The following is a 70265-nucleotide window of genomic DNA, read 5'->3' as shown; positions in this document are numbered from 1 at the left end:
GCACGGCCAAGGCACGGGCAAGCGGGTAACGGGTAACGAGTGTGTGAGTAGAGGGCAGGGATACGGGGGAGCACCTCCCCAGAGAGCCTCTCCAAAAGAAGGGTTCAGGACAGAGTGCAGGAAGGGCTGCGGGGAAACAGTCCAGGGGTCCAGGCCTGTGCTGCCGGGAGCACAGGCCCTGAAAGCGCTCCCTCGTCCAGGCCCAGGTGGTTCCCCGGCCACCGTCATACCTGCTCATGACTTCTGCCACCTACAGTACAAGTTCCCAAGTGTGCCCCAAAAGCCTGGCCATTGGGCCCGGTGCGGTGGCACAGTGGTTAAGGTCCTCGTCTTGCACGCCCGGAATCCCAATTGGGTGCTGGTACTACTCCCAGCAGCCCCGCTTCCCATCCAGCTCAATGCCTGTGGCCCGAGAAAGCAGTCGAGGACGGTCCAAGGCTCTGGGACCCTGCACCCACATGGGAGACCCGGAAGAGGCTCCTGGCTTCGGATTGGCTCAGCTCCAGCCGTGGCGGCCGCCTGGGGAGTGAATCATCGGACAGAAGATCTTCCTCTCTGTCTCTCCTCCTCTCTGTATATCTGCCTTTCCAATAAAAATAAAAGCCTGACCATCTCCTTCCACTGCAACACGAACATAGCACTGCATGCCTGCTCGGTTGAGCTCGGCTGGGCTCAGCTGTGCTCAATTGTGCTCGGCGGAGGGGACGGGGCAGGAGGGGGGGAGAACGGTGCTGGGAATATAGACGTCTCAGAATGCACCTCGAGAGACAAGGGGATGGTGTCTGTTGTCCCAGAGCGCCCGTTCGAAGGCTACCTAGTGGAACATCTTTTCTCAAAATGCCTCATCACGCCAGCAGCAAGAGTATTTAAGTGGCCCGACGTGGGACTACAACTTAAAGAGAGCCCATGGGCACGCAGACTGACGTGGGACTCAAACTCCCACAGTGCCCTGAGCGTGCTGACGTAGGACCCCAGCTCCCACAATGCCCTGAGCATGCTGACGTGGGACTGCAACTCCCAGAGGGCCCACGGGCATGCAGACGCACTGACGTGGGACTCAAACTCCCACAGAGCCCTGAGCACGCACGTGACGTGGGACTGCAACTCCCAGAGTTCTTTGCGTGTCCTGACGGAGTATCTTGCTGGGGAAGGCACCCTGACACTTTGACCACAGAGGCCCGGGCTCATGCTAGGCACCAAGCGTCCCACACCCCCTCCTGGGCCTTGATATGCGGGCCGTTCGGCCTTGGACCCCTGGTCTTTTAATGACACGTGTCCGGGAGCACTGCCCGGGACCCCCACCTGACGCTGGGGCGGCTCAGGGCTGGGCTGTCTAGCACTCACAAGGCCTGAGTCCACCCGGGATACAAAGGGCAGCTTGGCGCGTCCTCTCGTGGCTTGCACAACTTATGCCGTTGCGTGCTGTGAGAGCAGCCGGTACAAATGAGGGATCCAGGCATGTTGCTACTCTACCTGTCCTGGTGAGAAGGAACTCTGTGGAGAACACACATCAGCTGTTGTGTGTCTTGTGGCAGGTGGCACATCAGCGGTGGCCGATGGTCTATGGCTGGCCTGCAGGAGAGAGAGTCGTGAGTCCGGGATGGCCCTGGTGGAGGGTGAAGCGTTCTCTGGTGAACGAGATGGAAGCAGCATCTGGCTGGAGGCCGTGGGGCCATATTCCTGCCTCAAAAGCACACGACAGGGATGCCTAAGCCCTCGAGTGTTTCCTAGGAGCCCCTGACAAAGGGAAAGGGGTCCTCATGAGCCCATGCCCAGAGATGGCATGGGAGGCCACGCTGGACACCCATGCCACCGAGGTTGTGGCAAGAGGAGGCTTGTGGGCCCTCATGGACACACACATACACATACACACACAGGCCCTGTAGGAGAGAAAGACAGTGGGCAGGCAGGCAGGAGGGCAGGGACAGACTCCAGCACCTGGGAAAGGGGGTCATGAGCACTGACACACGAAGAGCAAGCAAGCAAGCAGGCCATTGTGGGGAGGCCGCAGCCATCCACGTGGGCTTGAGCTGTCGAGCGACCAGGTAGGAAAGTGTCTTGTGAAAAGGGATGAGGAGCCACCAGAGAGAGCACCAGAGAAGGCCTGGAGCCTGAAGACACCCACGAGGAAGGGCAGGGCTTCTGCCAAAAAGCAGGAGGATAACAGACCTGTTGCCAGAGCCCAGCACTAAGCACGTGAGCAGGAAAGCCGTGTCTATCAGGACAACTTGAGATCAAGCACTGAGCGGGCAGGGGTAGGCAGGACAGCTGCGGAGGGCCTCCAGGAGGGGCTGGGGTGCACGGCCAAGGCACGGGCAAGCGGGTAACGGGTAACGAGTGTGTGAGTAGAGGGCAGGGATACGGGGGAGCACCTCCCCAGAGAGCCTCTCCAAAAGAAGGGTTCAGGACAGAGTGCAGGAAGGGCTGCGGGGAAACAGTCCAGGGGTCCAGGCCTGTGCTGCCGGGAGCACAGGCCCTGAAAGCGCTCCCTCGTCCAGGCCCAGGTGGTTCCCCGGCCACCGTCATACCTGCTCATGACTTCTGCCACCTACAGTACAAGTTCCCAAGTGTGCCCCAAAAGCCTGGCCATTGGGCCCGGTGCGGTGGCACAGTGGTTAAGGTCCTCGTCTTGCACGCCCGGAATCCCAATTGGGTGCTGGTACTACTCCCAGCAGCCCCGCTTCCCATCCAGCTCAATGCCTGTGGCCCGAGAAAGCAGTCGAGGACGGTCCAAGGCTCTGGGACCCTGCACCCACATGGGAGACCCGGAAGAGGCTCCTGGCTTCGGATTGGCTCAGCTCCAGCCGTGGCGGCCGCCTGGGGAGTGAATCATCGGACAGAAGATCTTCCTCTCTGTCTCTCCTCCTCTCTGTATATCTGCCTTTCCAATAAAAATAAAAGCCTGACCATCTCCTTCCACTGCAACACGAACATAGCACTGCATGCCTGCTCGGTTGAGCTCGGCTGGGCTCAGCTGTGCTCAATTGTGCTCGGCGGAGGGGACGGGGCAGGAGGGGGGGAGAACGGTGCTGGGAATATAGACGTCTCAGAATGCACCTCGAGAGACAAGGGGATGGTGTCTGTTGTCCCAGAGCGCCCGTTCGAAGGCTACCTAGTGGAACATCTTTTCTCAAAATGCCTCATCACGCCAGCAGCAAGAGTATTTAAGTGGCCCGACGTGGGACTACAACTTAAAGAGAGCCCATGGGCACGCAGACTGACGTGGGACTCAAACTCCCACAGTGCCCTGAGCGTGCTGACGTAGGACCCCAGCTCCCACAATGCCCTGAGCATGCTGACGTGGGACTGCAACTCCCAGAGGGCCCACGGGCATGCAGACGCACTGACGTGGGACTCAAACTCCCACAGAGCCCTGAGCACGCAGTGACGTGGGACTGCAACTCCCAGAGTTCTTTGCGTGTCCTGACGGAGTATCTTGCTGGGGAAGGCACCCTGACACTTTGACCACAGAGGCCCGGGCTCATGCTAGGCACCAAGCGTCCCACACCCCCTCCTGGGCCTTGATATGCGGGCCGTTCGGCCTTGGACCCCTGGTCTTTTAATGACACGTGTCCGGGAGCACTGCCCGGGACCCCCACCTGACGCTGGGGCGGCTCAGGGCTGGGCTGTCTAGCACTCACAAGGCCTGAGTCCACCCGGGATACAAAGGGCAGCTTGGCGCGTCCTCTCGTGGCTTGCACAACTTATGCCGTTGCGTGCTGTGAGAGCAGCCGGTACAAATGAGGCATCCAGGCATGTTGCTACTCTACCTGTCCTGGTGAGAAGGAACTCTGTGGAGAACACACATCAGCTGTTGTGTGTCTTGTGGCAGGTGGCACATCAGCGGTGGCCGATGGTCTATGGCTGGCCTGCAGGAGAGAGAGTCGTGAGTCCGGGATGGCCCTGGTGGAGGGTGAAGCGTTCTCTGGTGAACGAGATGGAAGCAGCATCTGGCTGGAGGCCGTGGGGCCATATTCCTGCCTCAAAAGCACACGACAGGGATGCCTAAGCCCTCGAGTGTTTCCTAGGAGCCCCTGACAAAGGGAAAGGGGTCCTCATGAGCCCATGCCCAGAGATGGCATGGGAGGCCACGCTGGACACCCATGCCACCGAGGTTGTGGCAAGAGGAGGCTTGTGGGCCCTCATGGACACACACATACACATACACACACAGGCCCTGTAGGAGAGAAAGACAGTGGGCAGGCAGGCAGGAGGGCAGGGACAGACTCCAGCACCTGGGAAAGGGGGTCATGAGCACTGACACACGAAGAGCAAGCAAGCAAGCAGGCCATTGTGGGGAGGCCGCAGCCATCCACGTGGGCTTGAGCTGTCGAGCGACCAGGTAGGAAAGTGTCTTGTGAAAAGGGATGAGGAGCCACCAGAGAGAGCACCAGAGAAGGCCTGGAGCCTGAAGACACCCACGAGGAAGGGCAGGGCTTCTGCCAAAAAGCAGGAGGATAACAGACCTGTTGCCAGAGCCCAGCACTAAGCACGTGAGCAGGAAAGCCGTGTCTATCAGGACAACTTGAGATCAAGCACTGAGCGGGCAGGGGTAGGCAGGACAGCTGCGGAGGGCCTCCAGGAGGGGCTGGGGTGCACGGCCAAGGCACGGGCAAGCGGGTAAGGGGTAACGAGTGTGTGAGTAGAGGGCAGGGATACGGGGGAGCACCTCCCCAGAGAGCCTCTCCAAAAGAAGGGTTCAGGACAGAGTGCAGGAAGGGCTGCGGGGAAACAGTCCAGGGGTCCAGGCCTGTGCTGCCGGGAGCACAGGCCCTGAAAGCGCTCCCTCGTCCAGGCCCAGGTGGTTCCCCGGCCACCGTCATACCTGCTCATGACTTCTGCCACCTACAGTACAAGTTCCCAAGTGTGCCCCAAAAGCCTGGCCATTGGGCCCGGTGCGGTGGCACAGTGGTTAAGGTCCTCGTCTTGCACGCCCGGAATCCCAATTGGGTGCTGGTACTACTCCCAGCAGCCCCGCTTCCCATCCAGCTCCATGCCTGTGGCCCGAGAAAGCAGTCGAGGACGGTCCAAGGCTCTGGGACCCTGCACCCACATGGGAGACCCGGAAGAGGCTCCTGGCTTCGGATTGGCTCAGCTCCAGCCGTGGCGGCCGCCTGGGGAGTGAATCATCGGACAGAAGATCTTCCTCTCTGTCTCTCCTCCTCTCTGTATATCTGCCTTTCCAATAAAAATAAAAGCCTGACCATCTCCTTCCACTGCAACACGAACATAGCACTGCATGCCTGCTCGGTTGAGCTCGGCTGGGCTCAGCTGTGCTCAATTGTGCTCGGCGGAGGGGACGGGGCAGGAGGGGGGGAGAACGGTGCTGGGAATATAGACGTCTCAGAATGCACCTCGAGAGACAAGGGGATGGTGTCTGTTGTCCCAGAGCGCCCGTTCGAAGGCTACCTAGTGGAACATCTTTTCTCAAAATGCCTCATCACGCCAGCAGCAAGAGTATTTAAGTGGCCCGACGTGGGACTACAACTTAAAGAGAGCCCATGGGCACGCAGACTGACGTGGGACTCAAACTCCCACAGTGCCCTGAGCGTGCTGACGTAGGACCCCAGCTCCCACAATGCCCTGAGCATGCTGACGTGGGACTGCAACTCCCAGAGGGCCCCACGGGGCAATGCAGACGCACTGACGTGGGACTCAAACTCCCACAGAGCCCTGAGCACGCACAGTGACGTGGGACTGCAACTCCCAGAGTTCTTTGCGTGTCCTGACGGAGTATCTTGCTGGGGAAGGCACCCTGACACTTTGACCACAGAGGCCCGGGCTCATGCTAGGCACCAAGCGTCCCACACCCCCTCCTGGGCCTTGATATGCGGGCCGTTCGGCCTTGGACCCCTGGTCTTTTAATGACACGTGTCCGGGAGCACTGCCCGGGACCCCCACCTGACGCTGGGGCGGCTCAGGGCTGGGCTGTCTAGCACTCACAAGGCCTGAGTCCACCCGGGATACAAAGGGCAGCTTGGCGCGTCCTCTCGTGGCTTGCACAACTTATGCCGTTGCGTGCTGTGAGAGCAGCCGGTACAAATGAGGCATCCAGGCATGTTGCTACTCTACCTGTCCTGGTGAGAAGGAACTCTGTGGAGAACACACATCAGCTGTTGTGTGTCTTGTGGCAGGTGGCACATCAGCGGTGGCCGATGGTCTATGGCTGGCCTGCAGGAGAGAGAGTCGTGAGTCCGGGATGGCCCTGGTGGAGGGTGAAGCGTTCTCTGGTGAACGAGATGGAAGCAGCATCTGGCTGGAGGCCGTGGGGCCATATTCCTGCCTCAAAAGCACACGACAGGGATGCCTAAGCCCTCGAGTGTTTCCTAGGAGCCCCTGACAAAGGGAAAGGGGTCCTCATGAGCCCATGCCCAGAGATGGCATGGGAGGCCACGCTGGACACCCATGCCACCGAGGTTGTGGCAAGAGGAGGCTTGTGGGCCCTCATGGACACACACATACACATACACACACAGGCCCTGTAGGAGAGAAAGACAGTGGGCAGGCAGGCAGGAGGGCAGGGACAGACTCCAGCACCTGGGAAAGGGGGTCATGAGCACTGACACACGAAGAGCAAGCAAGCAAGCAGGCCATTGTGGGGAGGCCGCAGCCATCCACGTGGGCTTGAGCTGTCGAGCGACCAGGTAGGAAAGTGTCTTGTGAAAAGGGATGAGGAGCCACCAGAGAGAGCACCAGAGAAGGCCTGGAGCCTGAAGACACCCACGAGGAAGGGCAGGGCTTCTGCCAAAAAGCAGGAGGATAACAGACCTGTTGCCAGAGCCCAGCACTAAGCACGTGAGCAGGAAAGCCGTGTCTATCAGGACAACTTGAGATCAAGCACTGAGCGGGCAGGGGTAGGCAGGACAGCTGCGGAGGGCCTCCAGGAGGGGCTGGGGTGCACGGCCAAGGCACGGGCAAGCGGGTAACGGGTAACGAGTGTGTGAGTAGAGGGCAGGGATACGGGGGAGCACCTCCCCAGAGAGCCTCTCCAAAAGAAGGGTTCAGGACAGAGTGCAGGAAGGGCTGCGGGGAAACAGTCCAGGGGTCCAGGCCTGTGCTGCCGGGAGCACAGGCCCTGAAAGCGCTCCCTCGTCCAGGCCCAGGTGGTTCCCCGGCCACCGTCATACCTGCTCATGACTTCTGCCACCTACAGTACAAGTTCCCAAGTGTGCCCCAAAAGCCTGGCCATTGGGCCCGGTGCGGTGGCACAGTGGTTAAGGTCCTCGTCTTGCACGCCCGGAATCCCAATTGGGTGCTGGTACTACTCCCAGCAGCCCCGCTTCCCATCCAGCTCAATGCCTGTGGCCCGAGAAAGCAGTCGAGGACGGTCCAAGGCTCTGGGACCCTGCACCCACATGGGAGACCCGGAAGAGGCTCCTGGCTTCGGATTGGCTCAGCTCCAGCCGTGGCGGCCGCCTGGGGAGTGAATCATCGGACAGAAGATCTTCCTCTCTGTCTCTCCTCCTCTCTGTATATCTGCCTTTCCAATAAAAATAAAAGCCTGACCATCTCCTTCCACTGCAACACGAACATAGCACTGCATGCCTGCTCGGTTGAGCTCGGCTGGGCTCAGCTGTGCTCAATTGTGCTCGGCGGAGGGGACGGGGCAGGAGGGGGGGAGAACGGTGCTGGGAATATAGACGTCTCAGAATGCACCTCGAGAGACAAGGGGATGGTGTCTGTTGTCCCAGAGCGCCCGTTCGAAGGCTACCTAGTGGAACATCTTTTCTCAAAATGCCTCATCACGCCAGCAGCAAGAGTATTTAAGTGGCCCGACGTGGGACTACAACTTAAAGAGAGCCCATGGGCACGCAGACTGACGTGGGACTCAAACTCCCACAGTGCCCTGAGCGTGCTGACGTAGGACCCCAGCTCCCACAATGCCCTGAGCATGCTGACGTGGGACTGCAACTCCCAGAGGGCCCACGGGCATGCAGACTGACGTGGGACTCAAACTCCCACAGAGCCCTGAGCACGCAGTGACGAGCCTGAGCACGCACACTGACGGGACTGCAACTCCCAGAGTTCTTTGCGTGTCCTGACGGAGTATCTTGCTGGGGAAGGCACCCTGACACTTTGACCACAGAGGCCCGGGCTCATGCTAGGCACCAAGCGTCCCACACCCCCTCCTGGGCCTTGATATGCGGGCCGTTCGGCCTTGGACCCCTGGTCTTTTAATGACACGTGTCCGGGAGCACTGCCCGGGACCCCCACCTGACGCTGGGGCGGCTCAGGGCTGGGCTGTCTAGCACTCACAAGGCCTGAGTCCACCCGGGATACAAAGGGCAGCTTGGCGCGTCCTCTCGTGGCTTGCACAACTTATGCCGTTGCGTGCTGTGAGAGCAGCCGGTACAAATGAGGCATCCAGGCATGTTGCTACTCTACCTGTCCTGGTGAGAAGGAACTCTGTGGAGAACACACATCAGCTGTTGTGTGTCTTGTGGCAGGTGGCACATCAGCGGTGGCCGATGGTCTATGGCTGGCCTGCAGGAGAGAGAGTCGTGAGTCCGGGATGGCCCTGGTGGAGGGTGAAGCGTTCTCTGGTGAACGAGATGGAAGCAGCATCTGGCTGGAGGCCGTGGGGCCATATTCCTGCCTCAAAAGCACACGACAGGGATGCCTAAGCCCTCGAGTGTTTCCTAGGAGCCCCTGACAAAGGGAAAGGGGTCCTCATGAGCCCATGCCCAGAGATGGCATGGGAGGCCACGCTGGACACCCATGCCACCGAGGTTGTGGCAAGAGGAGGCTTGTGGGCCCTCATGGACACACACATACACATACACACACAGGCCCTGTAGGAGAGAAAGACAGTGGGCAGGCAGGCAGGAGGGCAGGGACAGACTCCAGCACCTGGGAAAGGGGGTCATGAGCACTGACACACGAAGAGCAAGCAAGCAAGCAGGCCATTGTGGGGAGGCCGCAGCCATCCACGTGGGCTTGAGCTGTCGAGCGACCAGGTAGGAAAGTGTCTTGTGAAAAGGGATGAGGAGCCACCAGAGAGAGCACCAGAGAAGGCCTGGAGCCTGAAGACACCCACGAGGAAGGGCAGGGCTTCTGCCAAAAAGCAGGAGGATAACAGACCTGTTGCCAGAGCCCAGCACTAAGCACGTGAGCAGGAAAGCCGTGTCTATCAGGACAACTTGAGATCAAGCACTGAGCGGGCAGGGGTAGGCAGGACAGCTGCGGAGGGCCTCCAGGAGGGGCTGGGGTGCACGGCCAAGGCACGGGCAAGCGGGTAAGGGGTAACGAGTGTGTGAGTAGAGGGCAGGGATACGGGGGAGCACCTCCCCAGAGAGCCTCTCCAAAAGAAGGGTTCAGGACAGAGTGCAGGAAGGGCTGCGGGGAAACAGTCCAGGGGTCCAGGCCTGTGCTGCCGGGAGCACAGGCCCTGAAAGCGCTCCCTCGTCCAGGCCCAGGTGGTTCCCCGGCCACCGTCATACCTGCTCATGACTTCTGCCACCTACAGTACAAGTTCCCAAGTGTGCCCCAAAAGCCTGGCCATTGGGCCCGGTGCGGTGGCACAGTGGTTAAGGTCCTCGTCTTGCACGCCCGGAATCCCAATTGGGTGCTGGTACTACTCCCAGCAGCCCCGCTTCCCATCCAGCTCCATGCCTGTGGCCCGAGAAAGCAGTCGAGGACGGTCCAAGGCTCTGGGACCCTGCACCCACATGGGAGACCCGGAAGAGGCTCCTGGCTTCGGATTGGCTCAGCTCCAGCCGTGGCGGCCGCCTGGGGAGTGAATCATCGGACAGAAGATCTTCCTCTCTGTCTCTCCTCCTCTCTGTATATCTGCCTTTCCAATAAAAATAAAAGCCTGACCATCTCCTTCCACTGCAACACGAACATAGCACTGCATGCCTGCTCGGTTGAGCTCGGCTGGGCTCAGCTGTGCTCAATTGTGCTCGGCGGAGGGGACGGGGCAGGAGGGGGGGAGAACGGTGCTGGGAATATAGACGTCTCAGAATGCACCTCGAGAGACAAGGGGATGGTGTCTGTTGTCCCAGAGCGCCCGTTCGAAGGCTACCTAGTGGAACATCTTTTCTCAAAATGCCTCATCACGCCAGCAGCAAGAGTATTTAAGTGGCCCGACGTGGGACTACAACTTAAAGAGAGCCCATGGGCACGCAGACTGACGTGGGACTCAAACTCCCACAGTGCCCTGAGCGTGCTGACGTAGGACCCCAGCTCCCACAATGCCCTGAGCATGCTGACGTGGGACTGCAACTCCCAGAGGGCCCACGGGCATGCAGACTGACGTGGGACTCAAACTCCCACAGAGCCCTGAGCACGCAGTGACGTGGGACTGCAACTCCCAGAGTTCTTTGCGTGTCCTGACGGAGTATCTTGCTGGGGAAGGCACCCTGACACTTTGACCACAGAGGCCCGGGCTCATGCTAGGCACCAAGCGTCCCACACCCCCTCCTGGGCCTTGATATGCGGGCCGTTCGGCCTTGGACCCCTGGTCTTTTAATGACACGTGTCCGGGAGCACTGCCCGGGACCCCCACCTGACGCTGGGGCGGCTCAGGGCTGGGCTGTCTAGCACTCACAAGGCCTGAGTCCACCCGGGATACAAAGGGCAGCTTGGCGCGTCCTCTCGTGGCTTGCACAACTTATGCCGTTGCGTGCTGTGAGAGCAGCCGGTACAAATGAGGCATCCAGGCATGTTGCTACTCTACCTGTCCTGGTGAGAAGGAACTCTGTGGAGAACACACATCAGCTGTTGTGTGTCTTGTGGCAGGTGGCACATCAGCGGTGGCCGATGGTCTATGGCTGGCCTGCAGGAGAGAGAGTCGTGAGTCCGGGATGGCCCTGGTGGAGGGTGAAGCGTTCTCTGGTGAACGAGATGGAAGCAGCATCTGGCTGGAGGCCGTGGGGCCATATTCCTGCCTCAAAAGCACACGACAGGGATGCCTAAGCCCTCGAGTGTTTCCTAGGAGCCCCTGACAAAGGGAAAGGGGTCCTCATGAGCCCATGCCCAGAGATGGCATGGGAGGCCACGCTGGACACCCATGCCACCGAGGTTGTGGCAAGAGGAGGCTTGTGGGCCCTCATGGACACACACATACACATACACACACAGGCCCTGTAGGAGAGAAAGACAGTGGGCAGGCAGGCAGGAGGGCAGGGACAGACTCCAGCACCTGGGAAAGGGGGTCATGAGCACTGACACACGAAGAGCAAGCAAGCAAGCAGGCCATTGTGGGGAGGCCGCAGCCATCCACGTGGGCTTGAGCTGTCGAGCGACCAGGTAGGAAAGTGTCTTGTGAAAAGGGATGAGGAGCCACCAGAGAGAGCACCAGAGAAGGCCTGGAGCCTGAAGACACCCACGAGGAAGGGCAGGGCTTCTGCCAAAAAGCAGGAGGATAACAGACCTGTTGCCAGAGCCCAGCACTAAGCACGTGAGCAGGAAAGCCGTGTCTATCAGGACAACTTGAGATCAAGCACTGAGCGGGCAGGGGTAGGCAGGACAGCTGCGGAGGGCCTCCAGGAGGGGCTGGGGTGCACGGCCAAGGCACGGGCAAGCGGGTAACGGGTAACGAGTGTGTGAGTAGAGGGCAGGGATACGGGGGAGCACCTCCCCAGAGAGCCTCTCCAAAAGAAGGGTTCAGGACAGAGTGCAGGAAGGGCTGCGGGGAAACAGTCCAGGGGTCCAGGCCTGTGCTGCCGGGAGCACAGGCCCTGAAAGCGCTCCCTCGTCCAGGCCCAGGTGGTTCCCCGGCCACCGTCATACCTGCTCATGACTTCTGCCACCTACAGTACAAGTTCCCAAGTGTGCCCCAAAAGCCTGGCCATTGGGCCCGGTGCGGTGGCACAGTGGTTAAGGTCCTCGTCTTGCACGCCCGGAATCCCAATTGGGTGCTGGTACTACTCCCAGCAGCCCCGCTTCCCATCCAGCTCAATGCCTGTGGCCCGAGAAAGCAGTCGAGGACGGTCCAAGGCTCTGGGACCCTGCACCCACATGGGAGACCCGGAAGAGGCTCCTGGCTTCGGATTGGCTCAGCTCCAGCCGTGGCGGCCGCCTGGGGAGTGAATCATCGGACAGAAGATCTTCCTCTCTGTCTCTCCTCCTCTCTGTATATCTGCCTTTCCAATAAAAATAAAAGCCTGACCATCTCCTTCCACTGCAACACGAACATAGCACTGCATGCCTGCTCGGTTGAGCTCGGCTGGGCTCAGCTGTGCTCAATTGTGCTCGGCGGAGGGGACGGGGCAGGAGGGGGGGAGAACGGTGCTGGGAATATAGACGTCTCAGAATGCACCTCGAGAGACAAGGGGATGGTGTCTGTTGTCCCAGAGCGCCCGTTCGAAGGCTACCTAGTGGAACATCTTTTCTCAAAATGCCTCATCACGCCAGCAGCAAGAGTATTTAAGTGGCCCGACGTGGGACTACAACTTAAAGAGAGCCCATGGGCACGCAGACTGACGTGGGACTCAAACTCCCACAGTGCCCTGAGCGTGCTGACGTAGGACCCCAGCTCCCACAATGCCCTGAGCATGCTGACGTGGGACTGCAACTCCCAGAGGGCCCACGGGCATGCAGACGCACTGACGTGGGACTCAAACTCCCACAGAGCCCTGAGCACGCACAGTGACGTGGGACTGCAACTCCCAGAGTTCTTTGCGTGTCCTGACGGAGTATCTTGCTGGGGAAGGCACCCTGACACTTTGACCACAGAGGCCCGGGCTCATGCTAGGCACCAAGCGTCCCACACCCCCTCCTGGGCCTTGATATGCGGGCCGTTCGGCCTTGGACCCCTGGTCTTTTAATGACACGTGTCCGGGAGCACTGCCCGGGACCCCCACCTGACGCTGGGGCGGCTCAGGGCTGGGCTGTCTAGCACTCACAAGGCCTGAGTCCACCCGGGATACAAAGGGCAGCTTGGCGCGTCCTCTCGTGGCTTGCACAACTTATGCCGTTGCGTGCTGTGAGAGCAGCCGGTACAAATGAGGCATCCAGGCATGTTGCTACTCTACCTGTCCTGGTGAGAAGGAACTCTGTGGAGAACACACATCAGCTGTTGTGTGTCTTGTGGCAGGTGGCACATCAGCGGTGGCCGATGGTCTATGGCTGGCCTGCAGGAGAGAGAGTCGTGAGTCCGGGATGGCCCTGGTGGAGGGTGAAGCGTTCTCTGGTGAACGAGATGGAAGCAGCATCTGGCTGGAGGCCGTGGGGCCATATTCCTGCCTCAAAAGCACACGACAGGGATGCCTAAGCCCTCGAGTGTTTCCTAGGAGCCCCTGACAAAGGGAAAGGGGTCCTCATGAGCCCATGCCCAGAGATGGCATGGGAGGCCACGCTGGACACCCATGCCACCGAGGTTGTGGCAAGAGGAGGCTTGTGGGCCCTCATGGACACACACATACACATACACACACAGGCCCTGTAGGAGAGAAAGACAGTGGGCAGGCAGGCAGGAGGGCAGGGACAGACTCCAGCACCTGGGAAAGGGGGTCATGAGCACTGACACACGAAGAGCAAGCAAGCAAGCAGGCCATTGTGGGGAGGCCGCAGCCATCCACGTGGGCTTGAGCTGTCGAGCGACCAGGTAGGAAAGTGTCTTGTGAAAAGGGATGAGGAGCCACCAGAGAGAGCACCAGAGAAGGCCTGGAGCCTGAAGACACCCACGAGGAAGGGCAGGGCTTCTGCCAAAAAGCAGGAGGATAACAGACCTGTTGCCAGAGCCCAGCACTAAGCAAGTGAGCAGGAAAGCCGTGTCTATCAGGACAACTTGAGATCAAGCACTGAGCGGGCAGGGGTAGGCAGGACAGCTGCGGAGGGCCTCCAGGAGGGGCTGGGGTGCACGGCCAAGGCACGGGCAAGCGGGTAACGGGTAACGAGTGTGTGAGTAGAGGGCAGGGATACGGGGGAGCACCTCCCCAGAGAGCCTCTCCAAAAGAAGGGTTCAGGACAGAGTGCAGGAAGGGCTGCGGGGAAACAGTCCAGGGGTCCAGGCCTGTGCTGCCGGGAGCACAGGCCCTGAAAGCGCTCCCTCGTCCAGGCCCAGGTGGTTCCCCGGCCACCGTCATACCTGCTCATGACTTCTGCCACCTACAGTACAAGTTCCCAAGTGTGCCCCAAAAGCCTGGCCATTGGGCCCGGTGCGGTGGCACAGTGGTTAAGGTCCTCGTCTTGCACGCCCGGAATCCCAATTGGGTGCTGGTACTACTCCCAGCAGCCCCGCTTCCCATCCAGCTCCATGCCTGTGGCCCGAGAAAGCAGTCGAGGACGGTCCAAGGCTCTGGGACCCTGCACCCACATGGGAGACCCGGAAGAGGCTCCTGGCTTCGGATTGGCTCAGCTCCAGCCGTGGCGGCCGCCTGGGGAGTGAATCATCGGACAGAAGATCTTCCTCTCTGTCTCTCCTCCTCTCTGTATATCTGCCTTTCCAATAAAAATAAAAGCCTGACCATCTCCTTCCACTGCAACACGAACATAGCACTGCATGCCTGCTCGGTTGAGCTCGGCTGGGCTCAGCTGTGCTCAATTGTGCTCGGCGGAGGGGACGGGGCAGGAGGGGGGGAGAACGGTGCTGGGAATATAGACGTCTCAGAATGCACCTCGAGAGACAAGGGGATGGTGTCTGTTGTCCCAGAGCGCCCGTTCGAAGGCTACCTAGTGGAACATCTTTTCTCAAAATGCCTCATCACGCCAGCAGCAAGAGTATTTAAGTGGCCCGACGTGGGACTACAACTTAAAGAGAGCCCATGGGCACGCAGACTGACGTGGGACTCAAACTCCCACAGTGCCCTGAGCGTGCTGACGTAGGACCCCAGCTCCCACAATGCCCTGAGCATGCTGACGTGGGACTGCAACTCCCAGAGGGCCCACGGGCACGCAGACTGACGTGGGACTCAAACTCCCACAGAGCCCTGAGCACGCACTGACGTGGGACTGCAACTCCACAGAGCCCTGAGCACGCACACTGACGTGGGACTGCAACTCCCAGAGTTCTTTGCGTGTCCTGACGGAGTATCTTGCTGGGGAAGGCACCCTGACACTTTGACCACAGAGGCCCGGGCTCATGCTAGGCACCAAGCGTCCCACACCCCCTCCTGGGCCTTGATATGCGGGCCGTTCGGCCTTGGACCCCTGGTCTTTTAATGACACGTGTCCGGGAGCACTGCCCGGGACCCCCACCTGACGCTGGGGCGGCTCAGGGCTGGGCTGTCTAGCACTCACAAGGCCTGAGTCCACCCGGGATACAAAGGGCAGCTTGGCGCGTCCTCTCGTGGCTTGCACAACTTATGCCGTTGCGTGCTGTGAGAGCAGCCGGTACAAATGAGGCATCCAGGCATGTTGCTACTCTACCTGTCCTGGTGAGAAGGAACTCTGTGGAGAACACACATCAGCTGTTGTGTGTCTTGTGGCAGGTGGCACATCAGCGGTGGCCGATGGTCTATGGCTGGCCTGCAGGAGAGAGAGTCGTGAGTCCGGGATGGCCCTGGTGGAGGGTGAAGCGTTCTCTGGTGAACGAGATGGAAGCAGCATCTGGCTGGAGGCCGTGGGGCCATATTCCTGCCTCAAAAGCACACGACAGGGATGCCTAAGCCCTCGAGTGTTTCCTAGGAGCCCCTGACAAAGGGAAAGGGGTCCTCATGAGCCCATGCCCAGAGATGGCATGGGAGGCCACGCTGGACACCCATGCCACCGAGGTTGTGGCAAGAGGAGGCTTGTGGGCCCTCATGGACACACACATACACATACACACACAGGCCCTGTAGGAGAGAAAGACAGTGGGCAGGCAGGCAGGAGGGCAGGGACAGACTCCAGCACCTGGGAAAGGGGGTCATGAGCACTGACACACGAAGAGCAAGCAAGCAAGCAGGCCATTGTGGGGAGGCCGCAGCCATCCACGTGGGCTTGAGCTGTCGAGCGACCAGGTAGGAAAGTGTCTTGTGAAAAGGGATGAGGAGCCACCAGAGAGAGCACCAGAGAAGGCCTGGAGCCTGAAGACACCCACGAGGAAGGGCAGGGCTTCTGCCAAAAAGCAGGAGGATAACAGACCTGTTGCCAGAGCCCAGCACTAAGCAAGTGAGCAGGAAAGCCGTGTCTATCAGGACAACTTGAGATCAAGCACTGAGCGGGCAGGGGTAGGCAGGACAGCTGCGGAGGGCCTCCAGGAGGGGCTGGGGTGCACGGCCAAGGCACGGGCAAGCGGGTAACGGGTAACGAGTGTGTGAGTAGAGGGCAGGGATACGGGGGAGCACCTCCCCAGAGAGCCTCTCCAAAAGAAGGGTTCAGGACAGAGTGCAGGAAGGGCTGCGGGGAAACAGTCCAGGGGTCCAGGCCTGTGCTGCCGGGAGCACAGGCCCTGAAAGCGCTCCCTCGTCCAGGCCCAGGTGGTTCCCCGGCCACCGTCATACCTGCTCATGACTTCTGCCACCTACAGTACAAGTTCCCAAGTGTGCCCCAAAAGCCTGGCCATTGGGCCCGGTGCGGTGGCACAGTGGTTAAGGTCCTCGTCTTGCACGCCCGGAATCCCAATTGGGTGCTGGTACTACTCCCAGCAGCCCCGCTTCCCATCCAGCTCCATGCCTGTGGCCCGAGAAAGCAGTCGAGGACGGTCCAAGGCTCTGGGACCCTGCACCCACATGGGAGACCCGGAAGAGGCTCCTGGCTTCGGATTGGCTCAGCTCCAGCCGTGGCGGCCGCCTGGGGAGTGAATCATCGGACAGAAGATCTTCCTCTCTGTCTCTCCTCCTCTCTGTATATCTGCCTTTCCAATAAAAATAAAAGCCTGACCATCTCCTTCCACTGCAACACGAACATAGCACTGCATGCCTGCTCGGTTGAGCTCGGCTGGGCTCAGCTGTGCTCAATTGTGCTCGGCGGAGGGGACGGGGCAGGAGGGGGGGAGAACGGTGCTGGGAATATAGACGTCTCAGAATGCACCTCGAGAGACAAGGGGATGGTGTCTGTTGTCCCAGAGCGCCCGTTCGAAGGCTACCTAGTGGAACATCTTTTCTCAAAATGCCTCATCACGCCAGCAGCAAGAGTATTTAAGTGGCCCGACGTGGGACTACAACTTAAAGAGAGCCCATGGGCACGCAGACTGACGTGGGACTCAAACTCCCACAGTGCCCTGAGCGTGCTGACGTAGGACCCCAGCTCCCACAATGCCCTGAGCATGCTGACGTGGGACTGCAACTCCCAGAGGGCCCACGGGCACGCAGACTGACGTGGGACTCAAACTCCCACAGAGCCCTGAGCACGCACTGACGTGGGACTGCAACTCCACAGAGCCCTGAGCACGCACACTGACGTGGGACTGCAACTCCCAGAGTTCTTTGCGTGTCCTGACGGAGTATCTTGCTGGGGAAGGCACCCTGACACTTTGACCACAGAGGCCCGGGCTCATGCTAGGCACCAAGCGTCCCACACCCCCTCCTGGGCCTTGATATGCGGGCCGTTCGGCCTTGGACCCCTGGTCTTTTAATGACACGTGTCCGGGAGCACTGCCCGGGACCCCCACCTGACGCTGGGGCGGCTCAGGGCTGGGCTGTCTAGCACTCACAAGGCCTGAGTCCACCCGGGATACAAAGGGCAGCTTGGCGCGTCCTCTCGTGGCTTGCACAACTTATGCCGTTGCGTGCTGTGAGAGCAGCCGGTACAAATGAGGCATCCAGGCATGTTGCTACTCTACCTGTCCTGGTGAGAAGGAACTCTGTGGAGAACACACATCAGCTGTTGTGTGTCTTGTGGCAGGTGGCACATCAGCGGTGGCCGATGGTCTATGGCTGGCCTGCAGGAGAGAGAGTCGTGAGTCCGGGATGGCCCTGGTGGAGGGTGAAGCGTTCTCTGGTGAACGAGATGGAAGCAGCATCTGGCTGGAGGCCGTGGGGCCATATTCCTGCCTCAAAAGCACACGACAGGGATGCCTAAGCCCTCGAGTGTTTCCTAGGAGCCCCTGACAAAGGGAAAGGGGTCCTCATGAGCCCATGCCCAGAGATGGCATGGGAGGCCACGCTGGACACCCATGCCACCGAGGTTGTGGCAAGAGGAGGCTTGTGGGCCCTCATGGACACACACATACACATACACACACAGGCCCTGTAGGAGAGAAAGACAGTGGGCAGGCAGGCAGGAGGGCAGGGACAGACTCCAGCACCTGGGAAAGGGGGTCATGAGCACTGACACACGAAGAGCAAGCAAGCAAGCAGGCCATTGTGGGGAGGCCGCAGCCATCCACGTGGGCTTGAGCTGTCGAGCGACCAGGTAGGAAAGTGTCTTGTGAAAAGGGATGAGGAGCCACCAGAGAGAGCACCAGAGAAGGCCTGGAGCCTGAAGACACCCACGAGGAAGGGCAGGGCTTCTGCCAAAAAGCAGGAGGATAACAGACCTGTTGCCAGAGCCCAGCACTAAGCAAGTGAGCAGGAAAGCCGTGTCTATCAGGACAACTTGAGATCAAGCACTGAGCGGGCAGGGGTAGGCAGGACAGCTGCGGAGGGCCTCCAGGAGGGGCTGGGGTGCACGGCCAAGGCACGGGCAAGCGGGTAAGGGGTAACGAGTGTGTGAGTAGAGGGCAGGGATACGGGGGAGCACCTCCCCAGAGAGCCTCTCCAAAAGAAGGGTTCAGGACAGAGTGCAGGAAGGGCTGCGGGGAAACAGTCCAGGGGTCCAGGCCTGTGCTGCCGGGAGCACAGGCCCTGAAAGCGCTCCCTCGTCCAGGCCCAGGTGGTTCCCCGGCCACCGTCATACCTGCTCATGACTTCTGCCACCTACAGTACAAGTTCCCAAGTGTGCCCCAAAAGCCTGGCCATTGGGCCCGGTGCGGTGGCACAGTGGTTAAGGTCCTCGTCTTGCACGCCCGGAATCCCAATTGGGTGCTGGTACTACTCCCAGCAGCCCCGCTTCCCATCCAGCTCCCTGCCTGTGGCCCGAGAAAGCAGTCGAGGACGGTCCAAGGCTCTGGGACCCTGCACCCACATGGGAGACCCGGAAGAGGCTCCTGGCTTCGGATTGGCTCAGCTCCAGCCGTGGCGGCCGCCTGGGGAGTGAATCATCGGACAGAAGATCTTCCTCTCTGTCTCTCCTCCTCTCTGTATATCTGCCTTTCCAATAAAAATAAAAGCCTGACCATCTCCTTCCACTGCAACACGAACATAGCACTGCATGCCTGCTCGGTTGAGCTCGGCTGGGCTCAGCTGTGCTCAATTGTGCTCGGCGGAGGGGACGGGGCAGGAGGGGGGGAGAACGGTGCTGGGAATATAGACGTCTCAGAATGCACCTCGAGAGACAAGGGGATGGTGTCTGTTGTCCCAGAGCGCCCGTTCGAAGGCTACCTAGTGGAACATCTTTTCTCAAAATGCCTCATCACGCCAGCAGCAAGAGTATTTAAGTGGCCCGACGTGGGACTACAACTTAAAGAGAGCCCATGGGCACGCAGACTGACGTGGGACTCAAACTCCCACAGTGCCCTGAGCGTGCTGACGTAGGACCCCAGCTCCCACAATGCCCTGAGCATGCTGACGTGGGACTGCAACTCCCAGAGGGCCCACGGGCACGCAGACTGACGTGGGACTCAAACTCCCACAGAGCCCTGAGCACGCACTGACGTGGGACTGCAACTCCCACAGAGCCCTGAGCACGCACACTGACGTGGGACTGCAACTCCCAGAGTTCTTTGCGTGTCCTGACGGAGTATCTTGCTGGGGAAGGCACCCTGACACTTTGACCACAGAGGCCCGGGCTCATGCTAGGCACCAAGCGTCCCACACCCCCTCCTGGGCCTTGATATGCGGGCCGTTCGGCCTTGGACCCCTGGTCTTTTAATGACACGTGTCCGGGAGCACTGCCCGGGACCCCCACCTGACGCTGGGGCGGCTCAGGGCTGGGCTGTCTAGCACTCACAAGGCCTGAGTCCACCCGGGATACAAAGGGCAGCTTGGCGCGTCCTCTCGTGGCTTGCACAACTTATGCCGTTGCGTGCTGTGAGAGCAGCCGGTACAAATGAGGCATCCAGGCATGTTGCTACTCTACCTGTCCTGGTGAGAAGGAACTCTGTGGAGAACACACATCAGCTGTTGTGTGTCTTGTGGCAGGTGGCACATCAGCGGTGGCCGATGGTCTATGGCTGGCCTGCAGGAGAGAGAGTCGTGAGTCCGGGATGGCCCTGGTGGAGGGTGAAGCGTTCTCTGGTGAACGAGATGGAAGCAGCATCTGGCTGGAGGCCGTGGGGCCATATTCCTGCCTCAAAAGCACACGACAGGGATGCCTAAGCCCTCGAGTGTTTCCTAGGAGCCCCTGACAAAGGGAAAGGGGTCCTCATGAGCCCATGCCCAGAGATGGCATGGGAGGCCACGCTGGACACCCATGCCACCGAGGTTGTGGCAAGAGGAGGCTTGTGGGCCCTCATGGACACACACATACACATACACACACAGGCCCTGTAGGAGAGAAAGACAGTGGGCAGGCAGGCAGGAGGGCAGGGACAGACTCCAGCACCTGGGAAAGGGGGTCATGAGCACTGACACACGAAGAGCAAGCAAGCAAGCAGGCCATTGTGGGGAGGCCGCAGCCATCCACGTGGGCTTGAGCTGTCGAGCGACCAGGTAGGAAAGTGTCTTGTGAAAAGGGATGAGGAGCCACCAGAGAGAGCACCAGAGAAGGCCTGGAGCCTGAAGACACCCACGAGGAAGGGCAGGGCTTCTGCCAAAAAGCAGGAGGATAACAGACCTGTTGCCAGAGCCCAGCACTAAGCAAGTGAGCAGGAAAGCCGTGTCTATCAGGACAACTTGAGATCAAGCACTGAGCGGGCAGGGGTAGGCAGGACAGCTGCGGAGGGCCTCCAGGAGGGGCTGGGGTGCACGGCCAAGGCACGGGCAAGCGGGTAAGGGGTAACGAGTGTGTGAGTAGAGGGCAGGGATACGGGGGAGCACCTCCCCAGAGAGCCTCTCCAAAAGAAGGGTTCAGGACAGAGTGCAGGAAGGGCTGCGGGGAAACAGTCCAGGGGTCCAGGCCTGTGCTGCCGGGAGCACAGGCCCTGAAAGCGCTCCCTCGTCCAGGCCCAGGTGGTTCCCCGGCCACCGTCATACCTGCTCATGACTTCTGCCACCTACAGTACAAGTTCCCAAGTGTGCCCCAAAAGCCTGGCCATTGGGCCCGGTGCGGTGGCACAGTGGTTAAGGTCCTCGTCTTGCACGCCCGGAATCCCAATTGGGTGCTGGTACTACTCCCAGCAGCCCCGCTTCCCATCCAGCTCCATGCCTGTGGCCCGAGAAAGCAGTCGAGGACGGTCCAAGGCTCTGGGACCCTGCACCCACATGGGAGACCCGGAAGAGGCTCCTGGCTTCGGATTGGCTCAGCTCCAGCCGTGGCGGCCGCCTGGGGAGTGAATCATCGGACAGAAGATCTTCCTCTCTGTCTCTCCTCCTCTCTGTATATCTGCCTTTCCAATAAAAATAAAAGCCTGACCATCTCCTTCCACTGCAACACGAACATAGCACTGCATGCCTGCTCGGTTGAGCTCGGCTGGGCTCAGCTGTGCTCAATTGTGCTCGGCGGAGGGGACGGGGCAGGAGGGGGGGAGAACGGTGCTGGGAATATAGACGTCTCAGAATGCACCTCGAGAGACAAGGGGATGGTGTCTGTTGTCCCAGAGCGCCCGTTCGAAGGCTACCTAGTGGAACATCTTTTCTCAAAATGCCTCATCACGCCAGCAGCAAGAGTATTTAAGTGGCCCGACGTGGGACTACAACTTAAAGAGAGCCCATGGGCACGCAGACTGACGTGGGACTCAAACTCCCACAGTGCCCTGAGCGTGCTGACGTAGGACCCCAGCTCCCACAATGCCCTGAGCATGCTGACGTGGGACTGCAACTCCCAGAGGGCCCACGGGCATGCAGACGCACTGACGTGGGACTCAAACTCCCACAGAGCCCTGAGCACGCACACTGACGTGGGACTGCAACTCCCAGAGTTCTTTGCGTGTCCTGACGGAGTATCTTGCTGGGGAAGGCACCCTGACACTTTGACCACAGAGGCCCGGGCTCATGCTAGGCACCAAGCGTCCCACACCCCCTCCTGGGCCTTGATATGCGGGCCGTTCGGCCTTGGACCCCTGGTCTTTTAATGACACGTGTCCGGGAGCACTGCCCGGGACCCCCACCTGACGCTGGGGCGGCTCAGGGCTGGGCTGTCTAGCACTCACAAGGCCTGAGTCCACCCGGGATACAAAGGGCAGCTTGGCGCGTCCTCTCGTGGCTTGCACAACTTATGCCGTTGCGTGCTGTGAGAGCAGCCGGTACAAATGAGGCATCCAGGCATGTTGCTACTCTACCTGTCCTGGTGAGAAGGAACTCTGTGGAGAACACACATCAGCTGTTGTGTGTCTTGTGGCAGGTGGCACATCAGCGGTGGCCGATGGTCTATGGCTGGCCTGCAGGAGAGAGAGTCGTGAGTCCGGGATGGCCCTGGTGGAGGGTGAAGCGTTCTCTGGTGAACGAGATGGAAGCAGCATCTGGCTGGAGGCCGTGGGGCCATATTCCTGCCTCAAAAGCACACGACAGGGATGCCTAAGCCCTCGAGTGTTTCCTAGGAGCCCCTGACAAAGGGAAAGGGGTCCTCATGAGCCCATGCCCAGAGATGGCATGGGAGGCCACGCTGGACACCCATGCCACCGAGGTTGTGGCAAGAGGAGGCTTGTGGGCCCTCATGGACACACACATACACATACACACACAGGCCCTGTAGGAGAGAAAGACAGTGGGCAGGCAGGCAGGAGGGCAGGGACAGACTCCAGCACCTGGGAAAGGGGGTCATGAGCACTGACACACGAAGAGCAAGCAAGCAAGCAGGCCATTGTGGGGAGGCCGCAGCCATCCACGTGGGCTTGAGCTGTCGAGCGACCAGGTAGGAAAGTGTCTTGTGAAAAGGGATGAGGAGCCACCAGAGAGAGCACCAGAGAAGGCCTGGAGCCTGAAGACACCCACGAGGAAGGGCAGGGCTTCTGCCAAAAAGCAGGAGGATAACAGACCTGTTGCCAGAGCCCAGCACTAAGCAAGTGAGCAGGAAAGCCGTGTCTATCAGGACAACTTGAGATCAAGCACTGAGCGGGCAGGGGTAGGCAGGACAGCTGCGGAGGGCCTCCAGGAGGGGCTGGGGTGCACGGCCAAGGCACGGGCAAGCGGGTAAGGGGTAACGAGTGTGTGAGTAGAGGGCAGGGATACGGGGGAGCACCTCCCCAGAGAGCCTCTCCAAAAGAAGGGTTCAGGACAGAGTGCAGGAAGGGCTGCGGGGAAACAGTCCAGGGGTCCAGGCCTGTGCTGCCGGGAGCACAGGCCCTGAAAGCGCTCCCTCGTCCAGGCCCAGGTGGTTCCCCGGCCACCGTCATACCTGCTCATGACTTCTGCCACCTACAGTACAAGTTCCCAAGTGTGCCCCAAAAGCCTGGCCATTGGGCCCGGTGCGGTGGCACAGTGGTTAAGGTCCTCGTCTTGCACGCCCGGAATCCCAATTGGGTGCTGGTACTACTCCCAGCAGCCCCGCTTCCCATCCAGCTCCCTGCCTGTGGCCCGAGAAAGCAGTCGAGGACGGTCCAAGGCTCTGGGACCCTGCACCCACATGGGAGACCCGGAAGAGGCTCCTGGCTTCGGATTGGCTCAGCTCCAGCCGTGGCGGCCGCCTGGGGAGTGAATCATCGGACAGAAGATCTTCCTCTCTGTCTCTCCTCCTCTCTGTATATCTGCCTTTCCAATAAAAATAAAAGCCTGACCATCTCCTTCCACTGCAACACGAACATAGCACTGCATGCCTGCTCGGTTGAGCTCGGCTGGGCTCAGCTGTGCTCAATTGTGCTCGGCGGAGGGGACGGGGCAGGAGGGGGGGAGAACGGTGCTGGGAATATAGACGTCTCAGAATGCACCTCGAGAGACAAGGGGATGGTGTCTGTTGTCCCAGAGCGCCCGTTCGAAGGCTACCTAGTGGAACATCTTTTCTCAAAATGCCTCATCACGCCAGCAGCAAGAGTATTTAAGTGGCCCGACGTGGGACTACAACTTAAAGAGAGCCCATGGGCACGCAGACTGACGTGGGACTCAAACTCCCACAGTGCCCTGAGCGTGCTGACGTAGGACCCCAGCTCCCACAATGCCCTGAGCATGCTGACGTGGGACTGCAACTCCCAGAGGGCCCAGGGCACGCAGACTGACGTGGGACTCAAACTCCCACAGAGCCCTGAGCACGCACTGACGTGGGACTGCAACTCCCACAGAGCCCTGAGCACGCACACTGACGTGGGACTGCAACTCCCAGAGTTCTTTGCGTGTCCTGACGGAGTATCTTGCTGGGGAAGGCACCCTGACACTTTGACCACAGAGGCCCGGGCTCATGCTAGGCACCAAGCGTCCCACACCCCCTCCTGGGCCTTGATATGCGGGCCGTTCGGCCTTGGACCCCTGGTCTTTTAATGACACGTGTCCGGGAGCACTGCCCGGGACCCCCACCTGACGCTGGGGCGGCTCAGGGCTGGGCTGTCTAGCACTCACAAGGCCTGAGTCCACCCGGGATACAAAGGGCAGCTTGGCGCGTCCTCTCGTGGCTTGCACAACTTATGCCGTTGCGTGCTGTGAGAGCAGCCGGTACAAATGAGGCATCCAGGCATGTTGCTACTCTACCTGTCCTGGTGAGAAGGAACTCTGTGGAGAACACACATCAGCTGTTGTGTGTCTTGTGGCAGGTGGCACATCAGCGGTGGCCGATGGTCTATGGCTGGCCTGCAGGAGAGAGAGTCGTGAGTCCGGGATGGCCCTGGTGGAGGGTGAAGCGTTCTCTGGTGAACGAGATGGAAGCAGCATCTGGCTGGAGGCCGTGGGGCCATATTCCTGCCTCAAAAGCACACGACAGGGATGCCTAAGCCCTCGAGTGTTTCCTAGGAGCCCCTGACAAAGGGAAAGGGGTCCTCATGAGCCCATGCCCAGAGATGGCATGGGAGGCCACGCTGGACACCCATGCCACCGAGGTTGTGGCAAGAGGAGGCTTGTGGGCCCTCATGGACACACACATACACATACACACACAGGCCCTGTAGGAGAGAAAGACAGTGGGCAGGCAGGCAGGAGGGCAGGGACAGACTCCAGCACCTGGGAAAGGGGGTCATGAGCACTGACACACGAAGAGCAAGCAAGCAAGCAGGCCATTGTGGGGAGGCCGCAGCCATCCACGTGGGCTTGAGCTGTCGAGCGACCAGGTAGGAAAGTGTCTTGTGAAAAGGGATGAGGAGCCACCAGAGAGAGCACCAGAGAAGGCCTGGAGCCTGAAGACACCCACGAGGAAGGGCAGGGCTTCTGCCAAAAAGCAGGAGGATAACAGACCTGTTGCCAGAGCCCAGCACTAAGCAAGTGAGCAGGAAAGCCGTGTCTATCAGGACAACTTGAGATCAAGCACTGAGCGGGCAGGGGTAGGCAGGACAGCTGCGGAGGGCCTCCAGGAGGGGCTGGGGTGCACGGCCAAGGCACGGGCAAGCGGGTAAGGGGTAACGAGTGTGTGAGTAGAGGGCAGGGATACGGGGGAGCACCTCCCCAGAGAGCCTCTCCAAAAGAAGGGTTCAGGACAGAGTGCAGGAAGGGCTGCGGGGAAACAGTCCAGGGGTCCAGGCCTGTGCTGCCGGGAGCACAGGCCCTGAAAGCGCTCCCTCGTCCAGGCCCAGGTGGTTCCCCGGCCACCGTCATACCTGCTCATGACTTCTGCCACCTACAGTACAAGTTCCCAAGTGTGCCCCAAAAGCCTGGCCATTGGGCCCGGTGCGGTGGCACAGTGGTTAAGGTCCTCGTCTTGCACGCCCGGAATCCCAATTGGGTGCTGGTACTACTCCCAGCAGCCCCGCTTCCCATCCAGCTCCCTGCCTGTGGCCCGAGAAAGCAGTCGAGGACGGTCCAAGGCTCTGGGACCCTGCACCCACATGGGAGACCCGGAAGAGGCTCCTGGCTTCGGATTGGCTCAGCTCCAGCCGTGGCGGCCGCCTGGGGAGTGAATCATCGGACAGAAGATCTTCCTCTCTGTCTCTCCTCCTCTCTGTATATCTGCCTTTCCAATAAAAATAAAAGCCTGACCATCTCCTTCCACTGCAACACGAACATAGCACTGCATGCCTGCTCGGTTGAGCTCGGCTGGGCTCAGCTGTGCTCAATTGTGCTCGGCGGAGGGGACGGGGCAGGAGGGGGGGAGAACGGTGCTGGGAATATAGACGTCTCAGAATGCACCTCGAGAGACAAGGGGATGGTGTCTGTTGTCCCAGAGCGCCCGTTCGAAGGCTACCTAGTGGAACATCTTTTCTCAAAATGCCTCATCACGCCAGCAGCAAGAGTATTTAAGTGGCCCGACGTGGGACTACAACTTAAAGAGAGCCCATGGGCACGCAGACTGACGTGGGACTCAAACTCCCACAGTGCCCTGAGCGTGCTGACGTAGGACCCCAGCTCCCACAATGCCCTGAGCATGCTGACGTGGGACTGCAACTCCCAGAGGGCCCACGGGCACGCAGACTGACGTGGGACTCAAACTCCCACAGAGCCCTGAGCACGCACTGACGTGGGACTGCAACTCCCACAGAGCCCTGAGCACGCACACTGACGTGGGACTGCAACTCCCAGAGTTCTTTGCGTGTCCTGACGGAGTATCTTGCTGGGGAAGGCACCCTGACACTTTGACCACAGAGGCCCGGGCTCATGCTAGGCACCAAGCGTCCCACACCCCCTCCTGGGCCTTGATATGCGGGCCGTTCGGCCTTGGACCCCTGGTCTTTTAATGACACGTGTCCGGGAGCACTGCCCGGGACCCCCACCTGACGCTGGGGCGGCTCAGGGCTGGGCTGTCTAGCACTCACAAGGCCTGAGTCCACCCGGGATACAAAGGGCAGCTTGGCGCGTCCTCTCGTGGCTTGCACAACTTATGCCGTTGCGTGCTGTGAGAGCAGCCGGTACAAATGAGGCATCCAGGCATGTTGCTACTCTACCTGTCCTGGTGAGAAGGAACTCTGTGGAGAACACACATCAGCTGTTGTGTGTCTTGTGGCAGGTGGCACATCAGCGGTGGCCGATGGTCTATGGCTGGCCTGCAGGAGAGAGAGTCGTGAGTCCGGGATGGCCCTGGTGGAGGGTGAAGCGTTCTCTGGTGAACGAGATGGAAGCAGCATCTGGCTGGAGGCCGTGGGGCCATATTCCTGCCTCAAAAGCACACGACAGGGATGCCTAAGCCCTCGAGTGTTTCCTAGGAGCCCCTGACAAAGGGAAAGGGGTCCTCATGAGCCCATGCCCAGAGATGGCATGGGAGGCCACGCTGGACACCCATGCCACCGAGGTTGTGGCAAGAGGAGGCTTGTGGGCCCTCATGGACACACACATACACATACACACACAGGCCCTGTAGGAGAGAAAGACAGTGGGCAGGCAGGCAGGAGGGCAGGGACAGACTCCAGCACCTGGGAAAGGGGGTCATGAGCACTGACACACGAAGAGCAAGCAAGCAAGCAGGCCATTGTGGGGAGGCCGCAGCCATCCACGTGGGCTTGAGCTGTCGAGCGACCAGGTAGGAAAGTGTCTTGTGAAAAGGGATGAGGAGCCACCAGAGAGAGCACCAGAGAAGGCCTGGAGCCTGAAGACACCCACGAGGAAGGGCAGGGCTTCTGCCAAAAAGCAGGAGGATAACAGACCTGTTGCCAGAGCCCAGCACTAAGCAAGTGAGCAGGAAAGCCGTGTCTATCAGGACAACTTGAGATCAAGCACTGAGCGGGCAGGGGTAGGCAGGACAGCTGCGGAGGGCCTCCAGGAGGGGCTGGGGTGCACGGCCAAGGCACGGGCAAGCGGGTAAGGGGTAACGAGTGTGTGAGTAGAGGGCAGGGATACGGGGGAGCACCTCCCCAGAGAGCCTCTCCAAAAGAAGGGTTCAGGACAGAGTGCAGGAAGGGCTGCGGGGAAACAGTCCAGGGGTCCAGGCCTGTGCTGCCGGGAGCACAGGCCCTGAAAGCGCTCCCTCGTCCAGGCCCAGGTGGTTCCCCGGCCACCGTCATACCTGCTCATGACTTCTGCCACCTACAGTACAAGTTCCCAAGTGTGCCCCAAAAGCCTGGCCATTGGGCCCGGTGCGGTGGCACAGTGGTTAAGGTCCTCGTCTTGCACGCCCGGAATCCCAATTGGGTGCTGGTACTACTCCCAGCAGCCCCGCTTCCCATCCAGCTCCCTGCCTGTGGCCCGAGAAAGCAGTCGAGGACGGTCCAAGGCTCTGGGACCCTGCACCCACATGGGAGACCCGGAAGAGGCTCCTGGCTTCGGATTGGCTCAGCTCCAGCCGTGGCGGCCGCCTGGGGAGTGAATCATCGGACAGAAGATCTTCCTCTCTGTCTCTCCTCCTCTCTGTATATCTGCCTTTCCAATAAAAATAAAAGCCTGACCATCTCCTTCCACTGCAACACGAACATAGCACTGCATGCCTGCTCGGTTGAGCTCGGCTGGGCTCAGCTGTGCTCAATTGTGCTCGGCGGAGGGGACGGGGCAGGAGGGGGGGAGAACGGTGCTGGGAATATAGACGTCTCAGAATGCACCTCGAGAGACAAGGGGATGGTGTCTGTTGTCCCAGAGCGCCCGTTCGAAGGCTACCTAGTGGAACATCTTTTCTCAAAATGCCTCATCACGCCAGCAGCAAGAGTATTTAAGTGGCCCGACGTGGGACTACAACTTAAAGAGAGCCCATGGGCACGCAGACTGACGTGGGACTCAAACTCCCACAGTGCCCTGAGCGTGCTGACGTAGGACCCCAGCTCCCACAATGCCCTGAGCATGCTGACGTGGGACTGCAACTCCCAGAGGGCCCACGGGCACGCAGACTGACGTGGGACTCAAACTCCCACAGAGCCCTGAGCACGCACTGACGTGGGACTGCAATCCCACAGAGCCCTGAGCACGCACACTGACGTGGGACTGCAACTCCCAGAGTTCTTTGCGTGTCCTGACGGAGTATCTTGCTGGGGAAGGCACCCTGACACTTTGACCACAGAGGCCCGGGCTCATGCTAGGCACCAAGCGTCCCACACCCCCTCCTGGGCCTTGATATGCGGGCCGTTCGGCCTTGGACCCCTGGTCTTTTAATGACACGTGTCCGGGAGCACTGCCCGGGACCCCCACCTGACGCTGGGGCGGCTCAGGGCTGGGCTGTCTAGCACTCACAAGGCCTGAGTCCACCCGGGATACAAAGGGCAGCTTGGCGCGTCCTCTCGTGGCTTGCACAACTTATGCCGTTGCGTGCTGTGAGAGCAGCCGGTACAAATGAGGCATCCAGGCATGTTGCTACTCTACCTGTCCTGGTGAGAAGGAACTCTGTGGAGAACACACATCAGCTGTTGTGTGTCTTGTGGCAGGTGGCACATCAGCGGTGGCCGATGGTCTATGGCTGGCCTGCAGGAGAGAGAGTCGTGAGTCCGGGATGGCCCTGGTGGAGGGTGAAGCGTTCTCTGGTGAACGAGATGGAAGCAGCATCTGGCTGGAGGCCGTGGGGCCATATTCCTGCCTCAAAAGCACACGACAGGGATGCCTAAGCCCTCGAGTGTTTCCTAGGAGCCCCTGACAAAGGGAAAGGGGTCCTCATGAGCCCATGCCCAGAGATGGCATGGGAGGCCACGCTGGACACCCATGCCACCGAGGTTGTGGCAAGAGGAGGCTTGTGGGCCCTCATGGACACACACATACACATACACACACAGGCCCTGTAGGAGAGAAAGACAGTGGGCAGGCAGGCAGGAGGGCAGGGACAGACTCCAGCACCTGGGAAAGGGGGTCATGAGCACTGACACACGAAGAGCAAGCAAGCAAGCAGGCCATTGTGGGGAGGCCGCAGCCATCCACGTGGGCTTGAGCTGTCGAGCGACCAGGTAGGAAAGTGTCTTGTGAAAAGGGATGAGGAGCCACCAGAGAGAGCACCAGAGAAGGCCTGGAGCCTGAAGACACCCACGAGGAAGGGCAGGGCTTCTGCCAAAAAGCAGGAGGATAACAGACCTGTTGCCAGAGCCCAGCACTAAGCAAGTGAGCAGGAAAGCCGTGTCTATCAGGACAACTTGAGATCAAGCACTGAGCGGGCAGGGGTAGGCAGGACAGCTGCGGAGGGCCTCCAGGAGGGGCTGGGGTGCACGGCCAAGGCACGGGCAAGCGGGTAAGGGGTAACGAGTGTGTGAGTAGAGGGCAGGGATACGGGGGAGCACCTCCCCAGAGAGCCTCTCCAAAAGAAGGGTTCAGGACAGAGTGCAGGAAGGGCTGCGGGGAAACAGTCCAGGGGTCCAGGCCTGTGCTGCCGGGAGCACAGGCCCTGAAAGCGCTCCCTCGTCCAGGCCCAGGTGGTTCCCCGGCCACCGTCATACCTGCTCATGACTTCTGCCACCTACAGTACAAGTTCCCAAGTGTGCCCCAAAAGCCTGGCCATTGGGCCCGGTGCGGTGGCACAGTGGTTAAGGTCCTCGTCTTGCACGCCCGGAATCCCAATTGGGTGCTGGTACTACTCCCAGCAGCCCCGCTTCCCATCCAGCTCCCTGCCTGTGGCCCGAGAAAGCAGTCGAGGACGGTCCAAGGCTCTGGGACCCTGCACCCACATGGGAGACCCGGAAGAGGCTCCTGGCTTCGGATTGGCTCAGCTCCAGCCGTGGCGGCCGCCTGGGGAGTGAATCATCGGACAGAAGATCTTCCTCTCTGTCTCTCCTCCTCTCTGTATATCTGCCTTTCCAATAAAAATAAAAGCCTGACCATCTCCTTCCACTGCAACACTAACATAGCACTGCATGCCTGCTCGGTTGAGCTCCGCTGGGCTCAGCTGTGCTCAATTGTGCTCGGCGGAGGGGACGGGGCAGGAGGGGGGGGAGAACGGTGCTGGGAATATAGACGTCTCAGAATGCACCTCGAGAGACAAGGGGATGGTGTCTATTGTCCCAGAGCGCCCGTTCGAAGGCTACCTAGTGGAACATCTTTTCTCAAAATGCCTCATCACGCCAGCAGCAAGAGTATTTAAGTGGCCCGACGTGGGACTACAACTTAAAGAGAGCCCATGGGCACGCAGACTGACGTGGGACTCAAACTCCCACAGTGTCCTGAGCGTGCTGACGTAGGACCCCAGCTCCCACAAAGCCCTGAGCATGCTGACGTGGGACTGCAACTCCCAGAGGGCCCACGGGCACGCAGACTGACGTGGGACTCAAACTCCCACAGAGCCCTGAGCACGCACTGACGTGGGACTGCAACTCCCACAGAGCCCTGAGCACGCACACTGACGTGGGACTGCAACTCCCAGAGTTCTTTGCGTGTCCTGACGGAGTATCTTGCTGGGGAAGGCACCCTGACACTTTGACCACAGAGGCCCGGGCTCATGCTAGGCACCAAGCGTCCCACACCCCCTCCTGGGCCTTGATATGCGGGCCGTTCGGCCTTGGACCCCTGGTCTTTTAATGACACGTGTCCGGGAGCACTGCCCGGGACCCCCACCTGACGCTGGGGCGGCTCAGGGCTGGGCTGTCTAGCACTCACAAGGCCTGAGTCCACCCGGGATACAAAGGGCAGCTTGGCGCGTCCCTCTCGTGGCTTGCACAACTTATGCCGTTGCGTGCTGTGAGAGCAGCCGGTACAAATGAGGCATCCAGGCATGTTGCTACTCTACCTGTCCTGGTGAGAAGGAACTCTGTGGAGAACACACATCAGCTGTTGTGTGTCTTGTGGCAGGTGGCACATCAGCGGTGGCCGATGGTCTATGGCTGGCCTGCAGGAGAGAGAGTCGTGAGTCCGGGATGGCCCTGGTGGAGGGTGAAGCGTTCTCTGGTGAACGAGATGGAAGCAGCATCTGGCTGGAGGCCGTGGGGCCATATTCCTGCCTCAAAAGCACACGACAGGGATGCCTAAGCCCTCGAGTGTTTCCTAGGAGCCCCTGACAAAGGGAAAGGGGTCCTCATGAGCCCATGCCCAGAGATGGCATGGGAGGCCACGCTGGACACCCATGCCACCGAGGTTGTGGCAAGAGGAGGCTTGTGGGCCCTCATGGACACACACATACACATACACACACAGGCCCTGTAGGAGAGAAAGACAGTGGGCAGGCAGGCAGGAGGGCAGGGACAGACTCCAGCACCTGGGAAAGGGGGTCATGAGCACTGACACACGAAGAGCAAGCAAGCAAGCAGGCCATTGTGGGGAGGCCGCAGCCATCCACGTGGGCTTGAGCTGTCGAGCGACCAGGTAGGAAAGTGTCTTGTGAAAAGGGATGAGGAGCCACCAGAGAGAGCGCCAGAGAAGGCCTGGAGCCTGAAGACACCCACGAGGAAGGGCAGGGCTTCTGCCAAAAAGCAGGAGGATAACAGACCTGTTGCCAGAGCCCAGCACTAAGCAAGTGAGCAGGAAAGCCGTGTCTATCAGGACAACTTGAGATCAAGCACTGAGCGGGCAGGGGTAGGCAGGACAGCTGCGGAGGGCCTCCAGGAGGGGCTGGGGTGCACGGCCAAGGCACGGGCAAGCGGGTAACGGGTAACGAGTGTGTGAGTAGAGGGCAGGGATACGGGGGAGCACCTCCCCAGAGAGCCTCTCCAAAAGAAGGGTTCAGGACAGAGTGCAGGAAGGGCTGCGGGGAAACAGTCCAGGGGTCCAGGCCTGTGCTGCCGGGAGCACAGGCCCTGAAAGCGCTCCCTCGTCCAGGCCCAGGTGGTTCCCCGGCCACCGTCATACCTGCTCATGACTTCTGCCACCTACAGTACAAGTTCCCAAGTGTGCCCCAAAAGCCTGGCCATTGGGCCCGGTGCGGTGGCACAGTGGTTAAGGTCCTCGTCTTGCACGCCCGGAATCCCAATTGGGTGCTGGTACTACTCCCAGCAGCCCCGCTTCCCATCCAGCTCAATGCCTGTGGCCCGAGAAAGCAGTCGAGGACGGTCCAAGGCTCTGGGACCCTGCACCCACATGGGAGACCCGGAAGAGGCTCCTGGCTTCGGATTGGCTCAGCTCCAGCCGTGGCGGCCGCCTGGGGAGTGAATCATCGGACAGAAGATCTTCCTCTCTGTCTCTCCTCCTCTCTGTATATCTGCCTTTCCAATAAAAATAAAAGCCTGACCATCTCCTTCCACTGCAACACGAACATAGCACTGCATGCCTGCTCGGTTGAGCTCGGCTGGGCTCAGCTGTGCTCAATTGTGCTCGGCGGAGGGGACGGGGCAGGAGGGGGGGAGAACGGTGCTGGGAATATAGACGTCTCAGAATGCACCTCGAGAGACAAGGGGATGGTGTCTGTTGTCCCAGAGCGCCCGTTCGAAGGCTACCTAGTGGAACATCTTTTCTCAAAATGCCTCATCACGCCAGCAGCAAGAGTATTTAAGTGGCCCGACGTGGGACTACAACTTAAAGAGAGCCCATGGGCACGCAGACTGACGTGGGACTCAAACTCCCACAGTGCCCTGAGCGTGCTGACGTAGGACCCCAGCTCCCACAATGCCCTGAGCATGCTGACGTGGGACTGCAACTCCCAGAGGGCCCACGGGCATGCAGACTGACGTGGGACTCAAACTCCCACAGAGCCCTGAGCACGCAGTGACGTGGGACTGCAACTCCCAGAGTTCTTTGCGTGTCCTGACGGAGTATCTTGCTGGGGAAGGCACCCTGACACTTTGACCACAGAGGCCCGGGCTCATGCTAGGCACCAAGCGTCCCACACCCCCTCCTGGGCCTTGATATGCGGGCCGTTCGGCCTTGGACCCCTGGTCTTTTAATGACACGTGTCCGGGAGCACTGCCCGGGACCCCCACCTGACGCTGGGGCGGCTCAGGGCTGGGCTGTCTAGCACTCACAAGGCCTGAGTCCACCCGGGATACAAAGGGCAGCTTGGCGCGTCCTCTCGTGGCTTGCACAACTTATGCCGTTGCGTGCTGTGAGAGCAGCCGGTACAAATGAGGGATCCAGGCATGTTGCTACTCTACCTGTCCTGGTGAGAAGGAACTCTGTGGAGAACACACATCAGCTGTTGTGTGTCTTGTGGCAGGTGGCACATCAGCGGTGGCCGATGGTCTATGGCTGGCCTGCAGGAGAGAGAGTCGTGAGTCCGGGATGGCCCTGGTGGAGGGTGAAGCGTTCTCTGGTGAACGAGATGGAAGCAGCATCTGGCTGGAGGCCGTGGGGCCATATTCCTGCCTCAAAAGCACACGACAGGGATGCCTAAGCCCTCGAGTGTTTCCTAGGAGCCCCTGACAAAGGGAAAGGGGTCCTCATGAGCCCATGCCCAGAGATGGCATGGGAGGCCACGCTGGACACCCATGCCACCGAGGTTGTGGCAAGAGGAGGCTTGTGGGCCCTCATGGACACACACATACACATACACACACAGGCCCTGTAGGAGAGAAAGACAGTGGGCAGGCAGGCAGGAGGGCAGGGACAGACTCCAGCACCTGGGAAAGGGGGTCATGAGCACTGACACACGAAGAGCAAGCAAGCAAGCAGGCCATTGTGGGGAGGCCGCAGCCATCCACGTGGGCTTGAGCTGTCGAGCGACCAGGTAGGAAAGTGTCTTGTGAAAAGGGATGAGGAGCCACCAGAGAGAGCGCCAGAGAAGGCCTGGAGCCTGAAGATACCCACGAGGAAGGGCAGGGCTTCTGCCAAAAAGCAGGAGGATAACAGACCTGTTGCCAGAGCCCAGCACTAAGCAAGTGAGCAGGAAAGCCGTGTCTATCAGGACAACTTGAGGTCAAGCACTGAGCGGGCAGGGGTAGGCAGGACAGCTGCGGAGGGCCTCCAGGAGGGGCTGGGGTGCACGGCCAAGGCACGGGCAAGCGGGTAAGGGGTAACGAGTGTGTGAGTAGAGGGCAGGGATACGGGGGAGCACCTCCCCAGAGAGCCTCTCCAAAAGAAGGGTTCAGGACAGAGTGCAGGAAGGGCTGCGGGGAAACAGTCCAGGGGTCCAGGCCTGTGCTGCCGGGAGCACAGGCCCTGAAAGCGCTCCCTCGTCCAGGCCCAGGTGGTTCCCCGGCCACCGTCATACCTGCTCATGACTTCTGCCACCTACAGTACAAGTTCCCAAGTGTGCCCCAAAAGCCTGGCCATTGGGCCCGGTGCGGTGGCACAGTGGTTAAGGTCCTCGTCTTGCACGCCCGGAATCCCAATTGGGTGCTGGTACTACTCCCAGCAGCCCCGCTTCCCATCCAGCTCCCTGCCTGTGGCCCGAGAAAGCAGTCGAGGACGGTCCAAGGCTCTGGGACCCTGCACCCACATGGGAGACCCGGAAGAGGCTCCTGGCTTCGGATTGGCTCAGCTCCAGCCGTGGCGGCCGCCTGGGGAGTGAATCATCGGACAGAAGATCTTCCTCTCTGTCTCTCCTCCTCTCTGTATATCTGCCTTTCCAATAAAAATAAAAGCCTGACCATCTCCTTCCACTGCAACACGAACATAGCACTGCATGCCTGCTCGGTTGAGCTCGGCTGGGCTCAGCTGTGCTCAATTGTGCTCGGCGGAGGGGACGGGGCAGGAGGGGGGGAGAACGGTGCTGGGAATATAGACGTCTCAGAATGCACCTCGAGAGACAAGGGGATGGTGTCTGTTGTCCCAGAGCGCCCGTTCGAAGGCTACCTAGTGGAACATCTTTTCTCAAAATGCCTCATCACGCCAGCAGCAAGAGTATTTAAGTGGCCCGACGTGGGACTACAACTTAAAGAGAGCCCATGGGCACGCAGACTGACGTGGGACTCAAACTCCCACAGTGCCCTGAGCGTGCTGACGTAGGACCCCAGCTCCCACAATGCCCTGAGCATGCTGACGTGGGACTGCAACTCCCAGAGGGCCCACGGGCATGCAGACTGACGTGGGACTCAAACTCCCACAGAGCCCTGAGCACGCAGTGACGTGGGACTGCAACTCCCAGAGTTCTTTGCGTGTCCTGACGGAGTATCTTGCTGGGGAAGGCACCCTGACACTTTGACCACAGAGGCCCGGGCTCATGCTAGGCACCAAGCGTCCCACACCCCCTCCTGGGCCTTGATATGCGGGCCGTTCGGCCTTGGACCCCTGGTCTTTTAATGACACGTGTCCGGGAGCACTGCCCGGGACCCCCACCTGACGCTGGGGCGGCTCAGGGCTGGGCTGTCTAGCACTCACAAGGCCTGAGTCCACCCGGGATACAAAGGGCAGCTTGGCGCGTCCTCTCGTGGCTTGCACAACTTATGCCGTTGCGTGCTGTGAGAGCAGCCGGTACAAATGAGGCATCCAGGCATGTTGCTATTCTACCTGTCCTGGTGAGAAGGAACTCTGTGGAGAACACACATCAGCTGTTGTGTGTGTTGTGGCAGGTGGCACATCAGCGGTGGCCGATGGTCTATGGCTGGCCTGCAGGAGAGAGAGTCGTGAGTCCGGGATGGCCCTGGTGGAGGGTGAAGCGTTCTCTGGTGAACGAGATGGAAGCAGCATCTGGCTGGAGGCCGTGGGGCCATATTCCTGCCTCAAAAGCACACGACAGGGATGCCTAAGCCCTCGAGTGTTTCCTAGGAGCCCCTGACAAAGGGAAAGGGGTCCTCATGAGCCCATGCCCAGAGATGGCATGGGAGGCCACGCTGGACACCCATGCCACCGAGGTTGTGGCAAGAGGAGGCTTGTGGGCCCTCATGGACACACACATACACATACACACACAGGCCCTGTAGGAGAGAAAGACAGTGGGCAGGCAGGCAGGAGGGCAGGGACAGACTCCAGCACCTGGGAAAGGGGGTCATGAGCACTGACACACGAAGAGCAAGCAAGCAAGCAGGCCATTGTGGGGAGGCCGCAGCCATCCACGTGGGCTTGAGCTGTCGAGCGACCAGGTAGGAAAGTGTCTTGTGAAAAGGGATGAGGAGCCACCAGAGAGAGCGCCAGAGAAGGCCTGGAGCCTGAAGACACCCATGAGGAAGGGCAGGGTTTCTGCCAAAAAGCAGGAGGATAACAGACCTGTTGCCAGAGCCCAGCACTAAGCAAGTGAGCAGGAAAGCCGTGTCTATCAGGACAACTTGAGGTCAAGCACTGAGCGGGCAGGGGTAGGCAGGACAGCTGCGGAGGGCCTCCAGGAGGGGCTGGGGTGCACAGCCAAGGCACGGGCAAGCGGGTAACGGGTAACGAGTGTGTGAGTAGAGGGCAGGGATACGGGGGAGCACCTCCCCAGAGAGCCTCTCCAAAAGAAGGGTTCAGGACAGAGTGCAGGAAGGGCTGCGGGTGTAAGAGCTTAGAATAACCGCTTGATTTTGCTTCTGTATATTGCTTTCTGCTGAGCAAGAGTAGAGCCATGTTGGAATAAATATAGAAAAACTATTTCATGAAAGAAGTAAAAGTTTCAGTTTCCCAGACATGAACAAGGCAGCTGCAGGAATAAAAGAGATAAGGTAGCAAGGCCGGAGCAGGCAGCTGCAGGAATAAAAGAGATAAGGTAGCAAGGCCGGAGCAGGCAGCTGCAGGAATAAAAGAGATTCTAATCTTAAAGTAAAATGCCAGCTGTTATGCGAAGTTTGCGGTTTTGTCCTTTAAAAAGATGCTTTAACCTGCTTGGGGCGCGCAGAGTCCTGGGTGCCTCCACAGACTCTGTTGCCCATTCGCGAATGCCCAATAAAATCCTCATGCTTTTTACAGCCTCTGCTTTGTGACTTGTCTTGCCGAACGGAGTGGCTCCCTTTCCACGGGGTTGGACTCTCCCTGAGTCTAACATTTTGTTGCATTGGCCGGGAATCAGGAGCAACCGTCCTCGGCAAGCAACATCCTAGCAGGGGGAGGTAAGACCGATCGGAAAGTGTGTATTTTTGTGTGTTGTACTGTTCTGTCCTTGTCCTCCCCAGTCTTTGAACGGTACCGGTTTGATTTGAACTTGTACGCTGGAGGACGCTCCAGTGCTTTGGAGACAGGGTGAAGATCACGTCACCCTCGTCTGGCCTTGTATGGCCGCCCCAGAGCGGCCGTCTTGTATCTTGTATCGGGCCCTTTGGAAATCTTGTATCGCGCGAATCCTGTTTGTGTCATTTGTTTGTTTTGTAATTGTGTGTAGTCTCTTGTCTTTGAATATGGGTCAGGCTGAGTCTTCTCCCCTAAGTCTTACTCTCCAACATTGGCCTGACGTTTCCACCAGCGCTCACACCCTATCAGTGGAAGTGCGTCGCAAGAAATGGAAAACTCTCTGCACCGTTGAGTGGCCGACTCTCGCTGTTTCATGGCCGCCCAGCGGCACCTTTAATCTAACCACTATTTTGCAGGTGAAAGGCCTCATCAGGGCGACCGGGCCATCGGGGCATCCCGACCAGTTACCGTATATCTTGGTATGGGAGGACCTCGTGGTTAATCCCCCGCCGTGGGCTCAACCTTTTCTCATCGCACCCTGTCCTCCTCCTCCTCCTTCTCCAGAATTGCCGGCGCCTTCAGCTCCGCCCCAACCCCAACCCTCTGCTCTTGTTTCCCTCTGTCCGCTGGAAGCTACTCGTCCTCGACCTAAGCCTGTCCTGCCTGATGATAGTCAGATGGACCTATTAATGACCTCTGAACTTCCTCCACCTTATCCCCAGGAGCATCAACCTGAAGGAGAACCCCCAAGAGAAAGACCGGGGGAGATGGGCTCTCCAGACACCACTGTAAATGAACAGCCTGAAGCCAGATCCCCAATCCATACCAGGTTGCGGCTGCGCAGGGCTCAATTGGAGGAGGGAGAAAGAGGAGAAGGGCAATGGTCTTCACAATTGTACCCCTTGAGAATTGTAGGGGGGCAGGTCCAGTATTGGCCTTTCTCTGCCTCTGATTTGTATAATTGGAAAACTCATAACCCTCCTTTCTCCCAAGACCCCCAAGCATTAACAGGTCTCATCGAGTCCATCTTGTTGACGCACCAGCCGACTTGGGATGATTGTCAGCAGCTGTTACGGACTCTACTGACCACAGAAGAAGTCCAACGGGTGCTGATGGAGGCCAGAAAGAATGTCCTTCGGGCTGATGGGCAGCCCACCCAACTTCCAAACGAAATTGATGAAGTGTTCCCCCTTGTCTGACCTAATTGGGACTTCGACACTCCAAATGGTAGGGAGCGTCTCCGTCTTTATCGCCAGACTCTGTTGGCGGGTCTCAAGGGTGCCAGAAGGCGACCCACTAATTTGGCTAAGATAAGAGCAGTTCTACAGGGAACTGGGGAGACTCCCGTGGGATTCTTAGAAAGACTAATGGAAGCATACCGCATGTATACACCATTTGATCCGGCAAGTAAAGATAGGCAGGGGGAAGTGATTATGGCTTTCATAGGACAGTCGGCACCAGACATTCGAAATAAGTTACAAAGACTAGAAGGATTGCAGAATTATAGCTTGCAGGACTTAGTAAAAGAGGCAGATAAAATTTTCAATAAGAGAGAGACTCCGGAAGAGAGAGAAGAGAGACTAAGAAAGATGCAGGAAGAAAGAGAGGATAAGAGAGATAAGCGACGGAATAAAGAACTGAGCCGTATCTTGGCCACTGTAGTTCATAACAAGCAAATAACATCCCAGGGAACTGAGATAGGGAGACAGTTTAAGGAACAGGGAGGTGAGCGGCGAAACCGTTTAGGGAAAGATCAATGTGCTTACTGTAAAGAAAACGGCCATTGGGCAAAGGATTGTCCCAACAATCCTAGAAACAAGAAAAGGCAGACCTCAGTTTTGACTTTAGAAGACTAGGCCAGTCGGGGCCAGGAGCCTCCCCCTGAGCCCAGGCTAACTCTGTCTGTGGGAGGCAAGCCCACCACGTTTCTAGTAGACACCGGGGCTCAACATTCAGTTTTGACAACTACTGATGGACCTATGAGCCAGAAGACCTCGTGGGTACAGGGAGCCACAGGAGGACGCGCGTACCGGTGGACGACTGATCGGCGGGTCGACTTAGCTACAGGTACTGTCACTCACTCCTTTTTACATGTGCCTGATTGTCCCTACCCCCTATTGGGACGAGATCTTCTGACAAAACTGGGAGCACAAATCAACTTTAAAGACCAAGAAATAACAGTGACTGGGCCTCAAGGGAAATCCCTGTGCATCTTAACCCTAAAATTAGAAAATGAATACAAACTACATGAGGCCATTAGAAAAACTGAAACTAACAAAGAGGGAACCCCACCTTACATGGAGAGATGGATGACTGAATTCCCAGATGCATGGGCAGAGACGGGTGGCATGGGATTGTCAGTACAACAGCCACCAGTACACGTACAACTAAAGGCTACTGCAGGGCCCGTGGCTATCAGACAATATCCCATGTCAAGGAAAGCCTTTGAGGGCATTCGCCCCCACATCCACAGACTGCTAAAACTGGGAATTCTCATTCCTTGCCGGTCACCGTGGAACACTCCTCTCCTACCAGTGCAGAAGCCGGGGACAAATGACTATAGGCCCGTCCAAGACCTAAGAGAAATAAATAGTCGTGTAGAAGACATACATCCCACTGTGCCAAATCCTTATAACCTTCTCAGCTCCTTGCCTCCCTCCCATGTGTGGTATAGTGTCCTGGATTTAAAGGATGCTTTCTTTTGTTTAAGACTGAGCCCGGCGAGCCAACCTTTATTTGCTTTTGAATGGAGAGATCCGGAACATGGAGTAAGTGGGCAACTGACTTGGACTCGATTGCCACAAGGCTTCAAAAATTCCCCCACCATCTTTGATGAGGCCCTACATCAAGACTTGGTGGCATTCAGATTAAATAACCCCAATCTGACTCTCCTCCAATATGTAGATGATCTCTTGCTGGCAGCACCTACCAGAGAGGCCTGCCTAGAAGGGACAAGGGCCCTGTTACGTGAATTGGGAGCCCTAGGATATCGGGCATCTGCCAAGAAAGCCCAGATATGCAGAGAGGAGGTAACCTACCTAGGATATGTCATAAAGGGAGGAAAAAGATGGTTAACTGAAGCCAGGAAAGCTGCGGTGGCGTCTATACCAGTCCCAAGGAACTCCCGACAGGTACGTGAGTTTCTGGGAACGGCAGGATTCTGCCGGCTGTGGATACCTGGGTTTGCGGAGCTGGCCGCTCCCTTGTACATGTTAACGAAGGAAAAAAACTCCTTCATCTGGGGAAAAGAACAACAACGGGCTTTTGATTGCATTAAAGAGGCCCTCCTAACGGCACCGGCCCTGGGACTGCCTGATGTCACAAAACCATTCACACTGTATGTGGATGAGGCCAAAGGAATTGCAAAAGGAGTATTGACTCAGTCCCTAGGCCCTTGGAGACGACCGGTTGCCTACCTTTCAAAGAAACTAGATCCAGTGGCCTCAGGGTGGCCCCCTTGCCTGCGCATGGTAGCAGCTATTGCGACCCTGCTCAGGGACGCAAACAAACTAACCCTGGGACAGAAAGTCACAATAATAGCTCCACATGCTGTGGAGTCGGTTGTCCGCCAACCGCCAGACAGGTGGCTTTCAAACGCCCGCATGACTCACTACCAGGCTTTGCTCTTAGCTCCTGAACGCATTACTTTTGGACCAGTTGCTACGCTCAATCCCGCTTCCCTATTGCCGGAGCCGGGAACGGCCAAGGATGCCCCCCATGACTGCTCCCAGATTCTGGCCGAAGTTCATGGGACTCGTGAAGATCTAACTGACCAGCCTCTACCAGACGCGGAGGTAACCTGGTTCACAGATGGCAGCAGCTATGTCACCGAAGGAACTCGGCGGGCAGGAGCAGCAGTGGTGAGTAACAATGACTCCATAGTCTGGGCCAGTGCCCTAGAGCCAGGGACGTCGGCCCAGCGAGCTGAACTAATAGCCCTCACAAAGGCTCTAGAACTGGCGGCGGGAAAAGTAGCAAACATCTATACTGACAGTAGGTATGCTTTTGCTACGGCCCATGTGCACGGTGAGATTTATCGCAGAAGGGGCCTCTTAACTTCAGGAGGACGAGAAATAAAGAACAAGCAAGAGATAATAAACCTCTTGAGGGCACTATTCCTTCCAAAAAGACTGAGCATTATTCATTGTCCGGGCCACCAAAAAGGAACAGATCCAGTAGCTAGAGGAAATAGACTGGCAGACCAGACTGCAAAAACTGTTGCCACTGAGCCAATCTCAGCCCTACCCCTGGAAATAAACTCAAAAATGGGACCCGAAGAGACCAGGCAAAACACAGATGACATAGTCTGCAACTGGGGAGTTCCATTTAAATATACTGATAATGACAGAGCTCTCATTAAAGAACTCGAAGGGGAGTGGGATGCTAAGTGCAAAGCATGGAGAAAAAGAGACAAGGTCATCCTGCCCTATCGCATAGCTACTGAAATCATTGAACACCTCCACCGCCTCACTCATTTGAGCCGGAGAAAAATGCACGCTCTACTTGCAAATGAGAAATGCCCGTTTATAACTCCTGACCTGCAGTTTCTTACTCAAATTACAGTGGACCAATGCAAGCCTTGTGCCCAGGTAAACGCAGGGCGACTAAAACTCCCCCAAGGAGCCCGTGCCCGAGGACACCGACCGGGAATACAATGGGAAATAGACTTTACTGAAGTAAAACCGGGACTGTATGGTTATAAATATCTCTTAGTTTTTGTAGACACCTTTTCAGGCTGAGTAGAAGCCTACCCCACGAAGAATGAAACGGCCACGACAGTCGTTAAAAAACTCCTTGAAGAAATTTTTCCCCGGTACGGATTGCCGCAAGTATTAGGGTCAGATAACGGTCCCGCTTTCGCCTCCCAGGTAAGTCAGGGGGTGGCCAAGAGTTTGGGGATTCATTGGAAACTACATTGTGCTTATCGACCCCAGAGTTCAGGCCAGGTAGAAAGAATGAATAGAACTCTAAAAGAGACCTTGACTAAATTAGCCCTAGAGACTGGCGGAAAAGACTGGGTACGGCTCCTCCCTATGGCCCTTTTTCGAGTGCGCAACACTCCTGCATATCATGGGCTGACTCCCTTTGAAATATTATATGGGAGCCCACCACCGGCATCCTCTTTCTGTGATTTTGATCCTACCATGTTCCCCCATCCACCCTCGTTACAGGCGCATCTCCAGGCTCTCAGAGCAGTGAGAGAGTACATCTGGAAACCGCTTGCAGAGGCCTACAAGGACAAAGACATTCCACCGTGCCCTCACCCGTTCAAGGAAGGAGACCAGGTGTATGTCCGGAGACACCAAGCAAAAACCTTAGAACCACGGTGGAAAGGACCCTTTACTGTCCTACTGACTACTCCAACCTCCCTGAAAGTCGACGGAATTGCCGCCTGGGTACATGCCTCCCACGTGAAACACGCCAAGGATCAGCCAGCAACAGGGACTACAGGGACTGACCAGGAACCAGAATGGAAACTTCAACGAACCCCAAATCCTCTAAAGATAAGACTGACTCGTGCTTAAAAATGTACTTTTTGACTTTGCTATCTCTTCCATGTTCATTGTCAGATTATAACCCACATACCCCCCATAAAATTACCTGGAAAATCAGTAGTTTGGAAATAGGAACAGTCATAAATAGCACTCAAGTCATTGGACCGGTTGATGTTACCTTTCCCAAGTTATATTTTGATCTATGTGACCTAGTTGGAGGAGCATGGGAGACTCCCGGTCTCCCTTATTCAGGAACTAGTAGTCGGAACGCGTATGGCTGTGAGAATGTACTGGGACGGTTACACACCAGAGCCAGACCCTTTTACGTTTGTCCGGGGAGTGACCGTAGCAAAGCCAAAATCAAGCAGTGTAGGGGGGCCGAAGAAGGATACTGTGCTAGTTGGGGTTGTGAAACTACCGGGACAGTGTATTGGCTCACTGAATCAACTGACCTCATCTCAGTCAAGAGGGAAAATATTCCAGGATATTCAGGGACAGGGCCCTGGATTTGCGGCCAGGGTCACTGGAAACAAAACTGCGGACCATGCTTTGATAGTGTAACTAGAAGAACGGGGAGCACCCCAGGTGGCAGATGCAATCCTTTAGTTATTTCTTTCACCTCGGCCGGAGAAAAAGCTGACTGGACTAAGACGAGAGTATGGGGATTGCGGCTCTACAGAGAAGGGTGGGACGCATTTACTCTGTTCACTATCTCCCGCCAAATAGAGCCCTTAGCCACCCAGTCTATTGGCCCAAATCATGTCCTGCCTGCCTTCCGCGGGCCGTCAGGACAACAGCCTCAACATCCTATAAGGCCATTTTTCAACCACACAATAACTCCACAAACTAGCACGCCGGCCTCCCCCACTATAGTGCCGAAAAGCACGGGAGAAAGACTCATAAATCTAGTTAAAGGAGCCTTTCTAGCCCTTAACTCTTCAGATCCCGAAAGAGCCAGGGACTGCTGGCTATGCCTCAACCCCAGTCCACCTTATTATGAAGGAATAGCCACAATAGCAAACTTAACAAACTCCAGTAGCCCATCTCCAGTCTGCAGCACCATGGGGCACGAACTGACACTTACTGATGTCAGTGGGACAGGTCTATGTATAGGAAAAAATTCAATAAAATCTAGACTATGTAACCAGAGTTTAAATGTCCCCATAGGAAATTATTATCTGACACCACCTAATGGAATCTATTGGGCATGCAACACTGGTCTGACCCCTTGTATCTCGGCACAGGTTCTTAACGTCACCAAAGACTTCTGTGTGCTTGTTCAATTGTGGCCAAGAATAACGTACCTTCCGTCTGAGACTGTTCTAGCTGCCTATGAACATCCAGGGAGGGCCAAGCGAGAGCCTGTCTCTATTACTCTAGCCGTGTTACTAGGTACAGGAGGAATAGCCGCTGGCATAGCCACCGGAGCAACTGCTCTGTCGAGAACAGACTATTACCAAGGACTACACCAGGCTATGAATGAAGACCTACAGGCCTTAGAACAGTCAGTCAGAGGACTAAAAGAGTCTCTTACCTCTCTGTCTGAAGTAGTGTTGCAAAACAGGAGAGGACTAGATTTGCTATTATTAAAAGAAGGAGGATTGTGTGCCGCCTTAAAGGAAGAGTGTTGTTTCTATGCTGACCAAACTGGAAGTGTGACTGAGACTTTAGATCGACTCAGAGACAGATTAAATAAAAGACAGAAAGAATTGTCAGCCCAAAAAGGATGGTTTGAAAAACATGTTCTCTCAATCACCCTGGCTAACCACTCTCATCTCTGCTATAACAGGACCTTTAATATTGTTATTACTCCTTTTAACTATAGGACCTTGCATTATTAATCGTTTATTACAGTTCATAAAAGAAAGATTGTCAATAATTCAAGCCTTTGTATTAACCAGCCAATATCAGCCTGTACAAGAAAATGCCTGCTAATGCTTATATTTTAAGATAAAAATATGTCCTAAAAGAAAAGGGGGGAATGTAAGAGCTTAGAATAACCGCTTGATTTTGCTTCTGTATATTGCTTTCTGCTGAGCAAGAGTAGAGCCATGTTGGAATAAATATAGAAAAACTATTTCATGAAAGAAGTAAAAGTTTCAGTTTCCCAGACATGAACAAGGCAGCTGCAGGAATAAAAGAGATAAGGTAGCAAGGCCGGAGCAGGCAGCTGCAGGAATAAAAGAGATAAGGTAGCAAGGCCGGAGCAGGCAGCTGCAGGAATAAAAGGAGATGTCTAATCTTAAAGTAAAATGCCAGCTGTTATGCGAAGTTTGCGGTTTTGTCCTTTAAAAAGGTGCTTTAACCTGCTTGGGGCGCGCAGAGTCCTGGGTGCCTCCAGAGACTCTGTCGCCCATTCGCGAATGCTCAATAAAATCCTCATGCTTTTTACAGCCTCTGCTTTGTGACTTGTCTTGCCGAACGGAGTGGCTCCCCTTCCACGGGGTTGGACTCTCCCCGAGTCTAACACGGGGAAACAGTCCAGGGGTCCAGGCCTGTGCTGCCGGGAGCACAGGCCCTGAAAGCGCTCCCTCGTCCAGGCCCAGGTGGTTCCCCGACCACCGTCATACCTGCTCATGACTTCTGCCACCTACAGTACAAGTTCCCAAGTGTGCCCCAAAAGCCTGGCCATTGGGCCCGGTGCGGTGGCACAGTGGTTAAGGTCCTCGTCTTGCACGCCCGGAATCCCAATTGGGTGCTGGTACTACTCCCAGCAGCCCCGCTTCCCATCCAGCTCCCTGCCTGTGGCCCGAGAAAGCAGTCGAGGACGGTCCAAGGCTCTGGGACCCTGCACCCACATGGGAGACCCGGAAGAGGCTCCTGGCTTCGGATTGGCTCAGCTCCAGCCGTGGCGGCCGCCTGGGGAGTGAATCATCGGACAGAAGATCTTCCTCTCTGTCTCTCCTCCTCTCTGTATATCTGCCTTTCCAATAAAAATAAAAGCCTGACCATCTCCTTCCACTGCAACACGAACATGCCTGCTCGGTTGAGCTCGGCTGGGCTCAGCTGTGCTCAATTGTGCTCGGCGGACGGGACGGGGCGGGGGTGGGGGGGGAGAGCAGTGCTGGGAATATAGACGTCTCAGAATGCACCTCGAGAGACAAGGGGATGGTGTCTGTTGTCCCAGAGCGCCCGTTCAAAGGCTACCTAGTGGAACATCTTTTCTCAAAATGCCTCATCACGCCAGCAGCAAGAGTATTTAAGTGGCCCGACGTGGGACTACAACTTAAAGAGAGCCCATGGGCACGCAGACTGACGTGGGACTCAAACTCCCACAGTGCCCTGAGCGTGCTGACGTAGGACCCCAGCTCCCACAATGCCCTGAGCATGCTGACGTGGGACTGCAACTCCCAGAGGGCCCACGGGCACGCAGACTGACGTGGGACTCAAACTCCCACAGAGCCCTGAGCACGCACACTGACGTGGGACTGCAACTCCCAGAGTTCTTTGCGTGTCCTGACGGAGTATCTTGCTGGGGAAGGCACCCTGACACTTTGACCACAGAGGCCCGGGCTCATGCTAGGCACCAAGCGTCCCACACCCCCTCCTGGGCCTTGATATGCGGGCCGTTCGGCCTTGGACCCCTGGTCTTTTAATGACACGTGTACGGGAGCACTGCCCGGACCCCCAGCTGACGCTGGGGCGGCTCAGGGCTGGGCTGTCTAGCACTCACAAGGCCTGAGTCCACCCAGGATACAAAGGGCAGCTTGGCGCGCCCTCTCGTGGCTTGCACAACTTATGCCGTTGCGTGCTGTGAGAGCAGCCAGTACAAATGAGGCATCCAGGCATGTTGCTACTCTACCTGTCCTGGTGAGAAGGAACTCTGTGGAGAACACACATCAGCTGTTGTGTGTCTTGTGGCAGGTGGCACATCAGCGGTGGCCGATGGTCTATGGCTGGCCTGCAGGAGAGAGAGTCGTGAGTCCGGGATGGCCCTGGTGTAGGGTGAAGCGTTCTCTGGTGAACGAGATGGAAGCAGCATCTGGCTGGAGGCCGTGGGACCATATTCCTGCCTCAAAAGCACACGACAGGGATGCCTAAGCCCTCGAGTGTTTCCTAGGAGCCCCTGACAAAGGGAAAGGGGTCCTCATGAGCCCATGCCCAGAGATGGCATGGGAGGCCACGCTGGACACCCATGCCACCGAGGTTGTGGCAAGAGGAGGATTGTGGGCCCTCATGGACACACACATACACATACACACACAGGCCCTGTAGGAGAGAAAGACAGTGGGCAGGCAAGCAGGAGGGCAGGGACAGACTCCAGCACCTGGGAAAGGGGGTCATGAGCACTGACACACGAAGAGCAAGCAAGCAAGCAGGCCATTGTGGGGAGGCCGCAGCCATCCACGTGGGCTTGAGCTGTCGAGCGACCAGGTAGGAAAGTGTCTTGTGAAAAGGGATGAGGAGTCACCAGAGAGAGCGCCGGAGAAGGCCTGGAGCCTGAAGACACCCACGAGGAAGGGCAGGGCTTCTGCCAAAAAGCAGGAGGATAACAGACCTGTTGCCAGAACCCAGCACTAAGCAAGTGAGCAGGAAAGCCGTGTCTATCAGGACAACTTGAGGTCAAGCACTGAGCGGGCAGGGGTAGGCAGGACAGCTGCGGAGGGCCTCCAGGAGGGGCTGGGGTGCACGGCCAAGGCACGGGCAAGCGGGTAACGGGTAACGAGTGTGTGAGTAGAGGGCAGGGATACGGGGGAGCACCTCCCCAGAGAGCCTCTCCAAAAGAAGGGTTCAGGACAGAGTGCAGGAAGGGCTGCGGGGAAACAGTCCAGGGGTCCAGGCCTGTGCTGCCGGGAGCACAGGCCCTGAAAGCGCTCCCTCGTCCAGGCCCAGGTGGTTCCCCAGGTGGTTCACCGTCATACCTGCTCATGACTTCTGCCACCTACAGTACAAGTTCCCAAGTGTGCCCCAAAAGCCTGGCCATTGGGCCCGGTGTGGTGGCACAGTGGTTAAGGTCCTCGTCTTGCAAGCCCGGAATCCCAATTGGGTGCTGGTACTACTCCCAGCAGCCCCGCTTCCCATCCAGCTCCCTGCCTGTGGCCCAAGAAAGCAGTCGAGGACGGTCCAAGGCTCTGGGACCCTGCACCCACATGGGAGACCCGGAAGAGGCTCCTGGCTTCGGATTGGCTCAGCTCCAGCCGTGGCGGCCACCTGGGGAGTGAATCATCGGACAGAAGATCTTCCTCTCTGTCTCTTCTCCTCTCTGTATATCTGCCTTTCCAATAAAAATAAAAGCCTGACCATCTCCTTCCACTGCAACACGAACATAGCACTGCATGCCTGCTCGGTTGAACTCGGCTGGGCTCAGCTGTGCTCAATTGTGCTCGGCGGAGGGGACGGGGCGGGGGGGGGAGAGCAGTGCTGGGAATATAGACGTCTCAGAATGCACCTCGAGAGACAAGGGGATGGTGTCTGTTGTCCCAGAGCGCCCGTTCAAAGGCTACCTAGTGGAACATCTTTTCTCAAAATGCCTCATCACGCCAGCAGCAAGAGTATTTAAGTGGCCCGACGTGGGACTACAACTTAAAGAGAGCCCATGGGCACGCAGACTGACGTGGGACTCAAACTCCCACAGAGCCCTGAGCACGCACTGACGTGGGACTGCAACTCCCACAGAGCCCTGAGCACGCACACTGACGTGGGACTGCAACTCCCAGAGTTCTTTGCGTGTCCTGACGGAGTATCTTGCTGGGGAAGGCACCCTGACACTTTGACCACAGAGGCCCGGGCTCATGCTAGGCACCAAGCGTCCCACACCCCCTCCTGGGCCTTGATATGCGGGCCATTCGGCTTTGGACCCCTGGTCTTTTAATGACACGTGTACGGGAGCACTGCCCGGGACCCCCACCTGACGCTGGGGCGGCTCAGGGCTGGGCTGTCTAGCACTCACAAGGCCTGAGTCCACCCGGGATACAAAGGGCAGCTTGGCGCGCCCTCTCGTGGCTTGCACAACTTATGCCGTTGCGTGCTGTGAGAGCAGCCGGTACAAATGAGGCATCCAGGCATGTTGCTACTCTACCTGTCCTGGTGAGAAGGAACTCTGTGGAGAACACACATCAGCTGTTGTGTGTCTTGTGGCAGGTGGCACATCAGCGGTGGCCGATGGTCCATGGCTGGCCTGCAGGAGAGAGAGTCGTGAGTCCGGGATGGCCCTGGTGTAGGGTGAAGCGTTCTCTGGTGAACGAGATGGAAGCAGCATCTGGCTGGAGGCCGTGGGGCCATATTCCTGCCTCAAAAGCACACGACAGGGATGCCTAAGCCCTCGAGTGTTTCCTAGGAGCCCCTGACAAAGGGAAAGGGGTCCTCATGAGCCCATGCCCAGAGATGGCATGGGAGGCCACACTGGACACCCATGCCACCGAGGTTGTGGCAAGAGGAGGCTTGTGGGCCCTCATGGACACACACATACACATACACACACAGGCCCTGTAGGAGAGAAAGACAGTGGGCAGGCAAGCAGGAGGGCAGGGACAGACTCCAGCACCTCGGAAAGGGGGTCATGAGCACTGACACACGAAGAGCAAGCAAGCAAGCAGGCCATTGTGGGGAGGCCGCAGACATCCACGTGGGCTTGAGCTGTCGAGCGACCAGGTAGGAAAGTGTCTTGTGAAAAGGGATGAGGAGCCACCAGAGAGAGCGCCAGAGAAGGCCTGGAGCCTGAAGACACCCACGAGGAAGGGCAGGGCTTCTGCCAAAAAGCAGGAGGATAACAGACCTGTTGCCAGAACCCAGCACTAAGCAAGTGAGCAGGAAAGCCGTGTCTATCAGGACAACTTGAGGTCAAGCACTGAGCGGGCAGGGGTAGGCAGGACAGCTGCGGAGGGCCTCCAGGAGGGGCTGGGGTGCACGGCCAAGGCACGGGCAAGCGGGTAACGGGTAACGAGTGTGTGAGTAGAGGGCAGGGATACGGGGGAGCACCTCCCCAGAGAGCCTCTCCAAAAGAAGGGTTCAGGACAGAGTGCAGGAAGGGCTGCGGGGAAACAGTCCAGGGGTCCAGGCCTGTGCTGCCGGGAGCACAGGCCCTGAAAGCGCTCCCTCGTCCAGGCCCAGGTGGTTCCCCGGCCACCGTCATACCTGCTCATGACTTCTGCCACCTACAGTACAAGTTCCCAAGTGTGCCCCAAAAGCCTGGCCATTGGGCCCGGTGTGGTGGCACAGTGGTTAAGGTCCTCGTCTTGCACGCCCGGAATCCCAATTGGGTGCTGGTACTACTCCCAGCAGCCCCGCTTCCCATCCAGCTCCCTGCCTGTGGCCCGAGAAAGCAGTCGAGGACGGTCCAAGGCTCTGGGACCCTGCACCCACATGGGAGACCCGGAAGAGGCTCCTGGCTTCTGATTGGCTCAGCTCCAGCCGTGGCGGCCGCCTGGGGAGTGAATCATCGGACAGAAGATCTTCCTCTCTATCTCTCCTCCTCTCTGTATATCTGCCTTTCCAATAAAAATAAAAGCCTGACCATCTCCTTCCACTGCAACACGAACATAGCACTGCATGCCTGCTCGGTTGAGCTCGGCTGGGCTCAGCTGTGCTCAATTGTGCTCGGCGGAGGGGACGGGGCGGGGGGGGGGGGGGAGCAGTGCTGGGAATATAGACGTCTCAGAATGCACCTCGAGAGACAAGGGGATGGTGTCTGTTGTCCCAGAGCGCCCGTTCAGAGGCTACCTAGTGGAACATCTTTTCTCAAAATGCCTCATCACGCCAGCAGCAAGAGTATTTAAGTGGCCCGACGTGGGACTACAACTTAAAGAGAGCCCATGGGCACGCAGACTGACGTGGGACTCAAACTCCCACAGTGCCCTGAGCGTGCTGACGTAGGACCCCAGCTCCCACAATGCCCTGAGCATGCTGACGTGGGACTGCAACTCCCAGAGGGCCCACGGGCACGCAGACTGACGTGGGACTCAAACTCCCACAGAGCCCTGAGCACGCACTGACGTGGGACTGCAACTCCCACAGAGCCCTGAGCACGCACACTGACGTGGGACTGCAACTCCCAGAGTTCTTTGCGTGTCCTGACGGAGTATCTTGCTGGGGAAGGCACCCTGACACTTTGACCACAGAGGCCCGGGCTCATGCTAGGCACCAAGCGTCCCACACCCCCTCCTGGGCCTTGATATGCGGGCCATTCGGCCTTGGACCCCTGGTCTTTTAATGACACGTGTCCGGGAGCACTGCCCGGGACACCCACCTGACGCTGGGGCGGCTCAGGGCTGGGCTGTCTAGCACTCACAAGGCCTGAGTCCACCCGGGATACAAAGGGCAGCTTGGCGCGCCCTCTCGTGGCTTGCACAACTTATGCCGTTGCGTGCTGTGAGAGCAGCCGGTACAAATGAGGCATCCAGGCATGTTGCTACTCTACCTGTCCTGGTGAGAAGGAACTCTGTGGAGAACACACATCAGCTGTTGTGTGTCTTGTGGCAGGTGGCACATCAGCGGTGGCCGATGGTCCATGGCTGGCCTGCAGGAGAGAGAGTCGTGAGTCTGGGATGGCCCTGGTGTAGGGTGAAGCGTTCTCTGGTGAACGAGATGGAAGCAGCATCTGGCTGGAGGCCGTGGGGCCATATTCCTGCCTCAAAAGCACACGACAGGGATGCCTAAGCCCGCGAGTGTTTCCTAGGAGCCCCTGACAAAGGGAAAGGGGTCCTCATGAGCCCATGCCCAGAGATGGCATGGGAGGCCACGCTGGACACCCATGCCACCGAGGTTGTGGCAAGAGGAGGCTTGTGGGCCCTCATGGACACACACATACACATACACACACAGGCCCTGTAGGAGAGAAAGACAGTGGGCAGGCAGGCAGGCAGGAGGGCAGGGACAGACTCCAGCACCTGGGAAAGGGGGTCATGAGCACTGACACACGAAGAGCAAGCAAGCAAGCAGGCCATTGTGGGGAGGCCGCAGACATCCACGTGGGCTTGAGCTGTCGAGCGACCAGGTAGGAAAGTGTCTTGTGAAAAGGGATGAGGAGCCACCAGAGAGAGCGCCAGAGAAGGCCTGGAGCCTGAAGACACCCACGAGGAAGGGCAGGGCTTCTGCCAAAAAGCAGGAGGATAACAGACCTGTTGCCAGAACCCAGCACTAAGCAAGTGAGCAGGAAAGCCGTGTCTATCAGGACAACTTGAGGTCAAGCACTCAGTGGGCAGGGGTAGGCAGGACAGCTGCGGAGGGCCTCCAGGAGGGGCTGGGGTGCACGGCCAAGGCACGAGCAAGCGGGTAAGGGGTAACGAGTGTGTGAGTAGAGGGCAGGGATACGGGGGAGCACCTCCCCAGAGAGCCTCTCCAAAAGAAGGGTTCAGGACAGAGTGCAGGAAGGGCTGCGGGGAAACAGTCCAGGGGTCCAGGCCTGTGCTGCCGGGAGCACAGGCCCTGAAAGCGCTCCCTCGTCCAGGCCCAGGTGGTTCCCCGGCCACCGTCATACCTGCTCATGACTTCTGCCACCTACAGTACAAGTTCCCAAGTGTGCCCCAAAAGCCTGGCCATTGGGCCCGGTGTGGTGGCACAGTGGTTAAGGTCCTCGTCTTGCATGCCCGGAATCCCAATTGGGTGCTGGTACTACTCCCAGCAGCCCCGCTTCCCATCCAGCTCCCTGCCTGTGGCCCGAGAAAGCAGTCGAGGACGGTCCAAGGCTCTGGGACCCTGCACCCACATGGGAGACCCGGAAGAGGCTCCTGGCTTCAGATTGGCTCAGCTCCAGCCGTGGCGGCCGCCTGGGGAGTGAATCATCAGACAGAAGATCTTCCTCTCTATCTCTCCTCCTCTCTGTATATCTGCCTTTCCAATAAAAATAAAAGCCTGACCATCTCCTTCCACTGCAACACGAACATAGCACTGCATGCCTGCTCGGTTGAGCTCGGCTGGGCTCAGCTGTGCTCAATTGTGCTCGGCGGAGGGGACGGGGCGGGGGGGGGGCGGGGAGAACGGTGCTGGGAATATAGACGTCTCAGAATGCACCTCGAGAGACAAGGGGATGGTGTCTATTGTCCCAGAGCGCCCGTTCAAAGGCTACCTAGTGGAACATCTTTTCTCAAAATGCCTCATCACACCAGCGGCAAGAGTATTTAAGTGGCCCGATGTGGGACTACAACTTAAAGAGAGCCCATGGGCACGCAGACTGACGTGGGACTCAAACTCCCACAGTGCCCTGAGCGTGCTGACGTAGGACCCCAGCTCCCACAATGCCCTGAGCATGCTGACGTGGGACTGCAACTCCCAGAGTTCTTTGCGTGTCCTGACGGAGTATCTTGCTGGGGAAGGCACCCTGACACTTTGACCACAGAGGCCCGGGCTCATGCTAGGCACCAAGCGTCCCACACCCCCTCCTGGGCCTTGATATGCGGGCCTGGTCTTTTAATGACACGTGTCCGGGAGCACTGCCCGGGACCCACACCGAGTTGGGGGGGCCTTGCTCAACCAAGTTCGTCTCCTGGGAAGCAACCAGCAGTCTTCAGGCCATTTGGAAGCCTGATTCGGGACGGCTGGACACCCACCCGCGTCCCTTTTATGCCTAGCGTGTAGGAACAGGTACAGCCAATCCGACTCCCTGGCCATGAAACGCTAGGGGCGTGGCTAGACCCAAGCCCTGGCCTGCAAGTGGGGCTGGGAAGAGGGGCGGGGCTGACGCTCGGGGACGTGACACCCAGCAACATGGCTGCTGCGGGGGTCCCCAGGCTCCGCCAAGTTTGTCTCCTGGGAGGCAACCAGCAGTCTTCACGCCCTCTCGGAAGGCTGATGCAGTGTGGCTGGACCCACACGCGCGGCCATTTTCGGGCCTAGCGTGGACGAGCAGGTACAGCCAATCCGACTCCCAGGCAAGGAAACGCTAGGCGCGTGGCTAGACCCAAGCCTGGGCTAGCAAGAGAAGCGGGGCTGACGCTCGGGGACTTGACCCCAGGCAACATGGCTGTTGCAGGGGTCCCAGGCTCGACCAAGTTCGTCTCCTGGGAAGCAACCAGCAGTCTTCACGCCCACTCAGAAGGCTGCTTCTGGGCGGCTGGACCCCACCAGAGGCCATTTTCAGACCTAGCGTGGACGAACAGGTACAGCCAATCCGACCCCGGGCATGGGACGCTAGGGGCGTGGCTAGAACCAAGCCCTGGCCAGGAACAGGGGCGGAAGAGGGGCGGGGCTGACGCTCGGGGACGTGACCCCTGGCAACATGGCTGCTGCCGGGGTCCCCAGGCTCGGCCAAGTTCGTCTCCTGGGAAGCAACCAGCAGTCTTCACGCCCACTCGGAAGGCTGCTTGGGGCGGCTGGACCCCCACGCCGGCCCTTTTCGGGCCTAGCAGTGGACGAGCGGGTACAGCCAATCCGACCCCGGGCCAGGACACTAGGGGCGTGGCTAGACCCAAGCCCAGGCCGGCAAGTGGGGCTGGGAAGAGGGGCGGGCTGACGCTCGGGGACTTGACCCCCAGCAACATGGCTGCTGCAGTGGTCCCCAGGCTCGGCCAAGTTCGTCTCCTGGGAAGCAACCAGCAGTCTTCACACCCACTCGGAAGGCTGCTTTGGGGCGGCTGGACACACACACGGGTCCCTTTTCGGGCCTAGCGTGGACGAGCGGGTACAGCCAATCCGACTCCCAGGCCAGGAAATGCTAATGGCGTCGCTAGACTCAAGCCTGAGCTGGCAAGAGAAGCGAGGCTGACGCTCAGGGATGTGACCTAGTGCAGCATGGCTGCTGCTGGGGTCCCCAGGCTCGGCCAAGTTCGTCTCCTGGGAAGCAACCAGCAGTCTTCACGCCCACTCAGAAGGCTGCTTTGGGCCAGCTGGACCCCCACGAGCGGCCATTTTCGGGCCTAGAGTGGACAAGCGGGTACAGCCAATCCTACCCCTTGGCCGGCAAGGGAGGCTAGGGGCGTGGCTAGACCCAAGGCAGGGCTGGCAAGAGGGGCTGGGAAGAAGGGCGGGGAGGACATTTGGGGACGTGACTCTCGGCAACATGGCTGCTGCAGTGGTCCCCAGGCTCGGCCAAGTTCGTCTCCTGGGAAGCAACCAGCAGTCTTCACGCCCACTCAGAAGGCTGCTTTGGGCCAGCTGGACCCCCACGAGCGGCCATTTTCAGGCCTAGAGTGGACGATCGGGTACAGCCAATCTGAGACCCTGGGCAGGAAACGCTAGGGGCGTGGCTAGACACAAGCCCAGCGCGGGCAAGAGGGGCGGGGCTGACGCTCGGGGATGTGACCCCCAGCAACATGGCTGCTGCCGGGGTTCCCAGGGTCGGCCAGGTTCGTCTCCTGGGAAGCAACTAGCAGTCTTCACGCACATTCTGAAGGCTGCTTCGAGGCGGCTGGACCCCACGCCGGCCATTTTCGGGCCTAGCGTGGACGAGCAGGTACAGCCAATCCGACACCATGGCCTGGGATGCTAGGGGCGTGGCTAGACCCAAGCCCGGGCTGGGAAGGGGGGCCGGGAAGAGGGGAGGGGCTGACGCTCAGCACGTGACCCCTGGCAAAATGGCTGCTGCTGGGGTCCCCAGGCTCGGCCAAGTTCGTCTCCTGGGAAGAAACCAGCAGTCCTCACGCCCACTTGGAAGTCTGCTTCAGGTGGCTGGACCCCACGCGCGGCCATTTTCGGGCCTAGCTTGGACGAGCAGGTACAGCCAATCAGACCCTGGGCCAGGAAACGCTAGGGGCATGACTAGACCGAAGCCCGGGCAGGGAAGAGGGGCGGGAAGAGAGGCGGGGCTGATGTTTGAGGTTGTGACCCCCGGCAACATGGCTGCTGCTGGGGTCCCCAGGCTAGGCCAAGTTCGTCTCTTGGGAAGCAACCAGCAGTCTTCACGCCCACTTGGAAGGCTGCTACAGGGAGGCTGGACCACCACGCTCGGCCCTTTTCGGGCCTAGCATGGACGAGCAGGTACAGCCAATCCGACCCCTGGGCCAGGGACAGCTAGGGGCGTGGCTAGACCCAAGCCCGGGCCGGGAAGAGGGGCCGGGAAGAGCGGGCTGACGGGGATGTGACCCCAGCAACATGGCTGCTGCCGGGGTCCCCAGGCTCGGCCAAGTTCGTCTCCTGGGAAGCAACCAGCAGTCTTCACGCCCACTCAGAAGGCTGCTTCGGGCGGCTGGACCCCCACGCGCGTCGCTATTCGGGCCTAGCGTGGACGAGCAGGTACAGCCAATCCGACTCCCAGGCAAGGAAACGCTAGGGCGTGGCTAGACCCAAGCCTGGGCTAGCAAGAGGGAAGCGGGGCTGACGCTCGGGGACTGTGACCCCAGGCAACATGGCTGCTGCAGGGGTCCCCAGGCTCGGCCAAGTTCGTCTCCTGGGAAGCAAGCAGCAGTCTTCACGCCCACTGGAAGGCTGCTTCTGGGCGGCTGGACCCCACCCGTGGCCCTTTTTGGGCATAGCGTGGACGAGCAGGTACAGCCAATCCGACCCCGGGCATGGGACGCTAGGGGCGTGGCTAGAACCAAGCCCGGCCAGAACATGGGCTGGAAGAGGGGCGGGGTTGACTCTCGGGGACGTGACCCCTAGCAACATGGCTGCTGCCGGGGTCCCCAGGCTCGGCCAAGTTCGTCTCCTGGGAAGCAACCAGCAGTCTTCACGCCCACTCAGAAGGCTGCTTCAGGGCGGCTGGACCCCCACGTCCGGCCATTTTCGGGCCTAGCGTGGACGAGCAGGTACAGCCAATCCGACCCCGGGCCAGGGACAGCTAGGGGCGTGGCTAGACCCAAGCCCAGGCCGGCAAGTGGGGCCGGAAGAGGGGCGGGGCTGACGCTCGGGGACTGTGACCCCAGGCAACATGGCTGCTGCAGTGGTCCCCAGGCTCGGCCAAGTTCGTCTCCTTGGGAAGCAACCAGCAGTCTTCACACCCACTCGGAAGGCTGCTTTGGGGCGGCTGGACCACACGCGGGTCCCTTTTCGGGCCTAGCGTGGACGAGCAGGTACAGCCAATCCGACTCCAGGGCCAGGAAATGCTAGGGGCGTGGCTAGACCAAGCCCGAGGCGGGAAGAGAGGCGGGGCTGACGCTCAGGGATGTGACCCTAGGCAACATGGCTGCTGCTGGGGTCCCCAGGCTCGGCCAAGTTCGTCTCCTGGGAAGCAACCAGCAGTCTTCACGCCCACTTGGAAGGCTGCTTTGGGCAGCTGGACCCCACGAGCGGCCCTTTTCGGGCCTAGCGTGGACGAGCAGGTACAGCCAATCTGAACCCTGGGCAGGAAACGCTAGGGGCGTGGCTAGACACAAGCCCACGCTGGGCAGAGAGGGGCGGGCTGACGCTCGGGGAGTGGACCCCAGCAACATGGCTGCTGCCGGGGTCCCAGGCTCGGCCAAGTTCGTCTCCTGGGAAGCAACCAGCAGTCTTCACGCCCACTCGGAAGGCTGCTTCAGGGCGGCTGGACCCCACACGCGGACCTTTTCGGGCCTAGCATGGACGAGCAGGTACAGCCAATCCGACCCATGGCCAGGGAAGCTAGGGGCGTGGCTAGACCCAAGCCCGGGCCGGAAGAGGGGCCGGAAGAGGGGCGGGCTGACGCTCGGGGACGTGACCCCGGCAACATGGCTGCTGCGGGGTCCCCAGGCTCGGCCAAGTTCGTCTCCTGGGAAGCAACCAGCAGTCTTCACGCCCACTCGGAAGGCTGCTTCAGGGTGCCTGGACCCCACGCGCGGCCCTTTTCGGGCCTAGCGTGGACGAGCAGGTACAGCCAATCCGACCCTGGGCAGGAAACGCTAGGGGCGTGGCTAGACCCAAGCCCGGGCTGGGAAGGGCCGGAAGAGGGGCGGGGCTGACGCTCGGGGACGTGACCCCGGCAACATGGCTGCTGCCGGGGTCCCCAGGCTCGGCCAAGTTCGTCTCCTGGGAAGCAACCAGCAGTCTTCACGCCCACTTGGAAGGCTGCTTCGGGTGCGCTGGACCCCCAGCGCAGCCTTTTCGGGCCTAGCGTGGATGAGCATGTACAGCCAATCCGACCCCTGGGCCAGGGACATCTAGGGGCGTGGCTAGACCCAAGCCCGGCCGGGAAGAGGGGCCGGAAGAGGGCGGGCTGAGCTCGGGGACGTGACCCCTGGCAACATGGCTGCTGCCGGGGTCCCCAGGCTCGGCCAGGATCGTCTCCTGGGAAGCAACCAGCAGTCTTCACGCACACTCGGAAGGCTGCTACAGGGCAGCTGGACTCCCACGTGCGGCCCTTTTCGGGCCTAGCGTGGACGAGCGTGTACAGCCAATCCGACCCATGGGCCAGGAAACGCTAGGGCGTGGCTAGACCCAAGACCGGGCAGCAAGAGAGGGCGGGGCTGACGCTCGGGGACTGTGACCCCGGCAACATGGCTGCTGCAGGGGTCCCCAGGCTCGGCCAAGTTCGTCTCCTGGGAAGCAACCAGCAGTCTTCACGCCCACTCGGAAGGCTGCTTCGGGCGGCTGGACCCCACGCGCGGCCCTTTTCGGGCCTAGCGTGGACGAGCAGGTACAGCCAATCCGACCCTGGGCAGGGAACGCTAGGGGCGTGGCTAGACCAAGCCCTGGCCAGGAACAGGGGCGGCAAGAGGGGCGGGGCTGACGCTCGGGGACGTGACCCCTGGCAACATGGCTGCTGCCGGGGTCCCCAGGCTCGGCCAAGTTCGTCTCCTGGGAAGCAACCAGCAGTCTTTACGCCCACCTGGAAGGCTGCTTCGGTGCGGCTGGACCCCCACGAGTGTCCCATTTCGGGCCTAGCGAGGACGAGCAGGTACAGCCAATCGGACTCCCTGGTCCGGGGACGCTAGGCCCGTGACTAGACCCAAGCCTAGGCCGGGAAGAGGGGCCCGAGATGGGCGTGGCTGACGCTCAGGGACGTGACCCCCAGCAACATGGCTGCTGCCGGGGTCTCCAGGCTCGGCCAAGTTCGTCTCCTGGGAAGCAACCAGCAGTCTTCACGCCCACCTGGAAGGCTGCTTCGGGGCGGCTGGACCCACACGCGCGGCCCTTTTCGGGCTTAGCGTGGACGAGCAGGTACAGCCAATCCGACTCCATGGCCAGGAAATGCTAGGGGCGTGGCTAGACCCAAGCCTGAGCTGGGCAAGAGGGCGGGGCTGACGCTCAGGGATGTGACCCCTGGCAACATGACTGCTGCCGGGGTCCCCAGGCTAAGCCAAGTTCATCTCCTGAGAAGCAACAAGCAGTCTTCATGCCCACTTGGAAGGCTGCTTTGGGGCAGCTGGACACCCACCAGAGGCCCTTTTCAGGCTCAGCGTGGACGAGCAGGTACAGCCAATCCGACCCCCGGGCCAGGGACACTAGGGGCGTGGCTAGACCCAAGCCAGGGCTGGAAGAGGGGCCGGGAAGAGGGCGGTGCTGACACTCGGGGATGTGACCACCGGCCACATGGCTGCTGCCGGAGTACCCAGGCTCGGCCAAGTTCGTCTCCTGGGAAGCAACCAGCAGTCTTCACGCCCAATTGGAAGGCTGCTTTGGGGAGGCTGGACTCCCACGCGTGGACATTTTCGGGCCTAGCATGGACGAGCAGGTACAGCCAATCCGACCCACGGGCCAGGAAACACTAGGGGCGTGGCTAGACCCAAGCCCAGGCCGGGAAGAGGGGCGGGGCTGATGCTCAGGGACGTGACCCCGGCAACATGGCTGCGGCCGGGGTCCCCAGGTTCGGCCAAGTTCGTCTCCTGGGAAGCAACCAGCAGCCTTCACGCCCACTCGGAAGGCTGCTTTTTGGAGGCTGGACAGCTACGCCGGGCCCTTTTCGGGCCTAGCATGGACGAGCAGGTACAGCCAATCCGACCCATGGGCCAGGGATGCTAGGGGCGTGGCTAGACCCAAGCCTGAGCTAAGAAGGGTGGCGGGGCTGACGCTCGGGGATGTGACCCCGGCAACATGGCTGCTGCCGGGGTCCCCAGGCTCGGCCAAGTTCGTCTCCTGGGAAGCAACCAGCAGTCTTCACGCCCACTCGGAAGGCTGCTTCGGGTGGCTGGACCCCACGCGCGGCCATTTTCGGGCCTAGCGTAGACGAGCAGGTACAGCCAATCGACCCTGGGCCAGGAAACGCTAGGGGCGTGACTAGACCCAAGCCCGGGCGGGAAGTGGCCGGGAAGAGGGTCGGGCCTGACGCTCGGGGACGTGACCCCCGGCAACATGGCTGCTGCCGGGGTCCCCAGGCTCGGCCAAGTTCGTCTCCTGGGAAGCAACCAGCAGTCTTCACGCCCACTTGGAAGGCTGCTTCGGGGCGGCTGGACCCCACGCGCAGCCCTTTTCGGGCCTAGCATGGACGAGCAGGTACAGCCAATCCGACCCCTGGGCCAGGGACAGCTAGGGCGTGGCTAGACCCAAGCCCGGCCGGGAAGAGGGGCCGAGAGGGCGGCCTGACGCTCGGGGACGTGGCCCACGGCAACATGGCTGCTGCCAGGGTCCCCAAGCTCAGCCAAGTTCATCTCCTGGGAAGCAACCAGCAGTCTTCACGCCCACTCGGAAGGCTGCTTCGGGACGGCTGGACCTCCACGCGCGTCCCTTTTCGGGCCTAGCGTGGACGAGCAGGTACAGCCAATCCGACTCCAGGGCCAGGAAACGCTAGGGGCGTGGCTAGACCCAAGCCCGGGCAGCAAGAGAAGCGGGGCTGACGCTCGGGGACTGTGACCCCAGGCAACATGGCTGCTGCAGGGGTCCCAGGCTCGGCCAAGTTCGTCTCCTGGGAAGCAACCAGCAGTCTTCACGCCCACTGGAAGGCTGCTTCTGGGCGGCTGGACCCCACGCCGGCACTTTTCGGGCCTAGCGTGGACGAGCAGGTACAGCCAATCCGACCCTGGGCCAGGGACGCTAGGGGCGTGGCTAGACCAAGCCCGGCCAGGAACAGGGCCGGAAGAGGGGCGGGGCTGACGCTCGGGACGTGACCCCTGGCAACATGGCTGCTGCCGGGGTCCCCAGGCTCGGCCAAGTTCGTCTCCTGGGAAGCAACCAGCAGTCTTCACGCCCACTCGGAAGGCTGCTTCGGGGCGCCTGGACTCCCACGCACGGCCCTTTTCGGGCCTAGCATGGACGAGCGGTTAGAGCCAATCCGATCCCTGGACTGGGGACGCTAGGGGCGTGGCTAGACACAAGCCCAGGTCGGTAAGAGGGGCCGGGAAGAGGGGCGGGGCTGACGCTCAGGGATGTGACCCTCGGCAACATGGCTGCTGCAGGGGTCCCCAGGCTCGGCCAAGTTCGTCTCCTGGGAAGCAACCAGCAGTCTTCACGCCCATTCAGAATGCTGCTTCGGGGCGGCTGGACAGCTACGCCGGGCCCTTTTCGGGCCTAGCATGGACGAGCAGGTACAGCCAATCCGACCCATGGGCCAGGAAATGCTAGGGGCGTGGCTAGACCAAGCCAGAGCCGGAAGAGGGGCGGGGCTGACGCTCGAGGATGTGATCCCTGGCAACATGGCTGCTGCTGGGGTCCCCAGGCTCGCCCAGGTTCGTCTCCTGGGAAGCAACCAGCAGTCTTCACGCCCACCTGGAAGGCTGCTTCGGTGCGGCTGGACCCCCACGAGTGTCCCATTTCGGGCCTAGCGTGGACGAGCAGGTACAGCCAATCTGAACCCTGGGCCGGGAAACGCTAGGGGCGTGGCTAGACACAAGCCCAGGCGGAAGGGGCCGAAGAGGGCGGGGCTGACGCTCGGGAGGTGACCCCAGGCAACATGGCTGCTGCCGGGGTCCCCAGGCTCGGCCAAGTTCGTCTCCTGGGAAGCAACCAGCAGTCTTCACGCCCACTTGGAAGGCTGCTTCTGGGCGACTGGACCCCATGCACGGCCCTTTTCGGGCCTAGCGTGGACGAGCAGGTACAGCCAATCCGACCCCTGGCCTGGGATGCTAGGGGCGTGACTAGACCCAAGCCCGGCCGGAAGAGGGGCCGGAAGAGGGGAGGGCTGACACTCAGTGACGTGATCCCCAGCAACATGGCTGCTGCCAGGGTCCCCAGGCTCGTCCAAGTTCGGCTCCTGGGAAGCAACCAGCAGTCTTCACGCCCACTCGAAAGGCTGCTTCAGGGTGGCTGGACAGCTACGCCCGGCCGTTTTCGGGCCCAGCGTGGACGAGCAGGTACACCCAATCGGACCATGGGCCAGGAAACGCTAGGGGCGTGGTTAGACCCAAGCCCAGGCGGGAAGGGGCCGGGAAGAGGGGCGGGGCTGACGCTCGGGGACGTGACCCCGGCAACATGGCTGCTGCGGGGTCCCCAGGCTCGGCCAAGTTCGTCTCCTGGGAAGCAACCAGCAGTCTTCACGCCCACTTGGAAGGCTGCTTCGGGGCGGCTGGACCCCAGCGCAGCCCTTTTCGGGCCTAGCGTGGACGAGCAGGTACAGCCAATCCGACCCCTGGGCCAGGGAAGCTAGGGGCGTGGCTAGACCCAAGCCCGGCTGGGAAGAGGGGCCGGGAAGAGCGGGCTGGGGATGTGACCCCCAGCAACATGGCTGCTGCCGGGGTTCCCAGGGTCGGCCAGGTTCGTCTCCTGGGAAGCAACTAGCAGTCTTCACGCACATTCTGAAGGCTGCTTCGAGGCGGCTGGACCCGCACGGGCGTACCATTTCGGGCCTAGCCTGGACGAGCAGGTACAGCCAATCCGACTCCATGGCCAGGAAACGCTAGGGGCGTGGCTAGACCCAAGCCTGGGCAGCAAGAGAAGGGGCGGGGCTGACGCTCGGGGACGTGACCCCGGCAACATGGCTGCTGCAGGGGTCCCCAGGCTCGGCCAAGTTCGTCTCCTGGGAAGCAACCAGCAGTCTTCACGCCCACTGGAAGGCTGCTTCGGGCGGCTGGACCCCACGCGCGGCCCTTTTCGGGCCTAGCGTGGACGAGCAGGTACAGCCAATCGACCCTGGGCCAGGGAACGCTAGGGGCGTGGCTAGAACCAAGCCCGGCCAGCAACATGGGCGGAAGAGGGGCGGGGCTGACAGCTCGGGACGTGACCCCTGGCAACATGGCTGCTGCCGGGGTCCCCAGGCTCGGCCAAGTTCGTCTCCTGGGAAGCAACCAGCAGTCTTCACGCCCACTCGGAAGGCTGCTTCGGGCGGCTGGACCCCACGCCGGCCCTTTTCGGGCCTAGCGTGGACGAGCAGGTACAGCCAATCCGACCCTGGGCCAGGAAACGCTAGGGGCGTGGCTAGACCCAACCCCAGGCCAGGAAGAGGGGCCCAAGAGGGGCAGAGCTGACACCCAGGGATGTGATCCCCGGCAACATGGCTGCTGCTGGGGTCCCCAGGCTCGGCCAAGTTCGTCTCCTGGGAAGCAACCCAGCAGTCTTCACGCCCACTCGGAAGGCTGCTTCGGGGCGGCTGGACACCCACGCGAGTCCCTTTCCGGGCCTAGCGTGGACGAGCAGGTATTGCCAATCTGACTCCATGGGCCAGGAAATGCTAGGGCGTGGCTAGACCCAAGCCCGAGCGGGCAAGAGAGGGCGGGGCTGACGCTCAGGGATGTGACCCTGGCAACATGGCTGCTGCCGGGGTCCCCAGGCTCGGCCAAGTTCGTCTCCTGGGAAGCAACCAGCAGTCTTCACGCCCACTCGGAAGGCTGCTTCGGGCGGCTGGACCCCACGCCGGCCCTTTTCGGGCCTAGCGTGGACGAGCAGGTACAGCCAATCCTACCCTGGGCCGGAGAAGCTAGGGGCGTGGCTAGACCCAAGCCAGGGCTGGAAGAGAGGCGGGAAGAGGGCGGGGCTGACGCTCAGGGATGTGACCCTCGGCAACATGGCTGCTGCAGGGGTCCCCAGGCTCGGCCAAGTTCACGGCAACTCGGAAGGCTGCTTCGGGGCGGCTGGACCCCCACGTGCAGCCCTTTTCGGGCCTAGCATGGACGAGCGGGTACAGCCAATCCGACTCCATGGCCAGGAAATGCTAGGGCGTGGCTAGACCCAAGCCCAGGCGGGAAGAGGGGCGGGAAGAGGGGCGGGTGACGTGACCCCAGCAACATGGCTGCTGCTTGGGTCCCCAGGCTCGGCCAAGTTCGTCTCCTGGGAAGCAACCAGCAGTCTTCACGCCCACTCGGAAGGCTGCTTCGGGGTGGCTGGACCCCCACGCCCGGCCCTTTTCGGGCCTAGCGTGGACGAGCAGGTACAGCCAATCCGACCCATGGGCCAGGAAACGCTAGGGGCGTGGCTAGACCCAAGCCAGGCCGGGCAAGTGAAGCGAGGGCTGACGCTCGGGGACGTGACCCCGGCAACATGGCTGCTGCCGGGGTCCCCAGGCTCGGCCAAGTTCGTCTCCTGGGAATAAACCAGCAGTCTTCACGCTAACTCGGAAGGCTGCTTCTGGGAGGCTGGACCCCACGCCGGCCCTTTTCGGGCCTAGCGAGGACGAGCAGGTACAGCCAATCGGACTCCCTGGTCCGGGGACGCTAGGCCCGTGACTAGACCCAAGCCTAGGCCAGGAAGAGGGGCGGGAAGAGGGCGGGCTGACGCTCGGGACGTGACCCCAGGCAACATGGCTGCTGCAGGGGTCCCAGGCTGGCCAAGTTCGTCTCCTGGGAAGCAACCAGCAGTCTTCACGCCCACTCGGAAGGCTGCTTCGGGGCGGCTGGACCACACGCGCGTCCCTTTTCGGGCCTAGCAGTGGACGAGCAGGTACAGCCAATCCGACTCCTGGGACAGGAAACACTAGGGGCGTGGCTAGACCCAAGCCCGGCCGGAAGAGGCGAAAGGGCGGGGCTGATGCTCGGGGATGTGACCCCCAGCCTCATGGCTGCTGCAGGGGTCCCGAGGCTTGGCCAAGTTCGTATCCTGGGAAGCAACCAGCAGTCTTTACGCCCACTTGGAAGGCTGCTTCGGGCGGCTGGACCCCATGCGAGCCCTTTTCTTGCCTAGCGTAAACAAGCAGGTACAGCCAATCCGACATTGGCCCGGGGACGTTAGGGCCGTGGCTAGACACAACCTCGGGCAGAAAAGAGGGGCCCGGAAGAGGGGCGGGACTGACACTCAGGGATGTGACCCCCAGGAACATGGCTGCTGCCGGGGTCCCCAGGCTCGGCCAAGTTCGTCTCCTGGGAAGCAACCAGCAGTCTTCACGCCCACTCGGAAGGCTGCTTCGGGGCAGCTGGACCCACACGCGATGCTCTTTTTGGGCCTAACGTGGACGAGCAGGTACAGCCAATGCGATTCCTGGCCAGGAATGCTAGGGGCGTGGCGAAACCCAACCTCGGGCCAGGAGAGGGGCCGGGAAGAGGGTCGGGCCTGACGCTCGGGGACGTGACCCACGGCAACATGGCTGCTGCCGGGGTCCCCAGGCTCGGCCAAGTTCGTCTCCTGGGAAGCAACCAGCAGTCTTCACGCCCACTTTGAAGACTGCTTAGGGGCGGCTGGACCCCCACGCGCGGCCCTTTTCGGGCCTAGCATGGACAAGCAGGTACACCCAATTCGAACCCTGGGCCAAGAAACGCTAGGGCCATGACTAGACCCAAGCCCATCCCGGGAAGAGGGGCGGTGCTGACGCTCGGGGACGTGACCCCTGGCAACATGGCTGCTGCCGGGGTTCCAAGACTCGACCAAGTTCGTCTCCTGGGAAGCAACCAGCAGTCTTCACGCCCACATGGAAGGCTGCTTCGGGGCAGCTGGACCCACACGCGCTCCCTTTTCGGGCCTAGCGTGGAGAAGCAGGTACAACCAATCCGATTCCTGGCCAGGAATGCTAGGGGCGTGGCTAGACCCAACCCAGGCCGGAAGAGGGGCGGGAAGAGGGGCAGGGACGTGACCCCGGCAACATGGCTGCTGCCGGGGTCCCCAGGCTCGGCCAAGTTCGTCTCCTGGGAAGCAACCAGCAGTCTTCACGCCCACTCGGAAGGCTGCTTCGGGTGGCTGGACCCCCACGCGCGGCCATTTTCGGGCCTAGCGTGGACGAGCAGGTACAGCCAATCCGACCCATGGGCCAGGAAATGCTAGTGGCGTGACTAGACCCAAGCCGGCCTCGCAAGAGGAAGCGGGGCTGACTCTCGGGACGTGACCCCCGGCAACATGGCTGCTGCTGGGGTCCCCAGGCTCGGCCAAGTTCGTCTCCTGGGAAGCAACCAGCAGTCTTCACGCCCACTCGGAAGGCTGCTTCAGGGGCTGGAGGCCCACGAGCGGCCCTTTTCGGGCTTAGCGTGGACAAACGGGTACAGCCAATCCCACCCCCGGGCCTGGGAAACGCTTTGGGCGTGGCTAGACCAAAGCCCAGGCTGGCAAGAGGGGCGGGGTCTGACGCTCGGGGATGTGACCACAGGCAACATGGCTGCTGCCGGGGTCCCCAGGCTCGGCCAAGTTCGTCTCCTGGGAAGCAACCAGCAGTCTTCACGCCCACTCGGAAGGCTGCTTCAGGGCGGCTGGACCCCACGCGCGCCCTTTTCGGGCCTAGCGTGGACGAGCAGGTACAGCCAATCCGACCCATGGCCAGGGAACGCTAGGGGCGTGGCTAGACCCAAGCCCGGCCGGAAGAGGGGCCGGAAGAGGGGGGGCTGACGCTCGGGGACGTGACCCCGGCAACATGGCTGCTGCCGGGGTCCCCAGGCTCGGCCAAGTTCGTCTCCTGGGAAGCAACCAGCAGTCTTCACGCCCACTCGGAAGGCTGCTTCGGGTGCGCTGGACCCCACGCGCGGCCCTTTTCGGGCCTAGCGTGGACGAGCAGGTACAGCCAATCCGACCCTGGGCCAGGAAACGCTAGGGGCGTGACTAGACCCAAGCCCGGGCGGGAAGGGCCGGGAAGAGGGGCGGGGCTGACGCTCGGGGACGTGGCCCACGGCAACATGGCTGCTGCCGGGGTCCCCAGGCTCGGCCAAGTTCGTCTCCTGGGAAACAACCAGCAGTCTTCACGCCCACCTGGAAGGCTGCTTCGGGGCGGCTGGACCCCCAAACGCGCGGCCCTTTTCCTGCCTAGCTTGGATGAGCGGGTACAACCAACACGACCCTGGGCCAGGGAAGCTAGGGGCGTGGCTAGACCCAAGCCCGGGCCGGGAAGAGGGGCCGGAAGGGCGGGCTGACGCTCGGGACGTGACCCCAAGCTACATGGCTGCTGCCGGGGTCCCCAGGCTCGGCCAAGTTCGTCTCCTGGGAAGCAACCAGCAGTTCTCACAACCACTCGGAAGGCTGCTTTGGGGCGGCTGGACGCCCACGTGCGGCACTTTTCGGGCCTAGCGTGGACGAGCAGGTACAGCCAATCCGATTCCTGGGCGGGGAATGCTAGGGGCATGACTAGACCCAAGCCCGGGCCGGAAACAGGGACCCGAAAGGAGCGGGGCTGATGCTCGGGGATGTGACTCTTGGCAACATGGCTGCTGCCGGGGTCCCCAGCCTCGGCCTAGTGCATCTTCTGAGAAGCAACCAGCAGTCTTCACGCCCACTTGGAAGGCTGCTTCAGGGTGGCTGGACTACCACGCGCGTCCCTTTTTGGGCCTAGCGTGGACGAGCAGGTCCGGCCAATCCGATTCTTGGGCCAGGAAATGCTAGGGGCGTGGCTAGACCCAAGACCGGGCAGGGAAGAGGGGCTTGGAAGAGGGGCGGGGCTGACGCTCAGGGACGTGGCCCATGGTAACATGGATGCTGCCAGGGTCTCCAGGCTCGGCCATGTTCGCCTCTTGTGAAGCAACTAGCAGTCTTCACGCCCACTCGTAAGGCTGCTTTGGGGTGGTTGGACCCCCACGCGTTTCCCTTTTCGGGCCTAGCATGGACGAGCAGGTACAGGCAATCCGACCCATGGGCCAGGAAACGCTAGGGGCGTGGCTAGACCCAAGCCCACGCCAGGAAGAGGGGCGGGACTGACGCTCGGGGATGTGGCCCCCGGCAACATGGCTGCTGCCGGGGTTCCAAGACTCGACCAAGTTCGTCTCCTGGGAAGCAACCAGCAGTCTTCACGCCCACTTGGAAGGCTGCTTCGGGGTGGCTGGACTCGCAGGCACGTCCATTTTCGGGGCTGGTGTGGACGAGCTGGTACAGCCAATCCGACCCATGGGCCAGGAAATGCTAGGGGCGTGGCTAGACCCAAGCCAGGCCGGAAAGAGGGCGGGGCTGATGCTCATGGACGTGACCCCGGCAACATGGCTGCTGCCGGGGTCCCCAGGCTCGGCCAAGTTCGTCTCCTGGGAAGCAAGCAGCAGTCTTCACGCCCACTCAGAAGGCTGCTTCAGGGTGGCTGGACACCCAAGCGCAGCCCTTTTCGGGCCTAGCGATGGACGAGCAGGTACAGCCAATCAGACCCTGGGCCAGGGACACTAGGGGCGTGGCTAGACCCAAGCCCAGGCCGGAAGAGGGGCGGGAAGGAGCGGGCTGAGGGACGTGACGCCTGGCAACCTGGCTGCTGCCAGGGTCCCCAGGCTCCGCCAAGCTCGTCTCCTGGGAAGCAACCAGCAGTCTTCACGCCCACTTGGAAGACTGCTTCGGGGTGGCTGGAATCCCACTCTCGGCACTTTTTCGGGCCTAGCATGGACGAGCAGGTACAGCCAATCTGATTCCTGGGCCAGGAAACGCTAGGGGCGTGGCTAGACCAAACCCCGGGCCAGGAAGTAGGGCCGGGAAAAAGGGCGGTGCTGACACTCGGGGATGTGACCACCGGCCACATGGCTGCTGCCGGAGTACCCAGGTTCGGCCAGGTTCGTCTCCTGGGAAAAAACCAGCAGTCTTCACGCCCAATTGGAAGGCTGCTTTGGGCCGGCTGGACTCCCACGCGAGCCCTTTTCGGGCCTAGCGTGGACGAGCAGGTACAGCCAATCCGACCCATGGGCCAGGGAACGCTAGGGGCGTGGCTAGACCCAACCCGGGCTGGAAGGGAGCGGGAAGAGGGGAGGGCTGACGCTCGAGGACGTGACCCCGGCAACATGGCTGCTGCCGGGATCCCCAGGCTCGGCCAAGTTCGTCTCCTGGGAAGCAACCAGCAGTCTTCACGCCCACTCGGAAGGCTGCTTCGGGGCGGCTGGACCCCACGCTGGCCCTTTTCGGGCCTAGCGTGGACGAGCAGGTACAGCCAATCCGACCCCCGGGCTAGGGACACTAGGGGCGTGGCTAGACCCAATCCCGGGCTTGGAAGAGGGGCCGGGAAGAGGGGCGGGGACATGAACCCCAGCAACATGGCTGCTTCCGTGGTCCACAGGCTCGGCCAAGTTCGTCTCCTGGGAAGCAACCAGCAGTCTTCACGCCCACTCAGAAGGCTGCTTTGGGGCGGCTGGACCCCACGCGCGGCCTTTTCGGGCCTAGCAGTGGACGAGCAGGTACAGCCAATCTCGACCCTGGGCTGGAAACGCTAGGGCGTGGCTAAACCAAAGCCCACGCTGGGAAGAGGGGCGGGGCTGACGCTCGGGGATGTGACCCCGGCAACATGGCTGCTGCCGGGGTCCCCAGGCTCGGCCAAGTTCGTCTCCTGGGAAGCAACCCAGCAGTCTTCACGCCCACTCGGAAGGCTGCTTTGGGCGGCTGGACTCCCGCGCGTCCCTTTTCGGGCCTAGCCTGAACGAGCAGGTACAGCAAATCTGATTCTTGGGCCGGTGATGCTAGGGGCGTGGCTAGACCCAACCCCGGGCCTGGATGAGGGGCCGGGAAGAGGGGCGGGGCTGACGCTCGGTGATATGAACCCTGGCAACATGGCTGCTGCTGGGGTCCCCAGGCTCGGCCAAGTTCGTCTCCTGGGAAGCAACCACCAGTCTTCACGCCCACTCGGAAGGCTGCTTCGGGTGGCTGGACCGCACGCGCGGCCCTTTTCGGGCCTAGCATGGACGAGCAGGTACAGCCAATCCGAACCTGGGCCGGAAGTGAGGCTAGGGCGTGGCTAGACCCAAGCCCGGCGGGAAGGGCGAAGAGGGCGGGGCTGACGCTCGGGGACGTGACCCCGGCAACATGGCTGCTGCGGGGTCCCCAGGCTCGGCCAAGTTCGTCTCCTGGGAAGCAACCAGCAGTCTTCACGGACACTCAGAAGGCCGCTTCGGGGTGGCTGGACCCCACGAGCGGCCCTTTTCGCGTCTAGCGTGGACGAGCAGGTACAGCCAATCCGACCCATGGCAGGGAACGCTAGGGGCGTGGCTAGACCCAAGCCCTAGGCCAGAAGAGGGCCGGAAGATGGGGGGGCTGACGTTCGGGGATGTGACCCCTTGCAACA

At 60.0% G+C, this 70265-nt stretch overlaps 1 protein-coding gene across 1 annotated transcript; it reads left to right on the top strand.

The window, feature by feature from the left end:
- Positions 1-37512: 37512 nt before the first annotated feature.
- On the top strand, positions 37513-38983 carry LOC121154713 (lysine-rich arabinogalactan protein 19-like). The gene has a single exon (XM_040977711.1). It carries the CDS (start codon positions 37883-37885, stop codon positions 38975-38977), a length of 1095 nt encoding a protein of 364 aa, XP_040833645.1. The 5' UTR covers positions 37513-37882; the 3' UTR covers positions 38978-38983.
- The last annotated feature ends 31282 nt before the right edge of the window (positions 38984-70265 follow it).

The sequence above is a fragment of the Ochotona curzoniae genome, unplaced genomic scaffold (assembly GCF_017591425.1).
Source record: "Ochotona curzoniae isolate NIBS_2020 unplaced genomic scaffold, NIBS_Ocur_1.0 contig_28, whole genome shotgun sequence".
NCBI lineage: Eukaryota > Metazoa > Chordata > Mammalia > Lagomorpha > Ochotonidae > Ochotona > Ochotona curzoniae.
The sequence above is the reverse complement of the archived record's forward strand: the minus strand, read 5'-3'. Positions and strand labels throughout refer to the sequence as shown.

What these genes read in the sequence shown, in the direction of transcription:
- LOC121154713 (XM_040977711.1), top strand. Translation starts at nt 37,883, where the DNA reads ATGGCCGCCCCAGAGCGGCCGTCTTGTATCTTGTATCGGGCCCTTTGG.